We start from the raw sequence: 72,089 nt of genomic DNA, 5'->3' as shown, positions 1-72,089 counted from the left end.
CTACAATAACACCTATTACATAACACAATAACTAGACCTAAACCCCTGCAAATATCCTCCCAAAACTTTCCCACAAACCCTAATTGATTTTCTCTCCCTTTCAAGTTCTAATTGGAGGTAAAACCTAGAGTTTGAAGAACCAACATAGGAGCTAAGTTATCCAAACAATAAGGTAAGTTTACTGCTCTCTTTCATCCATTTTTATGTTTTAAATGCATGGTAAGTAGTTCTATATTTGTAAGAACTCAGGGGACGGTGATCGAAAGTTGTGAGTTCGAGTTATTCACTTGTAGCAGACTATTTTATGTTGTTGTTAGTCTGCATTTTTTACTACTGTTTTGTGGCATTTTGGAGGAGGAAGGGTGTGGAGAAATACCACATAAATTCAGGGTTGTGGGCAGTCCATTCGTCATAACATTTTCGGGTCGTTTGATACTACTACAGTGGTCATTTTGTGCATGAAGAGTTAGGGGTGTGTTGGGCTGTTTTGTAGTATTTTATGATGTATATAAGGCTGGAAAATGATGTATATATGTTGTTATTGTTGTGTTCTTGTGTTGATTGGAGTTATCTTAAATTTGGATGAAGTAAGGATTATAGGGGAGATGATGCTGTTTTAATATAAAATAAGTGAGTCATTCGGTGTGCAATAATTGTACCTTTCGTAACTTAATAATAATATTATTATTGTTGTTGTAGATTAAGGTGCGAAGAGGCGAGTTCAACTTGATGATTGGAAAGATTATGATAAGGTATGTTAAGGCTAAACCTTTCTTCATTTTGGCATGATCCCATAACTACATGAGTTTGATAACGAGGCATAAAGAGAAGTTCATACTCCCAAATTTATATACATTATCCTAGCTCATAAGCTACAGTATTCTCCCTTATCGGGACTTCATATTCAGTTTAGTTTTGTCTTCTTTCATCCAAGAGAGAAGAGAGTCTATATATAAACAGTATTACAGTATTACAGTATTTTTACCACCATCGAGCTATAATCGATGGGTAGGCCCCTATTGGGCAACCTCTGATCATATGGTAAGTTATATATCGAGCCTACCATGGCTGAGCGCCTATGAGCGAGCCCATAATGGCTGAGATATAGAGCCTAGTATGGTCGAGCACCTATGAGTGAGCCTACTACGGTAGAGCAGTTACAGATACTGAGCCTTATAGGGCCGGACAAATATTTTACTTACTATATTGAGAGAGTTGAGTCAGTAGCAGCAGGTAAGCACATTTTCAGATTATCTTTGACTCCCAGTTACTTTTGATTATTATATTATCAGTTTAGCTTCAGCTTTCAGTTACTCTATTGTCTTATATACTCGGTACATTATTACGTATTGACGTCCCTTTTGCTGGGGACACTACATTTCATGCCTGCGGGTCCTAATAGACGGCTGGATAGACCTTCCCAGCAGACAGAGTCAAACATCAGCTTGGTTAGTAAGCTCCACTTCCTCAGAGTTACCAGGTCTAGACCTTAGAGTCCATTTTATATATACAGGTTTGATGGGTAGGTCGAGGCCCTGTCCCTACCATGATACAGTTCAGTTATTTCTAGAGGCTTGTAGACAAGTCCTATATGTTTGTATATCAGTAGATAGTCATGGCGACCTCATCAGCCTATATATATATATATATATATATGTGTGTGTGTGTGTGTGTGTGTGTGTGTGTGTGTGTGTGTGTGCTTTTGGGTATGTTTATCCCTCAGATAAGAGAGATGATATTTTCATATGATTCAGAATATGGTCTCATCGGCCTAAGTTGAGGGTTACCCCTCCAGCGTTTACAGTTATAGAGTGGTACGCTCGGGGCGAGTATGGCACCGAGTGTCGGCCATGCCTCGTCAGGTTTAGGGCATGAAAACCAGAAAAATATTAGACTATTCGGGTCCGGGGCCCAGGACCCATACAGATGGCGCGTGTTATAGCATACGAAAATATTGGAATCGGGCAGAATTCCATTTTTATGGCCCTAAAACGATAAAAAATGAGGGACGTTAATGGCGAAGCCTATACTAGTATTCCTTAGGTCATTTTTTTATGTCCCGAACCCATGATGATGGCGTCAGCTATAGCACACGAAAATTTGTGAATCGGGGGGAATTCAAGTTTTAAGGCTTTAAAACACCAAAAATATGAGGAATGGTCATGGCGAGGTGATGACTAATGTTCCTTTAGTTTTTTTTGATGGGGCGGGAAACTTTTCAGCGATTCCGATCGGGGCGCCCGGACCCATGTAGATGGCAGGGGCTATAGTATACGAAAATCTGGGAATATGGTGGAATTTCAATTTTATGACCCCAAAATGCCAAAAAGCGAAGAACGATCATGGCGAGGTGATGGCTAATGTTCCATAGGTCATTTTTTATGGGCCAAAAATATTTAGGTGATTCATGTCGCACTCTCGCAACCATGCAGATGGCGTGAGCTATAGCACACAAAAATCTGGGAATTGGGCGGATTTTCAATTTTATGAACCTAAAATGCAAAAACAAAAAGGAACGGTCACAGCAAGATGTTAACTAATGTTCCTGAGATCATTATTGATGAGCCGGCAAAATTTTAGGCGATTTAGGTCCGAACGTCCAGATCCACGCAAGTGGCGTGGGCTATAGCACACAAAAATCTGGGAATCAACCGAAATTTTGATTTTATGATCCTAAACCGCTAAAACACGAGGAACGCTCATGGCGAGGAAATAATGTTCCTTAGGTCATTTTTATGGGACAAAATTTTTTTAGGCGATTTGGGTCTGGGCACTCGGACCCATGCAGATTGCATTAGCTATAGCATACGAAAATCTAGAAATCGAGTAGAATTCCAGTTTTATGGCCCTAAAACACTAAAAAATGAGGAACAGTCATGACGAGGGCAATTACTAATGTTACTTATGTTGTTTTTAATGGCCGGGCAAAATTGTAGGTGATTCGGGTCCGGACACCGGACCTATGTAGATAGTGTGGGCTTTAGCACACTAAAATTTGAGAATCGGGCGGAATTCCAGTTTAGTGGCCCTAAAACTCCAAAAAATGAGGAATAGTCATGGCGAGGCAATGACTAATGTTCCTTATATCTTTTTTAATGGGCCGGAAAATATTTAGGCGATTCGGATTTGGGCACCCGGACTCATGCGGATGGCATGTGTTATCGCATACAAAAATCTGAGAATCGACAGAATTCCATTTTTATGGTACTAAAATACCAAAAAATAAGGAACGTTCCTAAAGAGGCGATGAATAATGTTCCTTAGGTAATTTTTGGTGGGCCGGCAAAATTTTAGGCGATTCGGGTCGGGGCGCTCGAACCCACGCAAATGGCATTGGCTATAGCTCACGAAAATCTGGGTATTGGGCGAAATTCTAGTTTTATTACCTTAAAACGCCAAAAGAACAAGGAACGGTCATGGAGAATTTATGACTAATGTTCATTAGGTTTTTTTTATGGGCCAGAAAATTTTAGGCGATTGGGGTCCGGATTCCCGGACCCATGTAGATAGCGTGGTCTCTGCACACGAAAATCTAAGAATCGGGCGAAATTCCAGTTTTATGACCCTAAACGCCAAAAAATGAGGAACGGTCATTGTGAGGCGATAACTTATGTTCCTTTGGTCGTTTTTGATGGGCCGACAAAACTTTAGGCGAATCGAGTCCGGGCACCCTGACCCATACAGATGGTGTGGGCTATAACACACGAAAATCTCGGAATCATGTTGAATTCCTATTTCTTGGCCCTAAAACGTCAATAAACGAAAAATAACCATGCTGAAGCGATGACTATTGTTCATTAGGTTATTTTTTATGGCCCTGCAAAATTTTAGTTTATTTGGATCTGGTAGCCCGGATTCATGCAAATGGCGCGGATCATAGCGCACGAAAATTTGGAAATCAGTCCTAGTTCCAATTTTTTGCCCTAAATTGCTTTTTTTTTTTAAAAAGGAACGGCCTTGCCGAATCCATGACTATTATACATTAGGTCATATTTGATGATCCCGCAAAATTTTAGGTGATTCAGATCCGACAATCTGGACTCATGCAGATGGCGTACCATATGAAATTCATATATTCGCTTATTGTAATTACCCTGGGAATGTTAATAAATGTGGAGTGAAGGTTCACAGTTTCCACGCTTCTCAGTTGCCTAGTTCAATACAAACTTTAAATTAACAATAACAATATACGTAATGTGATCTCACAAATAGGGTTTGGGGAGAATAGAGTATATGCAAATCTTATTTCTACATTGTGTAAGATAGAAAGGTTGTTTCCGATAAATATGAAATACTTTTGTCATATCATACTTGCAGGGGCGAAGCTATATTGGTCCAAAGGTGGTCAACTGAACACCCTTCGTCGAAAAATTATACTACGTAAAAGGTAAATATTACTTGATATTGATTAAAAAATAGACTTTGAACACCCTTACATACCCCAATACTTGGTCTCAGTTTCCCAGACACCTACCATTACACTCAAAAGTGAATTGCGCATACTATTGCTATCGATATTGGAAAAAAGCATTTGCTTATTTGTATTAAATCGCTTTATATTGTCCTATCTGAATTTCCATATTTCATAGAACTTCGTCAATACCCTCAAATTATACAAGAAAAGAAAAAATAGTCAGACCAGTTTGTTGCCTTGTGTAAGTATAGTAATCATCAAGAAAGCTTATGTCAAGTAGCTCTTGTAGCTCTCGTAGCTCAGTTGGTTAGAGCACCCGTTTAGTAAGCGGGAGGTCTTGAGTTCAACTCTCAACGAGAGCATTTTTGTTGAAACTTTGTTTTGAAAGCTTTGCATTTTTAATTTTGACAATTTCATAAGCTTTGTTGAAACTTCTTTTCCCTTCATTCACAGGGAATACTATCGTTTTCTGCATCTCCTATGCATCGCGTTCAAAGAAACAACTATAGTAGTCAAAAATAGTAATAAAAGGAAAAATAAGAAATAGCATGTTAAATACGTAAAAGAAACTGTATCGATTTGATCGAAAGTCTGCTCAGTTTTATAATAACACCAAAATAAACAATATTAAGGTTTGACATGAACTTTAAAAAAATAAAATATTAAGTTTTTGAATCCCTTTAGCAAGATTTTTTTTAAAAAAATATCTCCTTATGTGAATTTCTAGCTCATTCAAGAGGACCTCCTTATCTTTTTTTTACCATTAGTTTGACACGATTCTCATACGAAGGAAAGGAGAGCAGCATGTACCACGAGGTGCCAGGGGCGGATGCACGTTTAATGAAACGGTATCATGTAATACCACTTTGTCAAATTATTTTATAAATATATGTATTAATACTGTGAGAAACAGATAAGTACGAAAAAATAACAACACTTGACATAAATTTTCTCTTAGTGTGTTGGTTATATGCTTGGTTTTGCTCTAAAAGGTTAGAGGTTTGAACCCCAACTAATACATAATTTTTTGCAAATATTTGAAAAAGTTGTTCTAACTTAAGTAGAATTGTGATGAAGCATAATTGAAATCAAATCATTTTCTAACTTAAGACTCAACAAAACTTTTAGACTAAGACTACATCTTATCGAGAAGTATGATAATTAAAATTATTATTCCAGTTCTTCTATAAATTTTGACACTGCTTATAAAAATTCATGTGTACGCCCCTGGAGGGGGTAGATAGTGTCACACCTCCTTTTTACCTACACCCCCCCGGAAAGGTATATATAAAGGAGTTTTTTCCAACTTAAAGTGACAATCGAAACGGGATTATTTTTATTTAAAGATTCAGAGTCGCCACTTGGGATAATTTATGGTGTCCCAAGTCACCGGTTTCAAATCCCGAATCGAGGAAAGATTGACTCTGTATTACAGTCCGCGAACTAGAAATTCGGGTAAGGAATTTTGTTAACCCGGGAGAAGGTGTTAGGCATTCCCGAGTTCCGTGGTTCTAGCACGGTCGCTCAACTGTTATATTTGGCTTAATTATCTGATTTTAAACAATTGGGAACCTATGTCCAAATTTTAGTTTAAACCTCTTTTATTCATTTTGTTAAAGAAAATTGCAACGTTATTAAAACACGTCTCGAACCACGTCACATAAGTGCACCCGTGGTTTTTGACATATTTTAACATTGTTAAGATTTGGATTTGAGTCACATAAATGTGCACCCGAGTTTAGGAAAGTAGATTATTAAATACGCGCCTAAAGCAACTACGCCTTTGCACTGTGCGAGGGCCATGAAATTTCGCTAAATGGCACGCCTCGGTTTCTAAAGAGCAAACACATTAATTAAATGAGGGCTGTGCGTTTAAAATTTTATTTGGCACGGCGAGCTTCAAGTCTAGATTCGAAAGAAGGCTGATTTAATTAACTAGAAGACTTAAAGAAATTCGCATCTTTTATTCCGAAGCTAAGGTTCATTGAGCTTAATACTTAGTGGGTTGATACTAAAATTGATCCATTGACTGTTTGATGAGACTAAGGCCAACAGCAAGCCTTATAGCCTCAAACAGGCCAGGCCCGACTGGATAAGCAATATGTGAAGGGCCCAGGAATATGCCAAAGAGACGTCAATGTAGCATAACAGGCCCAAGAGGCCCATCTCGATGTACTGCCTGTTGCATGCCCATGCTAAACCCCAAATTGACGACAGGGAAAGTATGGCGTCAACCAAAAATATCCAAGACTATCATGATTTAAACAACCTGCTGCAGTTAAACAAAACACTAAACTGAATTTGAAATTCTCAATTAAAGGTACCAAAACCTCATACTAACAGGATACTATGGGAATGCACAACTAGAACAAACTAACTTATGTAAGTTCGACAATCAATCACAAACTGGTTTTAAAAGAACAATTCCGTAGGTGAAAAGACATACTATTACACTATTGATTATGGTATACTTAACAAGCTATTACAGTGATCCCATGGCACACATTGTCCAAATAACCATTTCAGTAATTGAATCCAAACCTCACACTCATACTCTATCAAAATCAAACCGACAAGTAGACATAGTGTTACAACCCATATCCACATGTGTTAGTTCATGCCATATATTAGTTAACATAAATCCAAGAAGGAATTATCTTTGAGATGATAAGAAGTCAATCCTATTGGTCTTAAGTGATACAAGAGTTTATAAGGGTGATTAACAAGTATTAGAAGTTAAATGAATTAAGGATGTTGTAACTCGTATTTTCAGGTAATATAGTGGTGTTTAATACACTCAAGAGGTAATTTATTAAGGTATTTTAATCATATAATATCCGTATCATAAGTCTTGAAGTCAAACGAGTTATGAAACAAAAGTCGACAAAAGTTATCGCAACTTAGGTTCATAATTTTACTTAAACATTAGATCACATGTTTCTAATCTTTTCTCCTAATTTACAAGGAATTACGGGGTGATCTACCAACCAAATTAAAGATCTATGAGTCTAATTTCCAACTCATTAAACCGTTCATCGATACAATCTCGGAGTAGAGAGATATTTGCATTTTCACAAGACTGCGCCAAGCACCTCTCTATGGGGCCCACTAAGGCGGTTTAAGATATTTGGACCTATATAGGATGACTCCAACCCGTTTTAAGTCATTTCTTCTCACTATTTTCAGACCTTAGAGCCCTAGGAACATCCTCTCAAGGTTCTCTCAAGATTCAATACCCAAAAAAAAGGCAAACAACACAAATCAAGTGTCGGGAATTCTGTGGCGCTAGTAAGTCTCTTGTTCTTCTTGTTGTTGCTCTTTTTTATGTCGTTCCAGCTCGTGTGGGAGGTTGTTTTAAAGGTTTTATGTTCTGTAAATACTCCCTCATGTTCTTAATATCAATCCTAGGTGATTTCAAGCCTTCTAAAGTGATTCTAATGCCGAAAAACACTAATTGATCGCTAGTTTTGTTTTTTTTGTTGTTGTGGCAGCATTGGAGGGATATTTCATGGAAATTTAAGGTCAAATTGGAGTTGTTCTTTCTTTATAAAGTTAAGGAACCTCTTACTCTATATGTATTTAAGATTATCGAAGTTGCGGCTAAGCCATTGAATCTAGAACTTGTGAAATATATATCGAAAGGCTTGGTAGTAATGTTATTGTTTTGTGGACTATTTTGCGTTGTTGTTGGGCTGCGTATTTTACTACTATTTTGTGGAGTTTTGGAGGAGGAAGGGTGTGGAGAAACACCATATATATGTAGGGTTGTGGGCTGATAGTTATTCGTAACATTTCCAGGTCGTTTGACACGACTACGGTGGTCGTCGTATGTATGGAGTGATTAGGCTGTGTGTGGACTATTTTGGGAGGCTCAATATGTTTATTATTGATGTTGTTTGGGCTGTTTGGTGATTTTTTGGAATGGTGTGAATTCATATATATAGGGGAGGTGCTGTCCGTTTCATCGTAAAATAGTTTGTGGTCGATACATAATAGTTATGACGCTTAAATGATAACGATAGTATCGTTTCTTTTATTGTAGACTAAGGAGTTTTGACAATTGCATAGCTTGAGATTGGGGCAGTATATACAAGGTATGTGAGGCTATCCCTTCCCTTCTTTTGCACGACTCCGATTGTACATAATATAATGAACGAGCTTCCAAGATACTCTACTCTTAGAAGCTAGCAGTACTTACATTGTTTTCCCTCTTATGGAACGATTGATGTTAATGTTGCTTCTCTTATTCTTATGTTATTAATGTTGTTGGTACTTTCTGATTCTTATAAGGTTCATAGTGAAGAGTTAGTCCTAATAACGTGTATAGCGGATACCGACCTTACGTCACTCCGAAAGGTTTAGAATGTGATTCCATGAGTCAAGCATGCATTATATATATGTATCTATTTTACTCTACCGAGCCACGCTATAGTTGGCCGGGTACGGCACCTATTGTTCAACCACTGATCAGTTGGGTTTTACCGAGCTCCACATGGCCGGATACGATTCTACCGAGCCTTATGATGGTCGGGTATGTTTTTTTACCGAGCCTATTATGGCCGGGTACGATATGATGATGATGATGCCCATAGAGGTGAATGTTTTAAAGGTTTATGTATTTATACATATGTATCATGCATTTCATGTCAGTAGCCCTCAGAGGTACTAAGATGTTACAGGCTGTATATTTTCTATCCTTGCTTACATTACTGATCATATTTATGGTTCCCTGCCTTACATACTCAGTACTTTATTCATACTAACGTCCTTTTATTTGTGGACGCTGCATGTCGTGCTGCAGGTCCTGATAGACAGGCAGGTGCAGCTCCCCCACCACAGTAGGCTGTCTAGTTCAACGGTGATTGGCGAGATCCCTTCTCCGGACTTGCCTTGGTCATGGTATGCATTTTTGTTATTGACATTATGGGTATGTCGGGGCCCTGTTCCGGCTATGTTGCAGCACTTATGTTCCTTTAGAGGCTCATAGACAGGTTTCGACTCATGTATAGTTTGGTATGCCTTGTCGGCTAGTTTTTGTTGTATAGTCTTTCATAGTAGCGTGGTAGCTCATACCTTATATGTAGTTTCTTGATTGTCTGGTCATCCCCTGCTATGTATGCTCATGCCGTCATATCTCATTGTTGGTTGTCCATGATCCAGGTCTACCATTTATATTGATCTCGTCATCCCTAAAAGATAATAAAGAAGGTTAGATGAAATGTATGTTGGTGCTTGGCAAGTATGGTCGGGTGCTAGACATGGCCCTCCAGTTTGGGTCGTGACACATAGATTCACTTTACGATATTCAGCAACGTGAGAAAGGGCTATACTAAACATGCATAATATAGGATTACATACTTAATAATACGGAAATAGACGAAATAGTAGAAATAAACTTGAAATACAACTTGCATCTCAAGTGTTTCATATTCAAAGTGCAGATTCACATTCACATGTTGTCTATGGTTCCCAAAATATACCTGGAAAATAAAGAAAATAGGAAAAATGAGGGATCAGCAGCAGCAGAGCAATATCAGCAGCAATATAACAGTGTTTACACAATTGAATCCAACCCAAACTTCCAAAAAAACAGCTTCCAGCAGTTCAAACCAAACTTCTAAACCTAGATTAGAGCCAGGTTTCCGCACAGATGCACAACTTTGGAATTATTTTCAGGAAAGATCTAGAGTAACAAAGACTCAGAGAGCCAAAACCAAGAAACCAAAACTAATTCAAACATTTCTAGGAAATTTCAGAAGAAAATCAGTTACTTCTCCAATTCAGTATATTTTTTCTCTTTTCAGTCTCTCTAGGGTGTAAAAACTATGTTTTGAGTGAAAAGAAGGCTTCATTTATAAGGTTGGGGGTATGTTGTGTGCCTTCCAAGGCAAGGCAATCAGATTTTCCCAAAATACCCTCACAGGGTATCTTTTAAAACTGATTTTTGGACAGCTGTCCATTTCCTTCAGATATTTTCAATTTGCAGCCTGTTTTCCCTAACAATTTTGGGCAGCTGTCCATTTAGGAAGCTTCCCCATCAGTTATTAAAAGATTCTTCAAGTTAAACCAAACTCCAAAATTACCCCTAAAGTTCCTAAATATTCACTTACCCCCCTAAGTTCTGAATTCTCACAATCACAACAAACAGCAAACAAACGAAATGACACCTTTAGCTGGATTAAAAACTAATGAAATTCAAAACAATTGTTGAGTCATATTAAATCATGAAGAATTAGTCTTCTACAAAGCCCTACAATGGAACTTTCAGAAATACTAGAAAGCTGACGGTTCTAGAACATGCTTGAATGAAACAACAAACACAACTACACCCTAAGATCCTTCACACATAAACATGAACTCAGAAAATGCTCTTGAAACAGGAATTAATGCGGACGATGAGCTATACTTGGCCAATCTCAATGCTTCAGTTCCGAAATTAATTCACAAATATAAACATGAAACCTTACAGAAAGAAGAAAATCGTACGAATTGAAACTAAGTTCAACTCAAACCCTATAAAACTGGTTGTTATTAACAATCTAGCAAACAAGTTAACTAATGAACTTAAAACCAGAGACGTAATGCAATTGAACAAGAAATGGATCTTCTAAAGAAAGAAACCAGAAAACAAACAAACAAACAAAAGAAAAGATCAAACGGAAAACAATCGACACAAAGAGATTATCCCAAACCTGCTTCAGTAAAAACCCGCATGAACTTGAATAAACCTTTTGAAGAAGAAAGTGAACCTTTGACTGTCATTAATCGATTGTCCTTAACAAAAGACAAATAATTAATGACGGTTTGGGTTCATTCAACCTTGCTGAACCAGAAAAGAACACAAGGCGAGACCTAGGGCATTCCGGACTTCTGCTCCACCATTGACGAGCTAATTTGACGGGAAACAAGGACGTGTTTGGAGCGGGAAATGGGTGAAGGTTTATTCGGGTGAACTCGAGTAGATTTGGGGTTTTTAGGGTTTTTAGATTTTGGATTCATATCTATCATTCGAGCATTTGTGGTGGGATTCTAGGGAAGCTGGTCAGAGATTTGGGAAGAGGGCAGTGAAAGAATTCTAGGGTGTGGTTTGGAGGCTGGTCTGAGGCGGCGCCGCCGGCGGATATGGTGGAGGTTTCAGGGGCGGGGGGCTCTAGGGTTTTGAGAGACAAAGGGGTGAAGACAAGATTGAGGGGGGGGGGGGGTTGACAGGGGTATGGGGGCATTTGGACACTATTATATGAAAGGGAGTCAAGTTCCCAGCCGTTGGATCATGCAAGATCAACGGCTGGGATATGATTGAACCAAACGGCGCAGTTTTGAACCAGCTACAACGGACCGGGTTTAGGGGGACTGGACTTGGGCGGATGGGTGGAAAAATTTGGGCCTTGGCATATAACTGGCCCAATTCCGGGTCTTGGAATCCAATTTCTCAATTTCCTTTTGTTTCCTTTTTATTTTAGTTCTCTTTTCTTTTTTCTTTTTTCTTTTTTTTCAAAATTCTTTTTCTTTTCAAAATTAAAACCTAAATTAATTTCTAAACTAAATTATCCTACCAAATTATATTAATTACTTAAAAAAATATTTACAATAATTAATTAATCCCAATATTGAAAGAACTACCAAATTTAAAGTTAAAAAGTTAAAAATGCAAAATGAGTCATTTTTGTGATTTTAATCATTTTTATGAGACAACTAAATCGCTAATTAACCTAAAAATGTAAAATTAAATTCGAAATGCAAATGCAATATATTTTGTATTTTCATGAATTAAATTAAATAAATATGCAAAGACAAATGCAAACAATTCACAACAAATGTTACAAAAATCCACGAAATTGCAAACAATGGGAAAAAAATTATTTTCTTGAATCTATAGGAGTAATTCATATAGGGCAAAATTTACGTGCTCACAGCTGCCCCTCTTTGCTCGGAAACACGGAGAGTTTTCGTGCAAAGATAAAGTGAGTTAATACAAGCGATTTTTGCCCGTTTGAATACTCTGTGGGAAGCACCTTTGAAATAATTTGACTGCACCCTGCTTTCGAGGTTGCCTACATATCCTTGGCTACAAAAGAATCAGGTCAGTGTAGTTCAGGAACGTTTGGTAGCTGGGACTACCATGAAGCTGTGATTTCCCTGTTGTTGCTGCTGCTACTACTTACTGAATCCCCTTATTACACCATGATAAAGTAAAAAAAGAAGCTAGACTAGACTATGATCTATGCATTACAAAATCCTATCTATATCTTCAAACTTGCTCTTGTGGTTCTTGTTGCCGCTTTGAATTGTAATCTGGGATGTTTTCCCTTTCTCCAGGTGAACGCCTGACTACTGAAACTTGAGTGTATTCCCTTGTTTTCCAGGAGGGCGCCTGATTGCTGAACTTGAAAATGTATTCCCTTGTTTTTCAGGTGGGCACCTGATTGCTGAACTAGAAAATGTATTCCCTTGGTTTCTAGGTGGGAGCCTGATTACTGAACTAAAAATGTATTCCCTTGTTCTTCAGGTAGGCGCCTAATTGCTGAACTTTGAAAAATGTATTCCCTTGTTCTCCAGGTGAGCGCCTGATTATCAAAACTTGTAATGTGTTCCCTTGTTATCCAGGTGGGCGCCTGATTGCTGAACTTGAAAATGTATTCCTTTGTTCTCCAGGTGGGCGCCTGATTGCTGAACTTGAATGTATTCCCTTGTTCTCCAGGTGGGCGCCTGATTACCGTAACTTGAAAATGTATTCCCTTATTCTCCAGGTGGGCGCCTGATTACCGAAGCTTGAAAATGTACTCCCTTGTTCTTCAGGTGGGCGCCTGATTACCGGAACTTGAAAATTATTCCCTTGTTCTTCAGGTGGGCACCTGATTATCGAAACTTGAAAAAATGTATTCCCTTATTCTCCAGGTGGGCGCCTGATTGCTGAAGCTTGAAAATGTACTCCCTTGTTCTTCAGGTGGGCGCCTGATTACCAAAACTTGAAAATGTATTCCCTTGTTCCTTAGGTGGGCGCCTGATTACCAAAACTTGAAATGTATTCCCTTGTTATCCAGGTGGGCGCCTGATTGCCGAAATTTGAAAAAATTTATTCCTTTGTTCTCCAGGTGGTCGCCTGATTACTGAAACTTGAAAAAATGTATTACTTTGTTCTCCAGGTGGTCGCCTGATTACTGAAACTTGAAACGTATTCCCCTATTCTCCAGGTGGGCTCCTAATTACCGGAATTTGAAAATGTATTCCCTTGTTCTTCAGGTGGGCGCCTGATTACCGAAACTTGAAAAAATGTATTCCCTTGTTCTCTAGGTGGGCGCCTGATTGCTGAAACTTGAAACGTATTCCCTTACTCTCCAGGTGGGCGCCTGATTGCTGAATTTTGAAAATGCATTCCCTTGTTCTCCAGGTGGGCGCCTGATTATCAAAACATGAAAATGTATTCCCTTGTTCTTCAGGTGGGCGCCTGATTACCGGAACTTGAAAATGTATTCCCTTGTTCTTCAGGTGGGCGCCTGATTTCTGAACTTGAAAGTATTCCTTTGTTCTCCAGGTGGGCGCCTGATTACCAAAACTTGAAATGTATTCCCTTATTCTTCAGGTGGGCGCCTGATTTCAACAAAATAGACAAAAACAAAGAAAATTTCCTACCCCAATTTGGTGGTTGGGCACATATGTGATTGTTAATTGAATCATGTTACCAAATATCTCTATGAATCTGAGAGCTAAATCCCATTATCTAGGAGGGTCCTGAAAACTCATAGTTAAATGATGGTTTTAAAATCTAAATTATATCTTCTAAAGGTGTGACTCCTGCTACATCTTGTTATCTAAGAAAGTCTTAAACTACATCTCATTATCCAATAGGGTCTTGAAAATCAAAAAACCAAGTCTTATCTTAAGAGTGACTATTCTCTTCGGCCGAATTACACTGCCCTACAACAGAACTTATGGTAAATCTTGTTATCTAATCGAAATCTTAAAGCTAAGTCCCATTATTAAGGAGGGTCCTGAAAACTCATAATTGAATCATATCTCGAACATGCAAACTTCTAAGCCAACTTATATTCCTTTGGGATACATTTATGCTAGATTATGCTATTTCTGAACTTTAAACTAGCTTTCATTTTCCAGGGGGGTCCTGAAAATTTAAAAACTAAATCTCATTATCCAGGAGGGTCCTGAAAATTTGAAATTAAATCCCATTATCCAGGAGGGTCCTGAGAACTTAAAACTAAATCCCATTATTCAGGAGTGTCCTGGGGGATTAAAACTAAATCCCATTATTCAGGAGGGTCCTGGGAATTTTTAAGATTAGATCCCATTATCCGAGAGGGCCCTGAAAATTTAAAAACTAAATTCCATTATCCAGGAGGGTCCTGAAAACTTAAAATTAAATCCCATTATTCTGGAGGGTCCTGGAAACTTAAAATTAAATCCCATTATCCAGGAGGGTCCTGAGAACTTAAAATTAAATCTCATTATTCAGGAGGGTCCTGAGAATCAGAAATCAAACCTGTCATGATGCTTGCCTTTCTTCTGTGGAGGATTTCCCTGGAACAACCGAAAGTTTCTGCCCCTGTTTTAATCAAAGGAAGATTTTGTCAGTTTAAAAATGTGGTGACTAGTTGATGGCATTCTTGCTGAAAGTCTCTCCACTGTCGTGCTTTATTTTGATTGGCTTCCTCTGAACTGGCCAAGAACCGCTTGCCTTCCCGACTAACTTTCAAACCTCCATGACTTTGGATGACCCGAATGTTCTATACCCGAATCGTTGTTTCACACATCTGACCCCTTTAACTGAACCTCTACATCTCCCACAAAATTACTAAATCATTCTACCGATGGAACTTTTGCTGGCACTTTATCCCACTTTACATCATGATATCTTTGGCATATTCTGGCCGCACTGTGCTTTGCAATTTTGAAGCTGGTAGTGAGCTTTGAAATTCCTTCTTATTTTCTTAAACAGAACTATCATTAGAGAAATAACTCCAAAAGAAATGAAAAGCAATGACTTTCAGAGTTAAGGACAAGAAAATCCAAAACTGGAAAATTATCTGAAAAGGAAAAAGAAAAGAGACTTATCTGAGTGGAGCATCTGGCACCAATGATCATGACATGCATTTCGGATTAATCGGCCCAATCTGTCCAACCAAATAACTTTCAATTGCCATACTTTTCTGCCTCGGAGTTTCCATAACCTGATTTCTTCACCAAAACCTTGACCTTGTTCGGCCTGCGGTGCACTAAAGGGTTTTCACTAACAAGCCTCTCTCATTTGTTCGTCTCTCAACTCACTTTCGCTTTATGGTGCCCGTGAGGATTTTCACCAATAAGACTCTCTCATTTTTAATTTCCCTCAGCTCCTGTCACCTTATGGTACCCGTGAGGGTCTTCACCAATAAGACTCTCTCATTTTCATTATTTTTCTGTCTGGACCAGAGTGTTACCCTTGATATGAATCACCTCCACTTACTTGACTTGGTATCTCTCGAAGACTGATTGGAAGGTCTTTCTTTGGACCGTAATGTGAGATTTTGGATAAGGTTAGAAAGAAAAGATATCAAAGGCTCAAAACAATTCAAATGGGTTCAAAATTACAACTTTCGGAATCAGATTTCTTACAATAACTGCAACTTCTACCCCGGTTTCTTGTTTGGGAACTTTTGGATTTTTGTTTTGATGAGACCGAACCGTGAGGCTGCCTACGTATCCTTAAAAGGAATCAGGTTGAATGTAGTTCATGTCATAGAAATTACTTTGTTGTTGTGATTTTCTCTTTTCTCTCTTCTTCTCTTTTTTTTTTTGTTTTTCTTCTCTCTTTTTTCTCTTTTCATTCTTTTCTTTTTCTTTTCATTTTTTCCTTTCTCTTTTCTCTTTTCTTTCTCTTTTTCTCTTCTTCCTTTACTTATCTTTCACGCTTGTATTTCTGATGTTTGCTACTGATTCTGAAAGAGGGGTATAAAAGAAAATAAATAAGGTTCAAAGGGGGTAATAAAGGATAAAGTGTTTAGATAGCAGAACAAAATGCCTTTGTCATTCCAAATCTTCAAAAATATGTCAAGTACAAAAAAAATATAAATTAACCAAAGAAAATCATACATAGTATCTCTTGACCGTAACGGAATTGATGGTCATCTCTACGCACTTGCCTTCTATATCCGTTAAATACAAAGCGCCATTTGACAATACCCTAGTTACGATGAATGGCCCCTGCCAATTTGGGGAGAACTTGCCTTTTGCTTCGGCCTGATGAGGAAGGATACGTTTTAATACTAACTTACCCACTTCAAACTTCCGTGAACGCACCTTCTTATTGTATGCTCTTGCTAATCTGTGTTGATACAACTGGCCATGACAAACTGCTACCAATCTTTTCTTGTCGATTAAACTCGATTGTTCCAAGCGGAATTTGACCCACTCATCGTCATCGATTTCTGCCTCCGCGACAATTTGAAGGGATGGGATTTCCACTTCTGCGGGTATCACTGCTTCGGTGCCATACACCAACAAATAAGGAGTCGCCCCTACTGAAGTACGGACAGTAGTGCGATAACCCAGCAATGCAAAAGGTAATTTATCATGCCATTGCCTGGAACCTTCCACCATTTTTCGAAGTATCTTCTTTATGTTTTTGTTGGCCACCTCAACTGCTCCGTTTGCCTTAGGGTGGTACGGGGTAGAATTGCGATGTGTAATTTTGAACTACTGGCATACCTCTTTCATCAGATGACTATTGAGATTAGCCCCATTGTCTGTAATGATCACCTTTGGTATCCCAAACCGGCAAATGATATTTGAGTGCACAAAATCAACCACCGCCTTCTTGGTTACAGACTTGAATGTTTTAGCCTCTACCCACTTGGTGAAATAGTCTATGGCCACCAGAATAAACATGTGCCCATTAGACGCTGCTGGCTTGATTGGTCCAATGAAATCCATGCCCCAAGCAACAAAGGGCCATGGTGTAGACATTGTATGTAATTCAGATGGGGGAGAATGAATCAAATCTCCGTGCACCTGACATTGATGACACTTGCACACAAAACTGATACAATCTTGCTCCATGGTGAGCCAATAATAACGTGCTCGAAGGATCTTCTTTGCCAGAACATACCCACTCATGTGCGGTCCACAGACTCTAGAATGTACTTCGATCATAATAGTTGTAGCCTGCCTAGCATCTATACATCTTAGCAGCCCAAGGTCTAGAGTCCTTTTGTACAAAATCCCTCCACTGAAGAAAAAATCGCTTGCCAACCGCCTAATTGTTCTCTTTTGATCACATGTGGCTTGTACTGAATACACCCCCATCCTGATGTATTCCTTGATATCATGAAACCAAGGCTCCCCATCGAGATCTTCTTCTACCACATTACAATAAGCATGCTGATCGTAGACCTGAATCTGCAAAGGATCCATATAAGCCTTATTGGGATGGTGCAACATTGACGCTAGAGTGGCCAAAGCATCAACGACTTCATTGTGAATCCTTGGAATATGCCTGAACTCTATTTATTGGAACCGTTGACAAAGATCTTGCAAGCATTGTCGGTACGGTATGAGTTTTAAATCTCGTATTTCCCATTCTCCCTGAATCTGGTGCACTAGAAGGTCTGAATCACCCAAGACCAAGACTTCCTGGACACCCATATCCACAGCCATCCTTAAACCCAGAATGCATACCTCATACTCAGAAACAAGGGTACTCATGCTGTTAGTACAGTAGAATCGAAGCTGAGCCGTAACAGGGTAGTGATTCCCTATTTCAGAAACAAGTACCGCTCATATCCCAACGCCTTTCATGTTAGCAGCCCCATCAAAAAAAAGTTTCCATCCTAGCTTTGCAATCTGTTCCAATTCATCAATGTGCATTACCTCTTCATCAGGGAAATAAGTCTTCAAAGGTTCGTATTCTTCATACACAGGATTCTCATCCAATGCTTGTGCTTTTATCGCACTCCGGGTCACGTAGACAATGTCAAATTCTGTGAGCAAAATCTGCCACTTTGCGAGCCTTCCTATAGGCATAGGCTTCTGAAAGATATACTTTAATGGATCCAAATGAGATATGAGGTAAGTAGTGTAAGATGACAAATAGTGCTTCAACTTCTATGCCACCTAAGTGAGGGCGCAACACGTCCTCTCAAGATGAGTGTACTTAACCTCGTAAAATGTGAACTTCTTGTTGAGATAATAGATGGCCTACTCCTTCCTGCCGGTAATGTCATGCTGACCCAACATACAACCAAATGAATTGTCCAAGACCGTCAAATACAGAATCAAAGGTCTCCCCGGTTCTGGCGGGACCAACACAGGTGGGTTTGACAAGTACCCCTTTATCTTATCAAATGCTTCCTGACATTCATCTGTCCACTTGACCGCATCATCTTTCTTTAACAATTTGAAGATAGGCTCACAAGTTGTCGTGAGCTGAGCAATAAACCTGCTGATGTAATTCAATCTCCCCAATAGACTCATCACCTCAGTCTTGTTCTTTGGGGGTGACAATTCCTGGATAGCTTTGATCTTTGACGGGTCTAATTCAATACCTCGGCGGCTGACTATGAATCCCAACAACTTTCCAGACGGAACACCGAACGCGCATTTTGCAGGATTGAGCTTGAGATTGTACCTGCGAAGCCTTTGGAAGAACTTTCTCATATCTCTGACATGGTTAGACTGCTTTCTAGACTTTACAATCACATCATCCACATAAACCTCGATCTCCATGTATATCATGTCGTGGAATATGGTCGTCATTGCCCTCATGTACGTTGCCCTAGCATTTTTCAAACCAAATGGCATGACCCGATAGCAGTATGTTCCCAAGGCGTGATGAATGCCATCTTTTCTGTGTCCTCCTCATCCATTAAGATTTGGTGGTAGCCCGCATAACAATCCACAAAAGAACCAATCTCATGTGTGGCACAATTATCGATCAATATGTGGATGTTCGACAATGGGAAGTTATCTTTGGGACTCGCCTTGTTGAGATCTCGATAATCAACACACACCCTGGTCTTGCCATCCTTCTTCGGCACAGGCACAACATTGGCTAACCAGGTGGGATAGCGGGTGACCCGAATGACCTTGGCCTCAAACTGTTTAGTGACCTCTTCCTTAATTTTCACACTCATATCAGTTTTAAATTTCCTCAGCTTCTGCTTGACCGGGGGGGAATGCCGGGTTGGTGGGCAATTTGTGAACCACCAAGTCAGTGCTTAGACCCGGAATGTCGTCATAGGACCATGCAAAAACATCTTTATACTCGAACAGTTCTTTAATTATCTCCTCTCTGAATTGTGGTTCAAGATGGACACTTATTTTAGTTTCCCGGACATTATCTTGGTCCCCTAAGTTGATTGGTTCTGTATCACTCAGGTTAGGCTTGGGTTTTTCTTCAAAATGGCTTAATTCTTTACTAATCTCTTCAAAGGCTTCATCCTAGTCATATTCCGATTCACCATCACACTCTATTTCTTGAATTACTATTTCAAAATTAGATTGGTTTTTAAGACTGGGTCGGAGATTCCTCATGCATGTCATATCATTGAAGCCAGCATAAAAAGAACTGTACAAGGAAGAAAAGAAAAACAAAAATAAAACTATCAGGAAGGAAGAAAAGGGAAATTGCATTTCATTAAAATTAAAGATAACAAAGTTTATACATCCAAACGGACGGAACATAGCATATGAATTACAACCCTGGAGTAATCCAGATAAACTGAAAGAAAATCAAAGCAAACTACCAAAACTCCTTCCTGGTGGGGAGAGGAGTACCTTTCCAATTGTTAATCTTTGCACTGGGCCCAACAAATTGCACATCTGCCTTACTCGAACCCTCTCCAGCCTCTAACACGTTCACATCGGCGAATAACCTCTCAAACTTTTCAATCAAATCTCTATCCATTCAACCACTGAATTGGGAACCATCGTTACTGGGCGCTTTCTGGTACCAGGCCTCACAAATGATATAGAAAGACGTGGGACCGGCTTTGGAAGGGCCCATGCCTTCTGTTTCATTTTTCTGGCTCTTCTGACGTCTGCGACTGTGGACTTGAATTCCAGACCAAATGTATCCAAGTTTTTAGCAAGAGAAACTAGTTGTACGATACCTTGCAGAGATGCACCCAAACCCTTGCCCGGTACAAAACTATTTTTAAATATTTCGGTAGCTACCATGACTGATGCGGCAGCTACCCTCGGTGTTGGAATGCACTTCCCTTCTGGAATTTTCTCTACCGATATTGTGTCAAAAACATGATAAACCCATGGCCCCTTGTCGTCCTCGAACTCTATGAACGGAACAATGGCATCGCTGGGAACACGCCAATTATCTTCGCCGTGCACAACGATTTCCTGTCTATCCCATTCAAACTTGACCATTTGATGCAGAGTGCACGGGACCGCCTTAGCAGCATGAATTCAGGGTTGACCTAACAGCAGATTGTAAGAAATAGCCACATCGAGCACCTGGAATTCCATGGTAAATTCAACTGGCCCTATCGTAAGCTCACGCACTATGTCCCCGACTGAATCTTTCCCTCCACTGTCGAATCCCCGAACGCAAATATTGTTCTTGTGAATTCTTTCATCATCCACCTTCAACTTGTTCAGAGTGGAAAGAGGGCAAATGTTTGTGCTGGAACCATTGTCAACCAGCACCCGAGTAACCACGGAGTCTTCGCATTTCACTATTAGATAGAGGGCTCTATAGTGCTCGGTACCCTCCATGGGCAATTCATCATCAGAAAAAGTAACTCTGTTCACTTCAAATATCTTGTTAGCTATCTTTTTCAAGTGGTTTACTGAGATTTTGTCAGGAACGTGGGCCTCATTCAGGATCTTCATCAAAGCACGACGGTGCTCGTCTGAATGGATTAATAATGACAATAATGAAATCTGAGCCGGTGTCTTCCTCAACTGCTCCACAATGGAATAATCCTACACCTTCATTTTTCTCAAGAACTCCTTTGCTTCTTCCTCACTCACAGCTTTCTTTGCCAATACTGGGTTGTCTTTGGAGCTTTTAGCTTTTTTCAACTCTTCAGGGGCAAAGCATCTCCCCGATCGAGTCAAACCATGGGTCTCACATACTTCTTCTTTAACTTCTTTCCCCTTGTAAGTCACTGTCACTCATTCATAATTCCACGGGACTACCTTGCTGATTGGTAATTGAGTTACCGGCTTGATAATGACAAGGTCTATGCGGACACCTTCCACAATTACAACAAGCTTGTTTGCCATCCCCGCCACAAACACTTTTGCTCTTTCATGTTTCCCTGCGACGTCACTTGAGGACCCCTTCTTGACCACCACAGATGGTTTACTATTTTCCCCATTCAACTTGATCACAGACTTCTCACTTGTTGACTTTTCGAACGGCTTGGCATCACTGGACCAAATCATCATGACAGTTTGCGAAGGCTTCTTAGGCTCCCCTTCATTATGTACTATCTCAATCATATTCGTCTCTTGATGAGCTGGCAATGTGTTCTGGTTGATATTAGGTGCCTCCGGAGTTTGGACCTCAATCCGATTAGTATCAATGAGCTCTTGAATAGCTGTTTTCAATTGCCAGCACTTCTCTGTGTCGTGCCCCGGGGCACCAAAACAATATTCGCAACTCACGGAGTGATCAAGATTCCTCGGGGGAGGATTTGGCAATTTTGTTTCAATCGGACTCAGCATAGCCAATTGTCTTAACCTGCAGAACAAACTGGTATAGGATTCTCCCAATGGAGTGAAAGTCTTCTTCTTCTGTAACCTCTCATTCTTGATGGCCTGATTGGGCCGGAAACCTGTTACAGGGGGATTTCGATAGGCTCTTGGGGGTGGATAGGCATTTTGTGGAGCTGAGTATGTATTTTGTGGGACTGGCGCACGTCATTGTGCATGCGTGGAAGGTTGAGTGTATGTTTGTGTATGATGGACAGAAAAATGGGGATCTGGCGATGGGTAGTAGTGTCGTGGTGGGCTATATGGAGTGTGGTGGTAAGTTTGGTGATAGGGTCGAAGCTGGTTGTAGTAATGTGAAGGGCCCCTGGATCCGACCCAAGCTCCCGACTCAATTATCGCAACATCCTCTTTCTTCTTCTTCCCAAGTACACCCCCAGTACCATTTTGGACGGGCCTGGGTGGTTGCTTTAATTGCTGAGTAGCTCATGATTTTATTAGACTTGAGTCCCTCTTCTACCATGCCTCCCATTTTTACAACCTCATTAAAGGACTTGCCCACTGCTGACACCAAATGACCAAAATAAGTGGACTCCAAGGCCTGCAAGAAATAATCAACCATCTCTCTTTCTTTCATCAGAGGTTCAACCCTCGCTGCTTGCTCCCCCCAACGGAATCCATATTCCCTGAAACTCTCACCGGGCTTTTTCTCAATCTTCGTCAATGATAGATGGTCTAGGATAATTTCAAGATTGTACTGAAAATGACAGGCGAAGGCTTGGGCCAAATCGTCCCATGTGTACCACCTATTGTGATCTTGTCTGGTATACCATTCCAATGCCGATCCGCTCAGACTTTGGCTGAAATATGCCATCAATAATTCATCTCTTCCGTCTGCCCCTCCCATCTTGCTGCAAAATCCTTTTAAGAGAGCTACTGGGTCACCATGCCCATCGTATAGATCAAACTTAGGCATCTTGAACCCTACTGGTAACTGAACATCTGGGAACAGACATAAATCCTTATAGGCCACGCTTACTTGACCTCCCAAACCCCTCATATCTCTGAATGATTGTTCTAAGCTTTTGACCTTTCTGATCATCTCCTCATGTTCGGGATTTTTGGGTGGCTTCTCAGTCTCTGCCGGGAGATCAAGATGAGGGGTGTAATAATACAGTTCTGGAACTTTAAAGGTGGGCTCAGGGGGATAATACTGGTTGTCGTGAGTCTGGAACAGAGGCTCACTGGAAGACCGATGTAATGTAGCAGGTGGAGGTGCCACAAAGACGGGCGTGACTGATGGATGAGGGTATGGGACTTGTTTAGGTGGTGGAGCTTGTGATGTATGGGAAATGGTGCCATAGCATTGTTGGTAGAGGGGAAAGTCTGAGATGAGTTCACAGTGGGAGGCTTCTGAGGTTGGGCCAATAGTGGGATATAAGCGGGGTTGGCGGGATAAACTGGTGGTGGATGACCTTTTGCCCAGGCCTGGTACATTTCAGCCATTTGCTGCTTTAACTTATACATCTCTTCCTTCATCGTATTAACATCTAATTCTTCCACCTCTTTTGACGGATCAACAATACTTGTCTCCGATTTATGGTTGGCCATGTTCAGCTTGTCTTTCGATCGGGTGTTATAGGGATGAGTTGCCAGAATGCCAGTCAACTAACCACCTGCCTAGACTCAGTATATCAAAAATAACCTTGTTAGTGATTAGGGCTTTAACAAATTGGTAACTGCACATTGTGGGGAATGAATGCACCTAAGCAGTTAACCGTTTCTATTATTCATTTGATCGGTTGCTTGCGTCATCCCGGCTTTTCCTTATTTCCATTTGCAATTTTTCTTTTCCGCCTTTTCTCTCTCATCATTTTGGCCTTTGCTTTTTCCCTCTTGCCATTGTTTCTTTCTCTTGGTTTTCTTATATTTTTTTCTCTCTTTTCTTTTCTTTTCTCTCTTGTTTTCCTCTTTTTTTTCTTTTGGTTATGGTCGAATCCTATGGAGATTGCCTACGTATCATGACCCCGCATGAATCAGACCGAGCATAGTTCTGGGAGATAAGTGTGAAAATAAAACATTTTGGGATTTTCAATTTTCATAAAAAGCAAATGTTGTGATTACAAAGACTCAAAACCAACAGACTCCAAAAGAAACTAACAGACTTTGATGCAAAGACGAAATACAGACTCCGAATATAAACTATCATGCTCTAACAAGAGAAAATACAGACTCAAAAACAATTGAAAGACTCCAACAGAAAGAAAATACATACTTAAAACAACTGACAGACTCTAACGGAAAAGGAAATACAGACTCAAATGAAAAATCATGAATACATTAATACTCCTGGTGCCCGCGGGACATCATTCGGTCTCGCCGCGGGCCTATATGCAAGTCACTCATTATCTGTTTAACAAATGTCATCACTACCGCGAAGAAGGTGGTGCGAGTCATGTCCTCACAGGCTTGGCACTTCACGACAATGTAATCGGCTATGGTTCTAATTCTTTCTCTTATAAATCCTTTTTCTTGTAACAAACGTCCGATCTGCTGGGCCTTGGCTTCCAAAGTTTGCTCGGCCACATGATTCTGTTCCTGAAGTTGTTGTAAATCCATTTCTAATTGTGCCAATGCTGTATAACAATGTTCTCTTTCTGTCTTAAAGTCTTTCGCTTGCTTGATCACTTTGTTCTCTGCAGCAACAACTCTTTTCTTTAATCCCGTGATCTCATTGTCGTACTTTTCTCTCAACTGCTTAACCAGGCATGCTCGTTCATCCGCGTTTTTAGCCAATTGCTTTCAAGCCTTGGCTAGTTCACATTCTGCGTTGTTCAAATCAAAACTATAGTCACTCACTCTCTGCCTCAGGTTACCTATAAATTTTTCATCTTTGGCACCTCGGGCGTGGTTCTCTGCCGCTACTTTTATTTCCTGAATTTGGGCTCGAAGTGCCTCGTTTTCTTTAGCTAGCTTTTTCTTTTCACCTTCGTCCGTCGTGGCTTGCAAGCTATTTTCGAATTGAAGTTCTTTGACTTGTTTCTCCAACTTTCCTATTGTGGCCCTATACTCATTCTCCTTGGCCAACCAAGCCCATTGTTCTTATGACGCCTCGATGAATTCCTGAAGGTGGGGTCTTTTGGCCGGCCTCCCAAACTCAATTTCTCTTTTATACCAAGCTAGGTACTCTGGTGAAACTTCACCTTTGGATCGATCAAGCACACAAGTACTTGCTGTTAAGTATTGACATTCACTCCAAATTTGGCGGACTGCTGCTTCATGAAACTGACCATTGGGTCTGATCTCGACTACTTGGGCACTAAGATCTTCATCTCTCGGAACTATTTGGCATCTCCCCAACTGCCTCAAAACCCGATATGGGGCATAAGGCTGGATACTCCTGAGTCCCATCAGGAGAAAATGAGGCCTAGTGGCTGGCATGTATATGATCTCATCCACAGGCAGCCATCCAAATGTCCACTCTATTTGGTTTGCAGTGATGAAACGGAGGCGTGCTATCCAATCTATAACCCCTTCTGGCAGGCTGATCCCATCAACCCTCGTATAAAATTCCTCTATACATGTTTTCTCTGTCGACCCATAACTCATAAATTGAGGACAATGGTGTAAGTGTTCGATCATCCATATCTGTAACATCACGTTTCACCCCTCAAAAAAGTCTCCTCCGAATTTGCAGGCTGTAAGAGCGCGAAAGATTTCAGCTACTATCATGGGTGCGAGGGTGTTGTTGGCCTGAGTAAGCAAAGTGTTGACAACCCCGGCTACTCATATGTCAATATTCCCATCCTTTCTAGGAAACACCAAAAGTCCCAAAAAGACTACCATAAATGCAAAACACATGTGTTCTTCCCACTTAAGGCGGTTTCCTCTACTGCAGATTTTGTTTTCCAGCTTGTTGAACCCCCTATATGACCACATCTGTTGTATATAAACTGCAAAGTACAAAAACCAACTGCCAAGTCTGGGTTGTGGACCCCCCTACTTATTTTCAAAGAGTCTAGGAACCTGTGTACGGCTACGGCCCTTGGAGCAATCAGGTACTGGTGTCTCAGGGGAACTTTGGGACCCCCAATATATCCGGTTATTTCTTCCAATGTTGGGGTAAGTTTAAAGTCTGAGAAATGAAATATGTTGTGGGTCAGGTCCCAGAATGTAATCAATGCCTTTATAATGTCTCCCCTAGGATTAATCTTCAGCAACCCATTGAGGCCTCCCAAGTATAGATTGACTGTGTCTTGTCCCGATTTACCCAGATCATCCCACCATATATGCAACTCCAAAGGGATCTTGTTCACGATTGTTATTGGCAAATTCTGATTTGTGCTCATTCTGCACATTTGTTAGGGTGGTTAAGTAAAGATCACGATTCAAAAAACAAAGCTGACACCTTTTCAGATTTTATTTCAAAAGTAAAAACCAACTTTGCAAATACAACCTTCAGCACTTCCGGAGAAAGGTTTTAAGGCTTTGCTCGCTAACCGGCTAGAATTTTGAAAAAGAGACTGAAGGTGGCTATTCTTGTAAAAACAGCCTTACGGCGTCCTTTTGAGGACAATCGGCTATTTTTGACAAAATGGCATCACCTTAACCATAAAAAATAAATTTTTTGGTTTTTCGGGCTATTTTTGCAAAAAGGCAGTTGGACCCGATGGGAGTTGCCTATGTATCTCACACCCTGTGAGAATCAAACTGGCGTAGTTCGGGTAATTTAAAAAAAAAATCAACTTTTTTTTTCTTTTTCCAAAAACACAAAGATTTTCCTTCTTTTTTTCTTCTTTGTTTTTCAAAATTTCGGCAGAGTTTCGGTATGTTTTGGGATATTGGTTTTTCAAAACAGTCACTTATCCCTCTCAACCATCTCATTAGCCTTTCTAAATTTTCCTTATCAATCGGTCAACATGCAAATCTGAAGCAAATGAATGCACAAGTAGCAAATAAGATGCATCATGATGGTCTTTACGTTTCGGGTACACCTGTCCTAGACAGACCCAACCCCTGTGTTGAGTCTCCAAAGTCAAATGCACGTGATGCAAACAAACGTGCCTACTAGGGATCTGGCATGGGGCTGAGTTATTCAACTTGATCACAGACTTCTCACTTGTTGACTTTTCGAACGGCTTGGCATCACTGGACCGAATCATCATGACAGTTTGCGAAGGCTTCTTAGGCTCCCCTTCATTATGTACTATCTCAATCATATTCGTCTCTTGATGAGCTGGCAATGGGTTCTGGTTGATATTAGGTGCCTCCGGAGTTTGGACCTCAATCTGATTAGTATCAATGAGCTCTTGAATAGCTGTTTTCAATTGCCAGCACTTCTCTGTGTCGTGCCCCGGGGCACCAAAACAATATTCGCAACTCACGGAGTGATCAAGATTCCTCGGGGGAGGATTTGGCAATTTTGTTTCAATCGGACTCAGCATAGCCAATTGTCTTAACCTGCAGAACAAACTGGTATAGGATTCTCCCAATGGAGTGAAAGTCTTCTTCTTCTGTAACCTCTCATTCTTGATGGCCTGATTGGGCCGGAAACCTGTTACAGGGGGATTTCGATAGGCTCTTGGGGGTGGATAGGCATTTTGTGGAGCTGAGTATGTATTTTGTGGGACTGGCGCACGCCATTGTGCATGCGTGGAAGGTTGAGTGTATGTTTGTGTATGATGGACAGAAAAATGGGGATCTGGCGATGGGTAGTAGTGTCGTGGTGGGCTATATGGAGTGTGGTGGTAAGTTTGGTGATAGGGTCGAAGCTGGTTGTAGTAATGTGAAGGGCCCCTGGATCCGACCCAAGCTCCCGACTCAATTATCGCAACATCCTCTTTCTTCTTCTTCCCAAGTACACCCCCAGTACCATTTTGGACGGGCCTGGGTGGTTGCTTTAATTGCTGAGTAGCTCATGATTTTATTAGACTTGAGTCCCTCTTCTACCATGCCTCCCATTTTTACAACCTCATTAAAGGACTTGCCCACTGCTGACACCAAATGACCAAAATAAGTGGACTCCAAGGCCTGCAAGAAATAATCAACCATCTCGCTTTCTTTCATCGGAGGTTCAACCCTCGCTGCTTGCTCCCCCCAACGGAATCCATATTCCCTGAAACTCTCACCGGGCTTTTTCTCAATCTTCGTCAATGATAGATGGTCTAGGATAATTTCAAGATTGTACTGAAAATGACAGGCGAAGGCTTGGGCCAAATCGTCCCATGTGTACCACCTATTGTGATCTTGTCTGGTATACCATTCCAATGCCGATCCGCTCAGACTTTGGCTGAAATATGCCATCAATAATTCATCTCTTCCGTCTGCCCCTCCCATCTTGCTGCAAAATCCTTTTAAGAGAGCTACTGGGTCACCATGCCCATTGTATAGATCAAACTTAGGCATCTTGAACCCTACTGGTAACTGAACATCTGGGAACAGACATAAATCCTTATAGGCCACGCTTACTTGACCTCCCAAACCCCTCATATCTCTGAATGATTGTTCTAAGCTTTTGACCTTTCTGATCATCTCCTCATGTTCGGGATTTTTGGGTGGCTTCTCAGTCTCTGCCGGGAGATCAAGATGAGGGGTGTAATAATACGGTTCTGGAACTTTAAAGGTGGGCTCAGGGGGATAATACTGGTTATCGTGAGTCTGGAACAGAGGCTCACTGGAAGACCGATGTAATGTAGCAGGTGGAGGTGCCACAAAGACGGGCGTGACTGATGGATGAGGGTATGGGACTTGTTTAGGTGGTGGAGCTTGTGATGTATGGGAAATGGTGCCATAGCATTGTTGGTAGAGGGGAAAGTCTGAGATGAGTTCACAGTGGGAGGCTCCTGAGGTTGGGCCAATAGTGGGATATAAGCGGGGTTGGCGGGATAAACCGGTGGTGGATGACCTTTTGCCCAGGCCTGGTACATTTCAGCCATTTGCTGCTTTAACTTATACATCTCTTCCTTCATCGTATTAACATCTAATTCTTCCACCTCTTTTGACGGATCAACAATACTTGTCTCCGATTTATGGTTGGCCATGTTCAGCTTGTCTTTCGATCGGGTGTTATAGGGATGAGTTGCCAGAATGCCAGTCAACTAACCACCTGCCTAGACTCAGTATATCAAAAATAACCTTGTTAGTGATTAGGGCTTTAACAAATTGGTAACTGCACATTGTGGGGAATGAATGCACCTAAGCAGTTAACCGTTTCTATTATTCATTTGATCGGTTGCTTGCGTCATCCCGGCTTTTCCTTATTTCCATTTGCAATTTTTCTTTTCCGCCTTTTCTCTCTCATCATTTTGGCCTTTGCTTTTTCCCTCTTGCCATTGTTTCTTTCTCTTGGTTTTCTTATATTTTTTTCTCTCTTTTCTTTTCTTTTCTCTCTTGTTTTCCTCTTTTTTTTCTTTTGGTTATGGTCGAATCCTATGGAGATTGCCTACGTATCATGACCCCGCATGAATCAGACCGAGCATAGTTCTGGGAGATAAGTGTGAAAATAAAACATTTTGGGATTTTCAATTTTCATAAAAAGCAAATGTTGTGATTACAAAGACTCAAAACCAACAGACTCCAAAAGAAACTAACAGACTTTGATGCAAAGACGAAATACAGACTCCGAATATAAACTATCATGCTCTAACAAGAGAAAATACAGACTCAAAAACAATTGAAAGACTCCAACAGAAAGAAAATACATACTTAAAACAACTGACAGACTCTAACGGAAAAGGAAATACAGACTCAAATGAAAAATCATGAATACATTAATACTCCTGGTGCCCGCGGGACATCATTCGGTCTCGCCGCGGGCCTATATGCAAGTCACTCATTATCTGTTTAACAAATGTCATCACTACCGCGAAGAAGGTGGTGCGAGTCATGTCCTCACAGGCTTGGCACTTCACGACAATGTAATCGGCTATGGTTCTAATTCTTTCTCTTATAAATCCTTTTTCTTGTAACAAACGTCCGATCTGCTGGGCCTTGGCTTCCAAAGTTTGCTCGGCCACATGATTCTGTTCCTGAAGTTGTTGTAAATCCATTTCTAATTGTGCCAATGCTGTATAACAATGTTCTCTTTCTGTCTTAAAGTCTTTCGCTTGCTTGATCACTTTGTTCTCTGCAGCAACAACTCTTTTCTTTAATCCCGTGATCTCATTGTCGTACTTTTCTCTCAACTGCTTAACCAGGCATGCTCGTTCATCCGCGTTTTTAGCCAATTGCTTTCAAGCCTTGGCTAGTTCACATTCTGCGTTGTTCAAATCAAAACTATAGTCACTCACTCTCTGCCTCAGGTTACCTATAAATTTTTCATCTTTGGCACCTCGGGCGTGGTTCTCTGCCGCTGCTTTTATTTCCTGAATTTGGGCTCGAAGTGCCTCGTTTTCTTTAGCTAGCTTTTTCTTTTCACCTTCGTCCGTCGTGGCTTGCAAGCTATTTTCGAATTGAAGTTCTTTGACTTGTTTCTCCAACTTTCCTATTGTGGCCCTATACTCATTCTCCTTGGCCAACCAAGCCCATTGTTCTTATGACGCCTCGATGAATTCCTGAAGGTGGGGTCTTTTGGCCGGCCTCCCAAACTCAATTTCTCTTTTATACCAAGCCAGGTACTCTGGTGAAACTTCACCTTTGGATCGATCAAGCACACAAGTACTTGCTGTTAAGTATTGACATTCACTCCAAATTTGGCGGACTGCTGCTTCATGAAACTGACCGTTGGGTCCGATCTCGACTACTTGGGCACTAAGATCTTCATCTCTCGGAACTATTTGGCATCTCCCCAACTGCCTCAAAACCCGATATGGGGCATAAGGCTGGATACTCCTGAGTCCCATCAGGAGAAAATGAGGCCTAGTGGCTGGCATGTATATGATCTCATCCACAGGCAGCCATCCAAATGTCCACTCTATTTGGTTTGCAGTGATGAAACGGAGGCGTGCTATCCAATCTATAACCCCTTCTGGCAGGCTGATCCCATCAACCCTCGTATAAAATTCCTTTATACATGTTTTCTCTGTCGACCCATAACTCATAAATTGAGGACAATGGTGTAAGTGTTCGATCATCCATATCTGTAACATCACGTTTCACCCCTCAAAAAAGTCTCCTCCGGATTTGCAGGCTGTAAGAGCGCGAAAGATTTCAGCTACTATCATGGGTGCGAGGGTGTTGTTGGCCTGAGTAAGCAAAGTGTTGACAACCCCGGCTACTCATATGTCAATATTCCCATCCTTTCTAGGAAACACCAAAAGTCCCAAAAAGACTACCATAAATGCAAAACACATGTGTTCTTCCCACTTAAGGCGGTTTCCTCTACTGCAGATTTTGTTTTCCAGCTTGTTGAACCCCCTATATGACCACATCTGTTGTATATAAACTGCAAAGTACAAAAACCAACTGCCAAGTCTGGGTTGTGGACCCCCCTACTTATTTTCAAAGAGTCTAGGAACCTGTGTACGGCTACGGCCCTTGGAGCAATCAGGTACTGGTGTCTCAGGGGAACTTTGGGACCCCCAATATATCCGGTTATTTCTTCCAATGTTGGGGTAAGTTTAAAGTCTGAGAAATGAAATATGTTGTGGGTCAGGTCCCAGAATGTAATCAATGCCTTTATAATGTCTCCCCTAGGATTAATCTTCAGCAACCCAGTGAGGCCTCCCAAGTATAGATTGACTGTGTCTTGTCCCGATTTACCCAGATCATCCCACCATATATGCAACTCCAAAGGGATCTTGTTCACGATTGTTATTGGCAAATTCTGATTTGTGCTCATTCTGCACATTTGTTAGGGTGGTTAAGTAAAGATCACGATTCAAAAAACAAAGCTGACACCTTTTCAGATTTTATTTCAAAAGTAAAAACCAACTTTGCAAATACAACCTTCAGCACTTCCGGAGAAAGGTTTTAAGGCTTTGCTCGCTAACCGGCTAGAATTTTGAAAAAGAGACTGAAGGTGGCTATTCTTGTAAAAACAGCCTTACGGCGTCCTTTTGAGGACAATCGGCTATTTTTGACAAAATGGCATCACCTTAACCATAAAAAATAAATTTTTTGGTTTTTCGGGCTATTTTTGCAAAAAGGCAGTTGGACCCGATGGGAGTTGCCTATGTATCTCACACCCTGTGAGAATCAAACTGGCGTAGTTCGGGTAATTTAAAAAAAAATCAACTTTTTTTTTCTTTTTCCAAAAACACAAAGATTTTCCTTCTTTTTTTCTTCTTTGTTTTTCAAAATTTCGGCAGAGTTTCGGTATGTTTTGGGACATTGGTTTTTCAAAACAGTCACTTATCCCTCTCAACCATCTCATTAACCTTTCTAAATTTTCCTTATCAATCGGTCAACATGAAAATCTGAAGCAAATGAATGCACAAGTAGCAAATAAGATGCATCATGATGGTCTTTACGTTTCGGGTACACCTGTCCTAGACAGACCCAACCCCTGTGTTGAGTCTCCAAAGTCAAATGCACGTGATGCAAACAAACGTGCCTACTAGGGATCTGGCATGGGGCTGAGTTATTCTAGGTTCAAAAACCTGGGTATGTGTGCTAGACTGTGTACCCGAGCGGACAACTCGAGCCGAGGAGGGGGCTACATACCGGGAACCAAAAGGCCATCCGGCTTAGTAACTTGTCCGAGCCTCTTTCTTATTTCAAGGTATGACACTAACAGAATAGGGAGTCTCGACCAGCGAGCATATCCCCGAAGATGAGAAGAGAAGGGTTTCGTAGCAGTTTATATACAGTTCAAATAATATCAAAGCGGTAAAAGTAATATTTAGCACATTAGGCCCAAACATGTAATAAATTCAGATAACAAATAAAACCAAATATAACATTTCATCAAAGCTCGAATTCTGAACCCTAAACCAGAGATTCTGGGTTCGTTCCCCAGCAGAGTCGCCAGAGCTGTCACACCTCCTTTTTACCTACACCCCCCGGAAAGGGTATATATAAGGGAGTTTTTTCAAACTTAAAGTGACAATCGAAACGGGATTATTTTTATTTAAAGATTCAGAGTCGCCACTTGGGATAATTTATGGTGTCCCAAGTCACCCGTTTCAAATTCCGAATCGAGGAAAGATTGACTCTGTATTACAGTCCGCGAACCAGAAATCCGGGTAAGGAATTTTGTTAACCCGGGAGAAGGTGTTAGGCATTCCCGAGTTCCGTGGTTCTAGCACGGTCGCTCAACTGTTATATTCGGTTTAATTATCTGATTTTAAACAATTGTGAACATATGTGCAAATTATAGTTTTAACCGCTTTTATTCATTTTTTTAAAGAAAATTACAACGTTATTAAAACACATCTCGAACCACCTCACATAAGTGCACCCGTGGTTTTTGACATATTTTAACATTGTTGAGATTTGGATTTGGGTCACATAAATGTGCACCCGAGTTTAGGAAAGTAGATTATTAAATATGCGCCTAAAGCAACTACGCCTTTGCACTGTGCGAGGGCCATGGAATTTCGCTAAATGGCACGCCTCAGTTTCTAAAGATAAAACACATTAATTAAATGAGGTTCGTGCATTTAAAATTTTAATTGGCACGGCACGCCTCAAGTCTAGATTCGAAAGAAGGCTGATTTAATTAACTAGAAGACCTAAAGAAATTCGCATCTTTTATTCTGAAGCTAAGGTTCATTGAGCTTAATACTTAGTGGGCTGATATTAAAACTGATCCCTTGACTCTTTGATGAGACTAAGGCCAACAACAAGCCTTATAGCCTCAAACAGGCTAGGCCCGACTGGATAAGCAATACGTGAAGGGCCCAGGAATATACCAAAGAGACGGCAATGTAGCATAACAGGCCCAAGAGGCCCATCTCGATGTACTGCCTGTTGTATGCCCATGCTAAACCCCAAATTGACGACAGGGAAAGTATGGCATCAACCAAAAATATCCAAGACTATCATGATTTAAACAGCCTGCTGCAGTTAAACAAAACACTAAACTGAATTTGAAATTCTCAATTAAAGGTACCAAAACCTCATACTAACAGGATACTATGGGAATGCACAACTAGAACAAACTAACTTATGTAAGTTCGACAATCAATCACAAACTGGTTTTAAGAGAACAATTCCGCAGGTGAAATCATGAAAGTCAAGCTATTACAGTGACCCCATGGCACACATTGTCCAAATAACCATTTCAGTACCTCGAACCTATATGATGAGAACTTCAATTCATTTGAATCCAAACCTCACACTCATACTCTCTCAAAATCAAACCGACAAGTAGACATAGATTCACTTTATGATATTCAGCAACGTGAGAAAGGGCTATACTAAACATGCATAATATAGGATTACATACTTAATAATACGGAAATAGACGAAATAGTAGAAATAAACTTGAAATACAACTTGCATCTCAAGTGTTTCATATTCAAAGTGTAGATTCACATTCACATGTTGTCTATGGTTCCCAAAATATACCTGAAAAACAAAGAAAATAGGAAAAATGAGTGATCAGCAGCAGCATAGCATTATCAGCAGCAATATAACAGTGTTTACACAATTGAATCCAACCCAAACTTCAAAAAACCACTTTCCAGCAGTTCAAACCAAACTTCTAAACCCGGATTAGAGCCAGGTTTCCGCACAGATGCAACAACAACAACAACCCAGTATAATCCCACAAGTGGGGTCTGGGGAGGGTAATATGTACGCAAACCTTACCCCTACCCCGAAGGGTAGAGAGGCTATTTCCAGGAGACCCTCGGCTCAAAAAAGCAACAGGAGACGATATATTAGTACCATAAAAATGCATAATAAAATAACAGCAATATAGGATATATGAAATACAGAATATGAAATACGAAATAGATGGCTAGTATATTAAAAACTAGCAGGTAAAGCCCTACATCAATAGACGACCAATGGCATTCTTAGTCTAACTCCTAACTGGCTAGTCTCACTCTATTGTGCTGTAGAAATATTCACAATTTTCCCCTAACCTACAACCTTAATGCTCGGCCTCCATAATTCCTTGTCAAGGGCCATGTCCTCAGTAATCCTAAGTCGCGCCATGTCCTGTCTGATCACCTATCCCCAATACTTCTTAGGTCGCCCTCAACCTCTCCGCGTGCCCACTACAGCCAGTCGCTCACACCTCCTCACCGGTGCATCAGTGCTCCTCCTCTGAATGTGCCCGAACCATCTGAGTCTTACTTCCCGCATTTTGTCCTCCATGGGGGCCACGCCCACCTTCTCTCGAATATCTTCATTCCTAATCTTATCCATCCTTGTATGCCCGCACATCCACCTCAACATCCTCATCTCTGCTACTTTCATCTTCTGGATGCGTGAATTCTTTACCGGCTAACATTTAGTTCCATATAACATGGCAGGCCTAACCACTGCTCTATAAAACTTACCTTTTAGTAACGGTGGCACTTTCTTGTCATACAAGACTCCCGACGCTAACCTCCACTTCATCCACCCCACCCCTATACGGTGTGTGACATCCTCATCAATCTCCCCGATCCCCTAAATAACCGATCCAAGGTACTTGAAACTACCCCTCTTGGGAATAGCTTGAGAGTCAAGCCTCACTTCAACTCCCGCTTCCGTCGGCTCAACCCCAAATTTGCACTCGAGGTATTCCGTCTTCGTCCTGCTCAACTTGAAACCTTTAGACTCAAGAGCATGTCTCCAAATCTCTAGCCTCTCATTGACGCCGCCTCGTGTCTCGTCAATTAGAATAATGTCATCAGCAAATAGCATGCACCATGGCACCTCCCCTTGAATATGATGAGTCAGTGCATCCATCACCAGGGCAAATAGGAATGGGCTGAGCGCAAACCCTTGGTGCAACCCCGTACTAACTGGAAAGTGTTCAGAGTCGCCTCCTACTGTCCTAACCCGAGTCTTAGCTCCAGCATACATGTCTTTAATCACCCTAATATAGTCAACCGGGACCCCTTTATCCTCTAAGCAGCTCCATAAAACCTCCCTAGGAACCCTATCGTATGCTTTCTCCAGATCAATAAACACCATATAGAGATCCTTCTTCCTCTCCCTGTACTGTTCCACCATCTTCCTAATTAGGTGGATAGCTTCTGTGGTAGATCGCCTCGGCATGAACCCGAACTGGTTGTCTGAAATAGACACGTCCTTCACACTCTCATTTCTACCACTTTCTCCCAAACTTTCATGGTATGACTTAGTAATTTGATGCCCCTATAGTTGTTACAGCTCTGGACATCACCTTTGTTCTTATACAACGGAACCATTGTACTCCACCTCCACTCTTCAGGCATCCTATTAGTCTTGAATATAACACTAAACAATCTAGTAAGCCATTCCAAGCCTGCTCTACCCACACACCTCCAAAGTTCAACCGGAATTTCGTCTGGCCCGGTAGCTCTGCCCCTTCTCATCTTACGCATTGCCTCCATGACTTCATCGATCTCAATGTCCCTACAATTACTTAATTCATGGGGACTGTCGGCATTCCTCAATTCCCCAAGTATAATATCATGATCCCCTTCTTCACTTAGAAGTTTATGAAAGTAGGTCTGTCACCTCCTCTTAATCTGGTCATCTCCCATCAAAACTTTGCCGTCATCATCTTTTATGCACCTCACTTGGTCCAGATCCCGAGTTGTCCTCTCTCTCGCCTTAGCGAGTCGGAATAACTTCTTCTCCCCACCTTTGTTCCTTAGTTCCTCATATTGACGAGCAAAAGCTGTCGTCTTAGCCTCTGTTACTGCCATCTTCGCCTCCTTCCTAGCTCCCTTATACCTTTCACTGTTCACTCTCTTCTCTTCCTCGTCAGTGCTCCCTACTAACCGTAGGTAAGCCGCCTTCTTTGCTTCCACTTTACCTTGGACAACTGCATTCTACCACCAATCTCCTTTGTGGCCACCATTGTGGCCTGTAGATATCCCTAACACCTCTCCCGCCGCCTTTCTTATACAGTCCGCCGTCGTCGACCACATTGTGTTTGCGTCCCCACTACTTCTCCAAGCTCCCATTGCCGATAACTTTCCTTCCAACTCCTTAGCTTTATCCTTAGTTAAGGCGCCCCACCTAATCCTGGGGCGTCCTTGTACTGACCTCTTCTTTCTCCTTATCCTAATACAAATGTCCATCACCAAAAGCCTATGCTGCGTTGAGAGGGTCTCACCTGGGATAACCTTACAGTCCTCGCACAACCTTCTGTCGCATCTCCTGAGGAGGAGATAGTCAATCTGAGTCTTCGCCACCAAACTTTGGTAAGTAACCAAATGCTCATCCCGCTTCATAAAACTTGAGTTCGCAATGACTAGATCGAAAGCCTTGGCAAAGTCCAACAGAAAAATGCCCCCTCCGTTCCGCTCCCCGAAACCAAAGCCGCCATGCACCTCAGTGTACCCACCTGCAGATGACCCAATATGACCATTGAAATCTCTTCCTATGAATAACCTCTCAGAAGGCGGTATACTACAAACAATCTCATCCAACCCCTCCCAAAAGAGCCTCTTAATATCCTCATCCAAGCCTGCTTGCAGTGCGTACGTGCTAACGACAGTGAAAGTACCCTCGCCCACCACCAACTTAATAGTCATTAGTCTATAATTCACTCGCCTGACCTCTACCACGGACTCTCTAAGAAGGCTATCCACCAGGATACCCACTCCATTCTTACCCCTCAGGACACCAGAGTACCACAACTTATACCCATCCACGTTTTTCGCCCTCGATCCGACCCACCCAGTCTCCTGGACACACGCTATATTAATCTTCTTCTTCTGAAGGATTTTCGCCAACTCTATGGATTTACTCGTTAGTGAACCTATGTTCCATGACCCGATTCTCAACCTATAGGCTCCCTTTCCCCCTCTACCTCCCCTGCTACCCGTCCCACCCCCTGACCCCAGCCCCACACTCTGCCCCACCCGAGGACATGCCCTTATTCTATCATCCCAGACTGCAGCCACTACACCCACAACAATCTAGAGAAGACTCACTAGTGCACAACGGACAACGAATCAAACTAGAAGGAAACAAGTGGTAACTAGTATCCTAGTTGAAAGGTTTAACTATTGTGGAGTAAAGTAACAGTAATTTAGCTAACACCAAAAGGGAAACAGTAAAACAGGAGGTACCAACTCCCGTTAACAAAACATGTGGTTGATTTGCTGTACTCTATGTAGTTGTACGCTCATGCACCACTTCCTACCGCCCTTTGCTGACTCTCGCCCAGGTTTCTCTCCTTTGACAGTGCTCGTGCGCCCAACTTGTCTCCAATACTTCGAGAATTCCTGAAAACACAGAAAATACCACGACCCAAAAACCAGAAGGAGCTATCACCGCTACCACTGGTATAGCCCCAAAATATAAAATGTACAAAGAAAGGAGAAGAAGAAAACGAGAATATAAGGGTGTGGGTGGGGGCAGATTTGGGACGCAAAAGGGGTGGGTCAAGAAAACCTGATACTATTATATAGTTATAGTATTATATATCATATAATACTAATCATTCAAATCGAACAGATAAAGAGTCATGCAAATGAATTGAAGCTTCGATTTTGGAAAAAACAAAAATACAAAACAATCCCAAAACCAAAATAACTAATCGAACAGAAGAAGAACTGAATCAAATTGAAACTGTTTAGCCCAACCTATTTGTAAAATAAATGGAATAAATTGGAAACTCATGGGAAATGCAAAAGGGAAAAATCGTCCTAATTCTCCCAGCAACTAAACATAGAGTACAACAAGCGAAAAAGATTGAAATATGAAAAAGTGGTTATAGAAATTAATGTATTAAGATAAAATAATTAGGGATATTTCGATTGGGGAAGAACGTAAGTCAATAAATCTGCCCATAAGTCATAATCAATTTGGGTCAATTGCTAATTTAGGTCAAAATCAGAAAAATAAAAAAAGCAAAATTTGTAAAAAGAAGAAAAACTTACTCAAATAATCACAGATTTGAAGAAGAGTCTCCCTCACCTAATAAGGGATTGATTCGAATTCAAAGGGATGCAAAGAAATGAAGAAGTGAATGACGAGACCAGAGATTATTCCTTTTGACAAAAGACTTCTGACGGGAAAGGGGGGCGGCTGGTCAAGGAGGCATAAAATAGCATGATTTTTGTGGATTGCGATCTTGATCTGTTGTACAAAAAGCAACACGCAGGCCTTCTCCGCATAGATGCACAAATTTGGAATTATTTTCAAGAAAGTTCTAGAGTAGCAAAGATTCAGAGAGCCAAAACCAAGAAACCAAAACCAATTCAAACATTTCTAGGAAATTTCAGAAGGAAATCAGTTACTTCTCCAATTCATTATATTTTTTTCTCTTTTCAGTCTCTCTAGGGTGTAAAAATTGTGTGTTGAGTGAAAAGAAGGCTTCATTTATAAGGCTAGGGGTCTGTTGTGTGCCTTCCAAGGCAAGGCAATAAGATTTTTCCAAAATACCCTCACAGGGAATCTTTTAAAACTGATTTTTGGACAGCTATCCATTTTCTTCAGATATTTTCAATTTGCAGCCCGTTTTCCCTAACAATTTTGGGCAGCTATCCATTTAGGAAGCTTCCCCATCAGTTATTAAAAGATTCTTCAAGTTAAACCAATCTCCAAAATTACCCCTAAAGTTCCCAATTATTCACTTACCCCCCTAAGTTCTGAATTCTCACAATCACAACAAACAGCAAACAAACGAAATTACACCTTCAGCTGGATTGAAAACCAATGAAATTCAAAACAATTGTTGAGTCATATTAAATCATGAAGAATTAGTCTGCTACAAAGCCCTACAATGGAACTTTCAGAAATACTAGAAAGCTGATGATTCTAGAACATGCTTGAATGAACCAACAAACACAACTACACCCTAAGATCCTTCACACATAAACATGAACTCAAAAAATGCTCTTGAAACAGGAATTAATGCGGACGATGAGCTATACTTGGCCAATCTCAATGCTTCAGTTCCGGAATTAATTCACAAATATAAACATGAAACCTTGCAGAAAGAAGAAAATCGTACGAATTGAAACTAAGTTCAACTCAAACCCTATGAAACTGGTTGTTATTAACAATCTAGCAAACAAGTTAACTAATGAACTTAAAACCAGAGACGTAATGCAATGGAACAAGAAACGGATCTTCTGAAGAAAGAAACCAGAAAACAAACAAACAAACAAACAAACAAACAAACAAAAGAAAAGATCAAATGGAAAACAATCGACACAAAGAGATTATCCCAAACCTGCTTCAGCAAAAACCTGCATGAACTTGAATAAATCTTTTGAAGAAGAAAGAGAACCTTTGACGGTCATTAATCGATTGTCCTTAACAAAAGACAAATGATTAATGACGGTTTGGGTTCACTCAACCTTGTTGAACCAGAAAAGAACACAAGGAGAGACCTAGGGCATTCCGGACTTCTGTTCCACCATTGACGAGCTAATTTGGCAGGAAACAAGAACGTGTTTGGAACGGGAAATGGTTGAAGGTTTATTTGGGTGAACTCGGGTAGATTTGGGGTTTTAGGATTTTTAGATTTTGGATTCAGATCTATCATTCGAGCATTTGTGGTGGGATTCTAGGGAAGTTGGTCAGAGATTTGGGAAGAGGGTGATGAGAGGATTCTAGGGTGTGGTTTGGAGGCTGGCTGAGGCGGCGGCGCCAGCGGATATGGTGGAGGTTTCAGGGGCGGCGGGCTCTAGGGTTTTGAGAGACAAAGGGGTGAAGAGAAGACTGAGGGGGGTTGACCGGGGTATGGGGCATTCGGACACTATTATATGAAAGGGAGTCAAGTTCCCAACCGTTGGATCATGCAAGATCAACGGCTGGGATATGATTGAATCAAACGGCGTCATTTTGAACCAGCTACAACGGACCAGGTTTAGGGGGACTGGACTTGGGCGGATGGGTGGAAATATTTGGGCCTTGGCATATAACTGGCCCAATTCCGGGTCTTGGAATCCAATTTTCTTTTGTTTCCTTTTTATTTTAGTTCCCTTTTCTCTTTTTTTTATTTTTAAATTCTTTTTCTTTTCAAAATTAAAACCTAAATTAATTTCTAAAACAAATTATCCTACCAAATTATATTAATTACTCAAAACAATATTTACAATAATTAATTAATCCCAATATTGAAAGAAACTACAAAATTTAAAGTTGAAAATGCAAAATGAGTCATTTTTTTTATTTTAATCATTTTTATGAGACAACTAAATCGCTAATTAACCTAAAAATGTAGAATTAAATCCTAAATGCAAATGCAATATATTTTGTATTTTCATGAATTAAATAAAATAAACGTGCACAGACAAATGCAAGCAATTAACAACAACTACAAAAATCCACGAAATTGCAAACAATGGGAAAAAAATTATTTTCTTGAATCTATAGGAGTAATTCATATAGGGAAAAAATCACGTGCTCATAGCTGCCCCTCTTTGCTCGGAAACACAGAGAGTTTTTCGTGCAAAGATAAGGTGAGTGGATACGAGCGATTTTTGCCTGTTTGGATACTCCGTGGGAAGCATTTTTGAAAAATTATCATTTATTTATTTATTCACTTCAAATGTAAAAAGATCTTGTATATGTCACGAGCCGTCAGTCGTAGAGGGAAGGAGTCTGAAACCTAAATGTGGTTCTTTTGGACTCAAAATACTTTTTTAAGTGTTAAAAAAAGTTATATTTCTATATAAAATGTGGTTCATACCTTAACGACCATTTGGGACGTTAAGGTAAAATGCGATCCATTACCGCGCTTTATATAAAATGTTGTAACAGACCGCGTTTTATATAGTAGCTGATAAGACTGCTATATAAAGCGCGGTACATTACCATATTTTATATAAAACGCGATAATGCACTGCATTTTATGTACATAAATAAATGAACCCTTCCCTGGCCCCATGTTTCTGCCCAGATCCCCATCCCCTTCCCCTTTCGTTTTTTAATAAACAACCCCCCCCCCTCCATTAACGTCCAAAAAAATCTCGTGTAAACCTCACCCGTCCCATAAAAAGAAGATATTGTTGGTCACACATCCTAGCCAAGCCTTGTATTGTTGCGGTTTGCTTGTTTCGGAGTCAAATTTTCAAATCTTCAACTTTCCAAAAAATATAATTCGAGGTATTCCGATTTAGTTTATGTCCAAACTCGTAAAAATAATGCATATTACTTGTTTTGAATGTGTTGTAAGTTGTTTTGTGTTTTTTTTGTGATTAAATTGGTATGTTATTTTTATCCGGACTAAGATAATAATGTTGTAAAAAATATATATAAAAATTGTGAAATCATTATTATTTGTAAATAAAAATGTTAATAAATTTCTATTATTGTTTTATATGTATTTTCGTGATTACATTGTATTTGTTGTGTAACTTGTGTTTTATCTGGTTTAAATTATTTTTTTGCTTAAAGACTAGTAAATTGGAATGCCTTTTAGGGTAGTAAAATGTAATGTCTTTTAGCGTAGTAAAATATAGTGCTTTTTAGCGTAGTATAATATAGCACCTTTTAGCATAGTAAAATATAGTGTCATTTACTGTAGTTTCCATGTAGTTTAAGTATCTCTTATACTCAAAAATACGTCAAAATAACTAATAGATCAAACATAAATTTTTTCCAATTATAGTCAACATATATTTGGTGCTACTGGGCCGCAAATATCGAACCTGGAACTCATATAATCTTTAATAATTAAATATTATATAATTATAAAAATTAATTATTTAATTTACAGACAAACATATAAAATTATAAAACTAACATGTAAAATAATAAAACTAACACATAGAATAAATTGGTGCTACTAGGCTCCAAATATCGAGTCTGGAACCCATATGTGAATATTTAATTATAAAAATTAATTATTTAATTTACAAACTAACATATAAAATTATAATACAACTAACACATAGAAGAATTTAGGATATCTTGATGCAACTGGGCCTCAAATATCGAGCTTGAAACCTTTATGTGAATATTTGTTTATAAAAATTATTTATTTATTTTACAAACTAACATATAAAATTATAATAAAACTAACACATGGAAGAATTTAAGATATCTTGGTGCTATTGGGCCTCAAATATCTAGCGTAGAACCTTTATATGAATCTTTAATAATTAAATATTATATAATTATAAAAATTAATTATTTAATTTACAAACAAACATATAAAATTATAAAACTAACATGTAAAATAATAAAACTAACACATATAATAAATTGGTGCTACTGGGCTCCAAATATCGAGCCTGGAACCCATATGTTAATATTTAATTATAAAAATTAATTATTTAATTTACAAACTAACATATAAAATTATAATAAAACTAATACATGAAAGAATTTAGGATATCTTGGTGCTACTGGGCCTCAAATATCTAGCCTAGAACCCTTATGTGAATACATCATAACTAAATATTGTATAATTATAAAAATTAATTATTTAATTTACAAACAAACATATAAAATTATAAAACTAACATGTAATTAATGTTGTTTAATTTATAGTAGACGACATGGAGGTGCCGCCTATTCATCCTAGACCTTCCAGCGATGCGCTACTCTAGTTACAGGACGATCATAGGTCCGCTCACATATGGGAGGGTGAGTTACTGACCCAGACTCTCCGCGCCAGAAGAGTGGACGACATGTGGGACTTTCTGCATAATAGAGTTCTTCATGCCCGTGTAGTCGCTGCCTACGGGACACGGGTTTCTACAGGATGATTGATATCGGGCGACTAAAGCTCGATTGTTCTTTGACCATGGCTCTGATAGAGCGGTGGCGACCGGAGATGCACACATTCCACCTGCCCATTGGCAAGGCCACCGTCTCACTACAGGACGTGAAGGTTTTATATGGGCTACCCGTTGATGGAGACCCTGTTGCTCTGCCGCCTGGCATGAGAGAGATGACATGTGTGCAGTACCTGGACATGCTGCAGCGGCTCACTACTTTCCGCGTAGAGGATGAGACTGTATTGCATGGGACCAGTCATTTTTTGTTGACGACTATTCGATTGTGGTTGGAGGCATTGAATCCTCAGATCGATGGTGCTACACCGGATGATCATGTTGACCGGTATACGAGGTTGCTGCTACTCCTGTTGTTTGGAGGGGTCTTGTTCTCGAACACTTCCGGGAACCTAGTCAGCTTGAGATTTCTTCATCATCTTGAGCGGCTAGATGATTTATCTCAGTACAGTTGGGGATCTACTGTTCTCGCCTACTTGTACAGATGCATGTGTCGGGCGAGCATGGGCACCCAGCGTGAGGTTGCTGGATTCTTGCCGCTACTACAGGTGAAAACATATTCGAATACTCTATTCATTTTAACATACCTAGTAAAAATATATCCTAACTTTTACGTTAACTTTTATGTTAGGTTTGGGCCTGGGAGCGGTACCTATAGTTGCAACCACCTCTACCACCATTAGATCCGGATGTACCACCAGAGTTGCTCCCTCTAACTAGGAGGTGGGTACTCCGATGGGGACATATGCGCGAACAAGAGGCTCGGCATAATCTCTCCTTGTGCAGGGATATATTGGATTTGCTGGATGGCGCACATGTAAATGTATATCTATGTTTACTTGTCATTGCTTCAAATACCAGTTGTGTATATTGACGTTTTTTGTTCTTCCTTAATAGTTCATTTGGACGCCATACAGCAACGCGCTGATAGGTGGCTTTCCCGATTGTTGCTCAGCCAGCCGTAATAGGTGGGGCTCTTCTGTCCCATTATTCTGCCTTGATATTGTGGAGCATCATGCCACCGAGCGGGTACTTTGCCAGTTTGGAAGGCTGCAACTCGTACCGACACCGCCCATCTGGGAGACCATACATTACCAACAGGATGATCGTACCAGGATGGATGACCAATATTCGGCATGGATACAGGATCAGATATTTACTTGGGACCAGCGATTAGAGCTGATTCCCTCCCCCCCCCCCCATTCACCGAGTCGGCAGGATACTGAGTATGATTATATGCCCTAGTACCGCAGCATTACCCGACTTTTTGTCGGGAACCCCGTTCACCGAGCTGGCAGTCGGTACGTTGCATACGCCGGAAGGCACGAGGCATTGGTATGTTATTTGGTATTCTTACTTATAACTATGATATAACTTTTTATAATTTATATTTTACATGTTGTGCAGGCTATTGGCCTACATTTAGTCCACCAGTTGGGACTGCAGATGCAGCAGCATGCCGGCAATCCTGCGGTCGCTTTGTAGGAGTATATCCGGCAGGTTACAAAGCTTGCTGCCCGGAAACTGCATCGAGCCAGAGAGGACGAGCGCTTAGAGCACTTCCGTGCTTATATGGTGCCAGAGTACTATCGTCGGGGTAGGCCTGTCCCACGACTGAGGGGACGACGAGGGAGGGTTGTCCCACGAGGTAAGGGTGCCCAATGGGGTTGTGGGAGCCGGTGAGGAGGTGGTCCCCAGCAAGGGAGCGTTGAGGCACCTGTTGAGCCACCTGATGAGGATGTTGGAGCTGATCTGCCAGGTTACCTCCCTCAACCAGACGAGCATCCTAGCAGCATGTCGTCGTACAGCCTTCAGCTGGCACTACCAGCATCGCAGGTGACCTCGTCAGATCCATTGTTGATCACGGGAATGAGCATTACCGGAGATTGGGAGCAGTTCTTTTCAGGCACATCTACCGCTACTGAGGATCGGCCGACCCGAGATGTGGATGGTCGGCGCCAGCTGAGTTTTGGCTCATCGTTGACGGGTGTTGTGGATCTTTCACAGGCATAGGTATGTTTGTACTACTATTAAATTTAAATTTGTTTTTATCTCATTGATTCGCCATAAAAAACTTTATAATTTCCTATTAAGGCTTCATCCCAGCCGTCACGGAGGCCACGTTGTGCGATGCTGAGCAGGACCCCACGGATGCTTATATTCAGGAGCCCGATGAGACCATGGTAAGAATTTTTTTTTTATTTAACACGTACATTACTAATACATATTTTCATATAATGAGCTGACTTATTGTTTTATAGGTTGCTGATGAACTGACGGTCCCTTCTACCGATCCTGCCAGCACTACTGACGATTATGCTGCAGCGCATCCTCATATAAAGAGGTGACGTGATAAGGATGATCCTGATAGCATACCCGGCGGGAAGGGATGTGCCTCAGGCCAGCGGGTGCATTGAAGCACACAGGCTGTGGGACACATTGATTTTCTTTTTTTGTCGTTTTTATGTACACTATGTAAATAATAACAACAATTTTTTATGCTTAAATAATATGCACATTATGTTTTAATTTCCTCGTTTCTTCTTTATTTTAACACTACAACACAAACACAAACATAGAAACTTAACATAATTTAAATGCAGTACAACTAATAAAAACACATAACACGGGAAATATAAAGATAAAGTACTACACTCAACACATACATGTCATATATTAGTCACCACCACCTAGTATTCTCTGCTTCAACCATTTAAATTTTTCTTCCAGCTTATTTTTTACTTCTCCCGCCTCTTTGAGTTTCTCCTTCAACTCCGCAACTTATCACGACCCTAAACCTAGACCCGATCGTGATGGCGCCTCTCGTGAAGACAAGGCCAGCCAACACAACCCCCAATTAAATTAACATATAACAATTCATAATTTAGTCATAAATAAAGATAAATCCCAAAAATAAAAATGAAATAGTACGATTTGCGGAAAAACCAACACACTCCGACATCGGGGTATCACCAGTCATGAGCATCTACATAAGTCTAGGAATATGGAAAACGGAACAAAATCTAATACAAGGGAAGGAAATAATGATAAGAGGGAGAAACACTAGGCTGCGAACGTCGAGCAGCTACCTAGTGGACTCCGAAAATCTACTAAAAGCTATCAACCCTCGCTAGCAGGACCTGAAACTCCTAAATCTGCACACAGGGTGCAGGGAGTATAGTGAGTACTCCAACTCGGTGAGTAATAACAATAAACAAAGACTGAGTGATAAGAAATCACGTAAAAACATAACAAAATGCTATAAAGAGGCAGAGTAAAACCAATAAAGTACAATAAAATAGTGAAATCTCATAAAACACCTTAGTTCAGTATAAGCTTCTTTAAAACACCTTTTTAACAGTTAAATAAGTAAATGAAAGGCAGCTAGAAAAAATAAACACAAAAAATCCGCCCCTCGGGCACAATGTCAACAGAATCAGCCTCTCGGGCAATAACATAGAACAACACCAACCCCTCAGGCTATATCTCATATCACAATGGGTACTCGCGCTCACTGGGGGTATACAGACTCTAGGAGGAGCCCCTTATAGCCCAAGCGCAATATCAAGAAATCTCGTGGCATAATCAATAGGCTCTCGGCCTCATATCAAGCCACCTCGCCAGATAACAACCCAGGCCCTCGGCCTTATAATCATAAATCAATGCAACACTGCTACGGTGTGCAGCCCGATCCCATAATAACCTTACAATACAAGCCATCGGCCCTACTCAGTCAGAAATCTCTAAAAGCCGCTCGGGCATAGTAAAATATGTCGCTCAGCCCAAAATATCATTTAAAGTGTTAAAACAGAGTAAACATAACTGAGTTATGAAAATAGCATAATATAGCATGACTGAGTATAGATATAAAATCAAAATAGTAAGGAAATAGCGGTAAAAATCCCCTAAGGGTCCAAACAGTTGGCATGAGGCCCAAATATGGCATTCAACCCAAAACATGATGATAGCAAATAGTTTTCAATTAAATACGCAGTAAATAAGTCATACGAGATGGACTAAGTCACAATCCTTAACGGTGCATGACTCCACGCTCGTCATCTAGCGTGTGTGTCACCTCAATATAGCACAACGATGTGAAATTTGAGGCTTCATACCCTCAGAACAATATTTACAATCATTACTCACCTCTATCCGGTCCAAACACTAGCCCGCGATGCCCTTGCCTCTCAAATCGGCCTCCGGATGCTCCAAGTCTAACCAAAATCAGTGCAAAACCATCAAAATATGCTAAGGGAACAAAGCCCACTCGAAAGAAATCAAATTACAACACAAATCCCGAAATTGGCCAAATCTGACCCATGAACCCACGTCTCGGATCCCAATAAAAATTACATCAATAGGCTCCTCATCACTCCCCGAGTTCATTCATATCAAAATCACCAAAATCCAACCATAAATGACCCGTTAAATCCCTAATTTTTGGTCTCCAATTACAAGCCCTAGTTCTTCAATATAAGACTTAAATTCCATGATTAATTAGGTAGGAAACACATTAATATCAAGTATTAAGTCCATAAATCTTACCTCCAAGTGTTTCCCTTTGATTCCCTCTTCAATTCTTCTCAAAAAGCTCCAAAATCACTCAAAATGGTGAAAGTTAGACCCAAAATCGCGGACAATGGCTATTTAAACATTCTACCCAGGCATTCAAATCCTTCAGGTTGTTCGCGAAGAACAACCTGAAGTTGACCAAAAATTCCTCTTAGGCGAACGCGACCACCCCCTTGCGAACGCGATGACTCCACAACTCAAACCATCGCGAACGCGTCTGCTACCTCGCGAACGCGGGACCTCTTTCGCGAACGCGAAGGCCAAATCTTCAGCCTCACATTCTAGCCCTTCGCGAATGCGAGGGTCCACTCGCGAATGCAAAGCACTGTTGTCTGCAACACTACAACAGATTTTTCTGCAACTTTTCACAAGTTGAAATGGTCTGTTTAACCATCCGAAACTCACCTAAGGTCCTCGGGACCTCAACCAAACATGCCAACATATCCCATAACAATATTCAAACTTGTTCCAACCTTCGTATCGCTCAAAACAACATCAAAACACCAAATTCGTATCGGATTCAAGCCTAAGAATTCCAAAATCTTCTAAATTTTGCTTTCGATCAAAAAGTCTATCAAACCACGTCCGAATGACCTGTTATTTTGCACACACATCCCAAATAACACAACGGACCTATTGCAACTCCCAGAATTCCATTCCGACCCCTATATTTAAATCTCACCTGTCAACCGGAAAACGCCAAAATTCCAATTTCACCAATTCAAGCCTAAATCTACTCCGGGCCTCCAAAACACATTCTGATTATGCTCCTAAGTCCCAAATCACCTCCCATAGCTATTCGAACTATCGGAACTCACATCCGAGCCCTTTAACACATAAGTCAACATCCGGTTGACTTTTCCAACTTAAGCTTACTCAAAAGAGACTAAGTGTCTCAAACCTTACCAAAACTTCTCTGAACCCAAGCCAACCAACCCGATAACACATAATACCGATAAACAAAACAATAAGAAGCATAAATGGGAGAAATAGAGTGGTAACTCATGAGACGACTGGTCGGGTCGTCACATAACTTCTCGTTTGTATTCTCGTTCATATTCCCACTATTTTTTGGTCAAATCATGAAGAGACTGCAAAGATTGTTTGTAGCATTCCTGGTGATAGTATTCATCAATCCATACCTCAAATTTGCAAAAAGGTTTGTCAGGAACCTTATAAAACTTGTTCATACACATCCAGTAGCGGTGTCCAACTTCACCATCATCCCAAAAGTCTTTCATGATGCATTTTTTACCGCACTCACACCTTGGTACATAAAGGCGTTCAGATATTTGTTAAAACGTAAAAAAAATGGTGCTTTTATGGAAAGTGTTGCTATTGGTTATTGTTAAGCGCAGAAAATAACTAGAATGCGCCTGTTATTTATAGGCAAGGCAACACACAAAACGTAGTATTTAACCGCACTATATATATTCAAACAAAATATATATATATTCACATAATTATCATAGTATTTAACCGAGCTATACTTGGCGTGTTAAAGATTTTTTCTGATACAAAACAGCTTTTCAGAATGAGAAGACAACACACAAAACGTAGTATTCAACCGCGCTATATATATTCACACAAAATGTAGTATGTAACCGCGCTATGCTTGGTGTGTTAAAGATTCTTTCTGATACAAAATGGCTTTTTTGCAGTCGCGCAGCTTTTTAGAACAACAAGATAACACATAAAATGTAGTATTCAACCGCGCTATACATATTCACTTATTTATCAAACATCTTCCTCCTCTAACAGTGTAGTTTTCTAATAATTTTAGCGTGAAACTCAAAAGTGAACGTAAAAATTTTCCGTTTTCTAATCCAACACTTTTTTTGATTACATGAATGGGAGGGAGAAATTCATTAATTTACTCAACTGAAAAATCTTAAATATCAATAAGATGTGGCAAGACTGTGGAAACATAATTTTATTTGATACATCTTGCAACATAAACAAGTACATACACTTATTACAAACAATATTACTAAAAAACAAAACACAACGTGTATCCTTGATAGTTTGGCACATTAGATGAACTTGCACCAGGAGCTGGTTTACCACCACCACCCAAACTAGTTGAAGGACATTTATGACGGTCGTGTCCTGTTTGCGAGCATATGCCACATTTACGCGCATAAACGGTATCACCAACATCCATTTGGTTTCATATACGCGTTCTCTTTTGCACCTGTAGCTTGAGCAAATAGTCCTTGTTACACAACATTTTAAATGGTTTCAGCGGCCAATAATGCTTAGCACCCATTGGCTGCAACTGCCCACTATATGTGTTTAAGTATGCAGCAACATTGTATTGCCTATCAACATAGTTGGTTGCCCCTAAAACTGTTTGTTGAAGCACTCCATGGCATGTGAGCACGGCATGTGGTAGATGGTCCATTTTCCACATGAACACAACCTGCTGGCTTTATTTATGGTGTGTATATTATTCCCCATGTGTTGATGGATAACGGTGTGAACTTCAAAAATACCCCAGTTGTGATCATACTGTAAAAATGAATGCCAATGTGCTCGCCTCCTGTATTTCTCAAATCTTTTCATCAGTATTGGCATAAATTCAACACCTCTCTCCATCAATTCCGATGCACTTGTATGCCTTTCAACAAACCTCTCCACCATCTGTTTGAATGTCATCCGGACCATAGCAGTGACAGGTAATCCATGTGCAGACTTCAATAACCCATTGAAAGACTTCGACACATTTGTAGTCAGGGTTCCCCATCGTCTGCCACCATCAGCATGCAATGTCCACTTCTGAAGCTCATGTTGCATCAACCAATTATAGGCTCTTTCGTCTAACTGCCGGATCGATTCTATGCGCCTCCTAAATTTGCACTACTGGTGATCGATTGCAGTCATCCATAGTAAATTATGCAAGTCTTTGTTGGGATATTTCTTCTAGAAATTGGTCTTTAGGTGCCTCACACAGTAACGGTGGTATGCATAGGGTTCCTGCCATTCAGGCAAATGCTCTACAGAACTTAATATACCACCATGCTGATCAGATAGTAGATAAATACCTTAACGGTTTGACAACGTGCTGCTTCAAGTGGTTCAAAAATAACGTCTACGTCTCTTGGCTTTCATTGGCACAGATGGCAAAAGCTAGTGGAAATATTTGTCCATTGGCATCTACTGCAACGACGATCAACAGCTTAATATCATACTTTCCATAGACATGAGTATGGTCTATGGAAATTACCGGATGGCAATGAAAAAAACCATCAATTGCTGGTTTAAATGCCCAGAACACGTATTTGAATATATATTCCGAGATTCTTGCACTCTACTCGAGCTTTCATTCAACAACAGTCTCAGGATTGAAGTGATTCAGTGCGGCCATCTATCTGGGTAGAGATGCAAATGACTTATCCCAATCACCATAAACAATTTCAAATGCACGTTTGCGCCCGGGATATGCCTTTCTTTTGGTAATAGTACACCCATATTCCTGGTGGATGGATGTAATACACTCTTTGATCTTGTACCTAATGGACACTTCCAAGTATGGAATCAGTTGAAGAGAAATCAAGTCAACATCCAAGTGAAGTGATTCCCATTGAATGTGCCCATTTCACAATTGTGGGCGCTAATATATTTATCCACTTTTCACAACCTTGTTTCCTTCTTGCTCGCACACAGCATCCAGTGATAACCCGTAAACCATCTACGGCAAACAATCTTGTACCTCCGGACTTGACTCTCATACTATCATCTCACGACACTCTCTTACGTTGTACATTTTACAAGCCCTAGATAAACGAGCTTTATCGGGAAAAAATATGCCATTTGCCAACACCGTTGGTCTAGACTCATCCTATATTGCTGATCAAATTTCGTCAAGATCCCTTATAAGGGCATCCACATCTGGCATACTTGGCAAATTATCAAGGTAGGAAATATGCCTTGAATGAAATGGCACATTGGACTCGTACACTTTTGGTCTAATGGGAGGTGGAGCATTCTCCATCGTCAGCTCAGGTTTGACATTCACGTCCTCCTCATCATCACCCTCGTTAGGGAAGGGAGTGTCATCTCCAGACTCATCGACATTGTTGTCATAATCACTATTATCTTCCTGACTCTGCGCATCTGCCAAATTTCGAGTAAATACGTCGTCTACGGGCAATTGAGTGAGGTCATGACCATCAAGTTGCTCGTTTTCACTACACAAACAACAAAATGATAAGCTACTGAAATTGTAAAAATACTTTACATATAGCTGTATCACTTCACTTACAAGTCGTAATGTATTGACATTCCATGATGGACATTATCATGTTAGCGATGCCTCCCAGATGGACCACAGTGATCCAACACACCAACGCATATTCCAACTAGGCGTGGGGTCATAACTTGTAAAATTCATATCTGGGTGGTACCTCCTGTGGAATATATAAGTGTTAATACAAATTCAATACAACAAAAAATAAATATCGTAACCTAAAGGAAAATTGAAGTTTACCAATCGTCTTGTGGATTATGTAAAGTAGGAGAGGAATTATTTCCTCGCTCCTCGTTCGCCCGTGGAGATAAGTTTAGATCCGGCCAAACTCTTTCAGCCGGAACCTGTTGGGCTACAACTGCTCCAGAATAACCACCCGATGATTGAGGGTTATCACTAATCTACGCAACATCATTATTGTGAACGTCTTCATGCTTCACGTACATTTCCAATATTTTTATCAAAATAAGTTCCCGGTATTCATCCGGAGTCCCCAAAAAATCTCTCAGAGTTTCATCATCCTCGATGTTAAACTTAACGTAACAAGCAACCCTTTGCGGAGTCATAGAATACGGATATCTTTTGATTATTTTAAGATTCACCGAACGCTTGCTCAACCTTATTTTATTGCATAACAACGATACCAGTCTATCATACTCCATTGTATGTGGCAACTTAACATGACTCTGTGGAGATAAACTATAGCTCAATGAGTTATTCGCCACCACAACCTCACTCCCCAATATCCCCCCCCCCAATATAATGAAACCCTTACTTTTTGCTCTTCAGACATTATGAAAAAAGCTTGAGAATTTAACAACAAGAAAAATTTATCACGAAGTTGGAGTATTTCTGAATGATTTTTCTCAAAACCCTTAACGTCTTTAAATAAGGCAATGTCTAATCCGGGGGGTCAAAATTTTGGAAGTAAAATGCGGTTTAAAAGGGCGTTTTACATATTTGAATTATTGTTATGTCAGTTAAACGCAGAAGAGTTACTGGTGGGCCACAAAATACATAAAACGCGGTTAATTAAAGCGTTTTATATAAAATGCAGTAATAAATCGCGTTTTATATAGTTGTCATATCACCTAAAGGTAAAACGCTGTATCAAAATTCAAAAAGCATTCTATATAAAATGCGGTTATGAATCGCGTTTTACCTTAACGTCCCAAACGGCCGTTAATGCAAAATGCGGTTATGAACCGTGTTTTATATAGAAATGTAACTTTTTTTTTACACTCAAAAAAGCATTTTGAGTCCAAAAGAATCACATTTTGATTCCGGAGCCACGCACGAGGGAAGCAAAAGGAAAGCAAGGGAAATTCTTCACCTTTTTGGAAAAATTCTTTTAGTTATGTATTGAATGTATCATATAAATATATGTACTGAAAAGTGACTTTACTATCATAGCCACTATTCACAGTCTAGTAGCCGAGTTAGAATTCCCTCACAAGTAGGTTTTTTGTTTGGCTCTGTCCAGCAGTCTGCAAAATAAGTTTTTGACATGCAAAAGCGTATTTACCTCAAGTTACTACGTATGTGTGCCAATTGGGGGGGGGGGGGGGACAAAAGTCCAAAAAGAATGTAAACAAAATAAACTGACATATAATCTATCTAGGATTTGTTTACTATATTCGAATCTTATTGCAGACAGCTTTACTCATGGCAGAAAGTGAGGAAATCAAAGGGGTAAATTCTTGGCCAATTTGCTATTGGCACAGACCGAGAAAGAGCACGAGCTTCTTCATTTTTTCACGTGTCAAATAAAATTCCTTCTCTTTTCTGTTTTTGTCATGTTTCTTTTTTTTCTTTTATTTTTTCTGTTTTTTTGGTTGCCCTCTTATTCTTCACTACCCACATTAAGATTCAGACTAAAGTTGCATTCGCGCTGCATCAAACCAGTAAAGAGGAAGCTCTTCCGGCTAAAATCTTTTTATTTTCAAAGCTCAAACTCGAGAACTCTGGATCCTAGCAGTGGCACAACAATCCTTAGTGATCTCATATTTCAAACTTTGCATAATTACATAATTTCTCAAAATCCACTTATTCGAATAGCGTTACAAGTGTTTGTATGATCATTTCATTTGAAACTTAAGTGATTAAAGATCAGACTTTTATTTACTTAATTATATATTTTCGAGGGGAGGCACAAGGCAATATATAACTGCATTAGTGGATCAAGAAAATGAGAGAAACCCTGTAGAACTGGAATCATCATCTCCTGTGCTAGGGCTAGCCTTCTTTTGTTTCTTCTTATACGCAATGCCACGGGCCTTAGCTTGACACTCTTTCACTTCCCTAAGATACACGCGAATCGCAGTGCTAGCAAATGGATTCGTCTCAGGCGAGCCGCCATTTTCTTCGTAGGCAGCTCGAAGCCTACCGATGAGTGCATCAAGGCTTCCCCAAGCTTGTCTGAGCGGACAAGTACAAGGAGCCGGTGGCTCGGGTTGTCCATAGAACATACAACCTTGTAAATGAACCTTAGTCTTTCCAAACTGGTCCAGGTATCCAAGAAACTCTAGTACGTGGTTGCCATTGCACTGAGATAGCGGAATTGGTTGCCTCTGATTCCTCAAGTACTGATTAAAAGTGTTCCAATCTCGTCGTTTTTGGGACTCGTATCGACTAGGTGTTGTTATCGATTGATCTCCTGGGGATCTTGAGGATCCCTCAGCTAAATCTTTGCCTCTATCACTACTTGACATGACTGGAGAGGAATTGAAATAGATCGAGAATATTGATCCTAAATGTGTGAGAAATATGGAGAGTTTAAACAAAGGTTGAAGGAAACAGGTGAAAATGGAGGGATGAAATTGTTGAAATCACATCAATATGGACCTATTGATTGACAGGAAATGGGCCATATATGAGTTGATTTCTAGCTGCTTCATCATATGTTTTATTAGCCTTTTTCATGTAAAAAAAAAAATGTTTAACATTGCCATTATCTATACGTTTTCCGATAATCTACAATTATTGTATGTAATTTTGTCAATATTATCTATCACTAATTTCCAAAACGTGATCTCAATTAGTATGTTTTTAAAGGGGATAGCGACTCAGTAATCCCACGAATTATATTGCTCTAGCTGTATTTGAATTTTGGTAATTTTGAAAACTAAATACATGTGAAACATGTCATTTCTTGACTGGTGCAAAAACAACACAAAAGAAGAAAGAAAAGCTAGTGCTAACGTTTTTCACCCTAATTATACAATTGTTTGACTAGCTAAATAAAAGGCAGTCCGGTATACAAAGCTCCGGCTATGTATGGAATTCGGGGGAATGATCTGATCAGTAGCGAAGCCAGGAATTTTTCTAAGGGTGTTTAAACTTGAACGAAGTGAAAAAAAATTATCGACAAAGGGTGTTCAATATATGTTATATACCTCTAAAATTTAATATTTTACCTATATAAACCGTGTAATTTTTCAACAAAGGGTGGTCAATTGAGTAATAATTGCACGGGGCGTCCTATTTGGTCGCCCTCATTTAACCTATACCCATTTTTTAAAAAAAATTAATTTATACTCATTTTTTAAACAATTTCAGCCCCCTTTCTCCTCCCCTTCTCCTCCTCAAGTTGTAACACCTGTATAGTGCAGCAATGGAGTCCTCTTGAAGCGACCACGTATCCTAACAACCAAAAAACTCAACTCCTATTTTCAGGAAAAAACCAGACATGCAACCATCAATACTACACGCAAAAGCAGTGGAACTCTAATTACTCTCAGCTGACCTTAATTAAGTTAATCAAATAATGGCGAACGGAAGGGGTGGCAGAAGCCTAATGGGACCATTCTTAGTCATAAACTTGGTAGTTTATTTAATTGGCTGGTCACTTGATAAATACATCAATGGCGAACAAAATCACCCTCGTATGTTAGTTACTTCTTCATAAAATAATGTTTGTGTTGAGCTCTGTTTGATAGTATAGTTTGTTTAATTTTGTGTCTGTTCAATGTGAATTATGTAACAGATTTAGGAGGGAATCCATCAACAAGTTTTATGTTGATGTTTGCATTGATTGGTGGAGTCATGGGTGCTTCCTCTATGCTAGCGGGGTTTGTTCATCTCAGAAAATGGAATACTCAAAGTTTGGCTAGTGCTGCTTCTTCGGATATCATCTCTTGGGCCATTGCTGCTCAAAAACTTCGCTAGTTACAAAACAAAAACTTCAGCTCTAGAGCTGAAGTTTCCCAATTACAAAAATAAAAACTTTCTCAGTAACTTCAGAAGTTCGACAATTACAAAACAAAAACTTCAGCTCTAGAGCTGAAGTTCGACAATTACAAAACAAAAACTTCATCTCTAGAGCTGGAGTTCCCCAGTAACAAAAACAAAACTTCAACTCTAGAGCTGAAGTTTGTCAGTTACAAAACAAAAACGTCGGCACACTTCAGTCCCGTCTACTAGAATGCTGAAGTTTTGCGTGATTGTCTTTGCTACTTCAGCTCCGTATGCTGAAGTTACGCGAAAAAGTGAGTACGCTTGCAATTGTTTTTGCAAAGCGGGCATAAGTTAAAACGTGACCCAAATTGCGGGTATAAATGCAAATGCCCCATCATTGACCACCCTTAAGTGAATGTAGCTTCGTTCTTGAATCGGATCATAAGGGTTTATTGTACGCAGCCTTACCCTATATTTCTGCAAGAGATTATTTTTACGGCTTAGAACCCGTAAGCCCTGATCTCATGACTAGCTAAATAGAGGAATTAAAATAATGGAAGAAAAATTAAGGACCAATAAGTCTCATTAGTACTTGAGTGATCAGCAGACATATCCACCTAAATTCTCGGCTAAATTATTCAGTATAATTTTTGTTTTGACCGGATTATAGTGGCAGGTTTGAATATGATATGGATAATCCAATCAAGCTACTGACATGTCGAGAAAATAGAAAATAGAAAAGATAAAAAACATTAAATTTGACGTGAAAAATCCTTCAAATACACATGTAATTCATGTATGTTGCCAATTTGAAGGATTTTCCACATTAAAATTTGGAGTTCTTTATCTTCTTTATTTTTGGAATTTGTCTCCTTCTCGACATAACAACTACATGTATCTCCTGCACTAATTTTGCTCCCGCAATTTTATTTTATGTGATATTTCTTTCTTAGACTATTTCAGAAAAGAATAAATTTTTTAATACGTAAGATAATTAACCTTAAACTTTCAATTTTACCCTAAAATATAATTTTATAGTTACACCAATTCATGGCATATTTAAGACCACTAATTTTAAAAGTTTTATAATAACACAAATATAATAATAGTATATTTAAACGACTAGTTAATTTCAAAAATATTTCTTTCTTTTGTTAATTATGTCCAGTCAAAACATTTTGGCTGTCCTTTTCAAATTCAACTGGAATATTAGGCACTGCATAGAATTAAGGTAGATGAGTGTCTTTCCTAGAAGTGATCTTCTTTTGTCCATTTTGTCTAAAAATTTTAAGACTTAACTCTAGTTGTGTTTTTCTTGTCTATCTTTGTTTCCTTTTCTTAAGATTATTTTTGGTGGGTCGCATAGCGGTTAATGAATCGGTGAAAACTGAAAACCATAAGAATCAGACTTCAAATTTCAACAGAAATAAAAAAAAACGACAGATAATTTATATATTTTCTTTCTTAATTCAGGGAAGAAAATACATAATTCGCACAACAACAACAACAACAACAACAACAACCCGGTTTTTAAAAATGGGGTTTGGGGAGGTAAGGTGTACGCAACCTTACCCTGATCTTGGAAGGGCAAAGAAGATATATTACATATAGAGTTACAAGCAGGGGCGGAGCCACCTTATAGGAAGGGGTGTTAAATAACATCCCTTCGTGGAAAAAATACATTGTGTAGGTAGGTACGAAAATAAATTATATGTATATATTATGTATTAACTCCCCTTAATTTCCTGATATGTTTGCTTTTATATATTTTGATACTCCTTAATGAAAATTCTGACTCCGCCACTAATTACAGGTAGAATCCTAGGTGGGATACCAAATAAGGGCATTGAATTCAAAGGTGTGATCTAACACAGTTAATAAAGTGGATAGAAAATTAGGAATCAAATTCATGCAGCATAAACAAAATAACTTTAGATGATTTCTTCTTTTTTTTGGTAAGTAAATTTTGTATTAATCACCAAGTATATATATATATATATATATATATATATATATATATATATATATATATATATATATATATATATATATATATATAGTGGGAACATTAGAAACACCTGAGAAAGAAAGCTATTTGGCCTGTTTTGTGCATTTTGTTAAGAGACAAAGCATCTTTCCCTGTCATATCATACTTTAAGGGGAATAGTGGAGATTCTTTGGAGAGAAAGATAAAAGAAGGCTTAAATAAGTTGTGTCCAGTCAAACATGTTCACATAAATTGAAATGGAGGGAGTATTTTTTTCGGATGATCAAAAGGCTTATTTATCACAGTGTTTCTAAAGTTATTCTTATCAACCGCAGAATGTTAGTTTGTTCCAATAAATAGTACTTCTTTCGTTCCAGTTTATGTGAACCTATTTTATTTTATTTTTTGTCTGTTTCAAAAAGAATGAGCCCTTTCTAAATTTGGAAACAATTTAGCTTAAATTTATAATTCTAACTTTAATAAGAAGCTTTTATAAACATACAAATACTTTGAGCCCTTTTTGACTTGTTTAGGACCACAAATTTCAAAAGTCTTTATTTTTTCTCAAATTTCGTGTTCAGTCAAACATGTTCACATAAATTGGAACGGAGTAGGTAGTAACAACTAAAAGTTCAGTAATTCATTGACATGATAGAATAATGCAAAGAGGTAGGAATTTCAATTGTTTTAACTTTCGACGGTAAGTATAACAAGTACTATATGCCACGGATAGTTCTTTAATTAGTAGAAAATAATCTAAATTGTATTATTACGAGGTTAATGAGTAATCATCACATTTCCTTTATAATGTATGAGCAATATAATAATTATATTTGGTATGTTTATTTTTAAAGTCAAATTACATTCATTTAACTAATCCGTAAAAATGCGTTCAGATCGCACTAAAATATATATATTATAAGCAAAAAAAAAGGAATGATTTGACTTCACACCTACTAGCAAATATAGACTTTATAATTGGGAAAAATTAAAATTGCATTATTCATCCAAAGTCGTAAAGAAACTAAAACTAATTGCCAGAGGAGGGGGAAGAATAATTAAGTAATAAGTATATACTTAATTTTTTTTTTCAATTTATCAAAAATTTGATTAAAGAAAATTCTTAAAATCTTTCATAAATCACATGGCTTAAATCTGTCAGAACAAAAAAAAATTATTTCTTTTAATTAGCGTATTCATTTACCCGTTAATTTTAACCAAAAAAACATATGCTAGTTATTTTTCGAAAAAGTTGTTTGCTAATAGACCTTTGGACTATTCGCTTTTGTCGTCTTTTACCGACTAAAAGTCTCAATATCTAAGTTCTCTTTTATTTGACGAATCACTTTGATCTTTACAAAAGTTCAAGAGACATGGCAGTTTCCACATTTAAGTCCTATCATCAGTGCCATGATACTAAAACGGATCCGATCGTGATGGCATCTATTGTGTGAGAGTAGGCCAGTCTATACAAACCTCAAAACCAATCAAATAATTATAATAAGTCATTTAAAAGTTATTAATAAGCTAACATCCCAAAATGTAAGGTGGAATAGAACAGTGCGAAAACAAAATACAGCCCGACATCGGGGTGTCACCAATCATGAGCAACTATAACTCGTCTAGGAATATGAAAAGACAACATAGTCTGAAACAAAGCTAATACAAAGCTGGATAAAAATAGGAAGGAGAAGCACTGGGCTGCGACCGCCAAACAACTACCTAGTCAACCCCGAAAGCCTGCTGGAAGACAAATTAGCACTCGCTAGCGTGACCCGAGACTCCTGGATATGCACACAGGGTGCAGGGAGTAATGTGAGTACGCCAACTCAGTAAGTAAAAAAAGTAAAGACAGCTGAGCAGTAAGAAAATATGTAAACTACAGCATAACACTACAGCAAAACAGTTTAAATCCAGAACAATGCAGTAAAGCAGTAAAACTTGTAAAAATGTTTCAGTTCAGTGAAAACCTCTTTAAAACATCTTATAGTAGTTCAAACGAGTGAATGAAAACAATGAGAAAAAGATAGAACATAAATCAGCCCCTCGGGAAAAATACCAATAGAACCAGCCCTCCGGGCTATCTCACAATCACTCGTATCAGCCCATCGGACAATAACATGGAACAACATCAGCCCCTCGGGCTATATAACATCTCACACTGGGTACCCGCGCTCATTGGGGGTGTGTAGACTCCAGAGGGGCTCCTACAGCCCAAGCGCTATATCAAGCCATCTCGCATAATCAAACTGGCCCTCGGCCTCATAATTATGAATCAGTACAACACCGCTGTGGCACGCAACCCGGTCCCATAATATCCTCACAATACTGGCCCTCGGCCTCACTCAGTCAGACTCTCTCAAGCCCCTCGGGCAACAGTAAACATGATGCTCAGCCCAAAATATCTATTAGAAATATTGAAAACGGAGAAAATATGACTGAGTTATGAAAATAGTAGAATACAGCATGATTGAGTACAATTATGAAGTAAAAACAATGAGGAATAGCATTAAAAAGCCTCTAAGGGTCCAAAACAGTTGGCATGAGGCCCAAATATGGCTTTCAGCCCAAAACATGATAATACTTTCCAAAACACAATGATATCAAACAGTTTTCACTCAAATACGCAATTTAAAAGTCGTACGGGACGGACCAAGTCACAATTCCCAAAGGTGCACGACCTCACGCTCATCATCTAACGTGTGTGTCAACTCAAAGTAGCACAACGATGTAAAATTCGGGGTTTCATACTCTCGGGACAACATTTACAATCATTACTTACCTCAATCCGGTTCAAACTCTAGCCCGCGATGTCTTTGCCTCTCGACTCGGCCTCTGGATGATCCAAATCTAACCAAAAACAGATTTATACCATCAAAATATGCTAAGGGAACGAAGCCCACTCGAAAATAACCAATTTACATTAAAAATCCCGAAATTGGCCAAACCCGACCCCGTGACCACGTCTCGGATTCCGATAAAAATCATAAAACTGGAATCCTTACACTCTCACGAGTTCATACATATCAAATACATAAAAATCCGATTACAAACGACCCCTCAAATCCTCAAATCAAAGTCTCCAATTTTCAAGCCCTAACTCCCCAATTTTTGGCTTCAAATCCCCCAAATTTCATGTTTAAACAAGTAAGAATCATCATAGGATCGAGTTTTAGGTTCAATAATCTTACTTCAAAGAAGTTCTCTTGAATTCCCCCTTCAATCTCCCCCCAAGAAGCTCCAAAACCAACTCAAAAATGATAACTATGGCCAAAAATCGCGAAAATGGCTATTTAAACATTCTGCCCAGCGATTTAAATTCCTTAATCGCGAACGCGGTCAAAGCCTCGCGTTCGCGAAGCACAAAAATCCGTTGACCATTTAATCCTTCTTCACGAACGCGACCTCCTAAGCGTGAACGCGAAGCTTCTCAGACCATCGCGAACGCAACACACCTAGCGCGAACGCGAAGCACAAATGACCAGGACCCCAGCTGCTCCAATTACTCTACGCGAACGCGGGAACCTCATCGTGTTCGCGATGCACACTGAACCTCACCCTTCACGAACGCGGTACCAACATCGCGAAGGCCAATTGACTGTCTCACTACTCATCCCTTCGCGAACGCGAAGGCCAAAAGTCTGCAACAGGAACAACAGAAAATCTGCAACTTTCAAAATAAGGATTTGATCCGTTTAACCAACCGAAACTCACCCTAGGCCCTCGGGCCCCCAACCAAACATGCCAACACATCCCATAACCTCATTCAAACTTGTTCCAAACTTCGGAACGCTCAAAACAACATCAAAACACCAAATTAATATCGGATTCAAGCCTAAGAATTCCAAAAACTTCCAAATTCCTTTTCGATCAAAAAGTGTATCAAACCTCGTCTGAATGACCTGAAATTTTGCACACACGTCACAAATGACACACCGGACCTACTCCAACTTCCGGAGTTCCATTCCGACCGCTATATCAAAATCTCCGCTACCAACCGAAAAATGCCAAAATTTCAATTTCGCCAATTCAAGCCTAAATCTGCTCCGGATCTCCAAAACACATTCCGATCACGCTCTTAAGTCCCAAATCACCTCCGAATCATAAAAACCAAATTCCGAGATCGTTAACACATAAGTCAACATCCGATTGACTTTTCCAACTTAAGCTTACTCAAAAGAGATTAAGTGTCTCAAACCTTACCAAAACCTCTCCGAACCTGAGACAACCAGCTTAATAACACAAATACAGCTGAACAAGGCAATAAAAAAGAAGCAGAAATGGGGAAAATGAAGCGGTAATTTATGAAACGACCGGCCGGATCGTTACATCCTCCCCCTCTTAAACAAATGTTCGTCATCGAACGCAGCCAAATTGGGCACCAACTTTCGGTAATACATCAAATTAATTCAAACACATAAACCCCAAGAATTAAAATCTGTTTCTTTGACTAAACTCTTACTCTAAACTGCATCTCGATCAGGGGCGGATCTACCTTGAGAGTTTGGGGTGGTACTGCTTAAGCTAAAATTTTGAATATGTAAGTATATATCTAGGCTAAAACGTATATATAGTTAAAGTGCCACCCGCAATTCACAAACGTGTCACTGGTTCAGTTAGGCTTTTGTAGTCTTTCTTTTCCAAAAGAACCCAAGTTCAAATCGTATGGACGCAATAATGCTCTGGCTTGTTGCCTCTTCTTTGCATTTTCCTTTGCTCTTCTCCTTTTTACTGAAGGTAAACTAATCTAATAAAACAATAATTTCTAGTAGTTAAGCTACTTTTCAAGCAAATATTATAATTGGATGCGTCTTTTCAGTATTTTTTGAATAGAAGGCTTAATCAACTAATCGGAGTAACAAAAATCTTATGACCTGCCTTTTCTATCGGTCTTTGTGGCTAGAGGTAGGTATACTGCTTATCTAAACAGTGGCACCCGAACCTCTAAATCCTGGATCCGATTCGCCCGTTTTAATTTCAATACTACGTACCCACTAACCTTTAGCATTTCGAGGACTAGTTTCTTGCCTCCATTGGTAAGATGGGCAAGCCATGGAGTTACCCTCTACTTTTTGAATATTATAAATGGCATAATATATACGGAGATACCTAAAGTTGGCATATTCTTTCACTTAGACACTTAAATTAGGCCTCTTTCCAATTAGACATGTTTTTTAGGCAATTCTCATACCAATTAGACACGTTTTTTGCTGGCTTATTAATTAACCAAGGGCGTGTTTTGCAATCTCCGTCTACGTGGCAAAAGTAACCATTATAAATCGTGCCACATTATTTGTTTTGTCCACCTTACTATCCACCTCAACTATATAGTGTTATTTCCACTAAAATACAAATACCCCCTTAGTCCCCAACCTCCAACGTTCCCCCACTCGTCGATGTCTCCAATCCCGTCGCCGACATCACCCCTGCTCCCTCTTTGTTGTCCAATTTTTGTCGTCTGATCTCGTCTGGCAAGCGGCGTCAAACAGATCCAAACTCCAAAGCCTAAAGTTCATAAAACTCATTTATCAAACTCCTTAACGAAGCCAAGAATTTCCGCAAAAACATCAAAATTACATATGGCCAAGTAATTTTATTCTATTTATTAGGATGTTGGTCTCATTTGTTCACCACTTTTTAGTTGTCTTTATTTGAGATTGATAGTTCTGCTTGATGATTTTTTTCCTGCAACTTTATTTACTTTTTGGTGTTATGGCAGTGAAATATTATGGTGGTTGGAGGAGAAGTTTTGGTGGGATTCTGGAATTGGGGGTTGGTAATGATAAATGAAAAATGGTTGCTGCTAGGTAATTTATGAGGAGAAGATGACTTATTGGAGTATTATTACGGAGGAGGAAGGTTTAAGATAGTGGAGGAGCTGATATGGTGGAAAAATGGAGAAGATGACGAAACACAGTTTGTTTTTTGGGTGGGTGGGTGGGTGGGGTGGGGGATTTAGTGAAAATAGGGTTTTTTGTGGTCAAATGCATTTTTAATATTTAATTAATTGAAAAATATCATGTTTATTTCATTCACGCGCTCAAGGAGACTGAGAAACACTTTCTTTGCAATGTCATAGTTTTGTGTCTAATTGGTATGAGAATTGCCTAAGAAACGTGTCTAATTGGAAAGAGGCCTAGTTTAAGTGTCTAAGTGAAAGATTGTGTCAACTTTAGGTGTCTCCGAATGTATTATGCCATTATAAATTATAGTATATACATGACAAGGTAAAGAATTTGTATACATGTATTATATTCTGTTGCAGCAGATAATTTGATTTATTCTATATGTTGCTACTCTTACCTTTTTTTTTTTATAAACAAGCGATCTAATACTGAAAAAAATTATATTAGCTATATATAGATATTAAACTTTGTTTTTTGTTTTTTGTTTTTTCTCGCTTTTTAAACATAGAAACTAAAAGGGTACTATGAAAAAACAATGAATTCTTGGTCATTGAAAGTTTTAATTTCATGACAATATTACTGCCTTCTTGATTATTAAGACTTTTAAAAAAATTATTAAGATTTAAGAGTACTGCTTCCTCTCAGAGAAAGCAATATTTTAGTAGAAAAGTTAGATCTGTGCATTTTGTGTAGAATCGTGTTCTCCCGCATAAATTTCGAACAAAATGACCTCATAGGCTAACAAAATCGAAAAGTCTATAATTATTGAACATAAATTACTAGAATAAGAGAAGTTACTCATAATATCAGTTAGTATTAGATTTATTATCTGAGTGAAACTTTGTGGAAATGAAAACCATTATTGCTCGTTTTCTTGTTAACTTCAAGAGACATAAGAATGTAGATCATTTATGTGCAAAAATTTCAGTGGATCGTGGCAACAAAGCCACTGTCACTTTCAATATCTCGTCACATATTTAAATCGTCTGCAAAGGAATTTACCTTCCGCTCGATGAAAATTGTACTTCAAGGCGGCCACCGCGGCTCTTCTCGTTAAACAATACCCCAGTTCATATATTGCTAGTTAAAAATTGAATTTATAGCAACTTCTTTAGCTATATATCCTAATAATAACGTTATTTTTTCCAGGGAAAAAAAAAAGTCACTTTTTATGACTGAGGAAGTTATCATATCCGTAATTAATATAATTACTAAGCTGATAGTAATTTTATGTGTTGTCATGACACAAACAAGTTACATGAATAATTCTGTTAGTTAGCGATCTCATTTGGAGAATGTTTATATAAACTCAATATTTACACCGAAACAAAAGATTAACAACATTTGCTTTTAACACTTGTACCAATGTGGTTTCGTGTAAATACAGGTGTGCACAAGGTTTTATCCGTTCAATTTTGTTGATAGTGTAAAAAAGGACAGCCTAATGTATAAAGCATCTCGCATTCACGGAATAGAGATAGTCACAACAAAAGAGACAGACGATCAAGAACATAGACGCATCTCCATTTATGGTGTTACTTTTAGTATGTCAGAACTAATAGAAGAACCTATTTCACCCTCCACATGTGTTTTTTCCGCCATAAAAGCCACAAAATGTTGTTGTTTTGTACATCAGATTCAAGAGAAAGAAAATTGAAATGAGACATTTCAGGTTCAGTACTAAGCTCATCTTTCGCATTGACAGGTGCAGAAGCATATTGGAGAATCTATGAGCAATGTAGCAAACAGAACACATCAGTAGGCCATTAGAAACCCTCCCTGTGTCACTAATCTTCAATATGATCCACTTTCTTGTCTTCAGCCCTTCATAGATGTTTTAAAATCAATATATACTTATAATCTGTTTGGCTAATCTTCTTTTTGGTCAAAAGTGTTTTTCTGCCAAAAGCACTTTTGGCCAAAAATTGAGGTGTTTGGTCAAGCTTTTGGAAGGAAAAAAGTGCTTTTGAGAAGAAGCAGAAGCAGTTTTGGAGAAACAGAAAAAAGTAGCTTCTCTCCAAAAGCACTTTTTGAGAAGCATTTTTGAGAAAAATACACTTAGAAGCAGTTTTTTAAAGCTTGGCCAAACACTAATTGCTGCTCAGAAGTGCTTTTCAAACTAATTAGCCAAACACAAACTGCTTCTCACCAAAAGTACTTTTGAGAAAAGCATTTTTGAAAAAAAACACTTCTCAAAATAAGCTGATTTTTGCAGCATGGCCAAACGGGGCTATTAGTTAAATAGTAAGTTTAGATAGCTAAGGGTGATCTACTTGCCTCGCTACTCGCATAACACATATGAACCCTCATTTGCTTACTTTTACTTGAATACGGTCCCCAAGTATCCATCCCTCTGTAGAATCCTCCATTGTCTCAAGTGAAGCAGATATATCCGATTTTCATCTAGCTAGTAACTCTGGTATCAACAAATGTCATCAAACAAGGGGCCTCAGAGTAGATAATAATAAACGGACCATTATTAGTTCACTGGTCCGCACATGGAAACCTGATATTTTGTGTCTTCAAGAAACTAAAACAGAGAACTGGCCTGCAGGTATAGTTCACCAAGTATGGGGGAATAGATAGGCTGAAGGGAAAGAGTTGAAGGCAAGTGGTACCAGAGGGAGTATTATTGTTCTATGGGATAAGAGACTATGGAGGTGTTTTGATTCCTATCAAGGTAGATTCTCAAGTGGTGCTTTAAAGGTGTGTATGGTCCATATTCAAACATAGAGAGGGAGGAGTTTTGGCAGGAGCTGGGAGCAGTGATGATTTAATGTTTGCAGGTTCGAGTATGAACGATTCAACTGTACTAGAAGATCCAGAGCCATGAGAGACATTATATTAGACCTTGAATTAATCGATTTACCTCTTCAAAGGGCACAATATACATAATAAAGGGGATAAGACTCTCTCCAGGCTTCCAGAATTGATCGGTTTCTAATCTCCTCGGAGTGGAATGAAAGTTTCAAAGCTATCAAACAGATAGCACTTCCAAGAGTTATCTCTGATCACAAGCCATTACTACTGGAGTGTGGTGAGTGGGAAGCAATAACATCCTACTTTAAGTTCGAGAACATGTGGCTACAGCAAGATGGGTTCATTGATATGATAAAGGATGGTGGCAGAACTACATGATTGGTGGCTCGCCTGATTTTATTTTCGTCTAAAAATTGAGGAACCTGAAAAAGGATATAAGCAAATGGAACAGAGAGTTTATGGAAGAATGGATGATAGAAGAGGAAAATCACTTGATGAACTTTTAGTCCTAGAGCAGGCTATAGAAAATAGAGTCTACACAATCTGAAAGGCAAAGGATTCTGAGTTTGAAATTGGAGCTGCAGAACTTAGCCAAAGCTGAAGAGATTTCATGGAGACAAAAGTCTAGATGCTGGTGGATCAAAGAGGGAGACAGAAACACTAAATACTTCCAAAAATTGGCCAATTCAAATAAAGACACTACACTATAGACAAGCTTAAGGTGGGCAGTGAAGTAATTGATGACAAGGAGTTGATCAAGGAAGAAATCCTAAATTACTACCAGAACTTGTATACTGAAAATGAAGTTTAGAGACCTACAACCAATTTTGAGAAAGTGGCCAAAATTTCAGTAATTGACAACGAAATGTTAGAAGCAGTTTTCGACGAAGAAGAAGTCCATGTTGTTATCCAGTCTTGTGCCCCAGATAAAGCTCCAGGTCTAGATGGGTTTACCATGGCGTTCTTTCAAAAAGCATGGGACTTTATCAAGCCATAAGTATTGGGGGCTCTCAACCACTTCCACCATAACTGCCAAATGATTAAATCATGCAATGCTTCATTCATTGCACTAATTCCCAAGAAGAAAGGAGCCATGGAGTTGATAGATTATAAACCAATTAGACTCACAGGAAGTGTGCACAAAATTATCTCGAAGCTTCTAGCAGAGAGACTGAAGAAGTTTATTGGAAAGCTGGTCTCAACCCACCAAAATGCCTTCATAAAACATAGGCAAATCACAAACGCATTACTGATTGCCAATGAAACCCTTGATTGGAGGATTAAAAGTCGTGAACCTGGTGTGATGTGCAAGCTTGACATAGAAAAGGCATTTGACCAGCTAAACTGGTCCTATCTCATCTTTATTATTAGGATAATGGGATTCGGAGACAAATTTATAAGATGGATCATATTCAGCATCTTAACTGTGAAATACTCCGTGATAGTCTATAGGGGTCTAGTGGATTTCTTCTCTCCTCAAAAAGGGATAAGGCAAGGAGATCCCCTCTCCCTTTTTTTTCATTATAGCAATGGAAGGACGGAGCAAAATGCTGGATAAGGCCAATCAGTTACAGTGGATTAAGGGCTTCAATGTGGATACTAATATCGGGAACTCGATCACAATGTCACATTTGCTATATGCTGATGATACACTAATCTTTTGTCAGCCTGTTACATCACAACTACTGTATCTGAATTTGACACTTCTCCTCTTTGAAGCACTATCAGGTTTACATATCACCGTGTTGAAAAGTATCATGTACCTAGTTAATGATGTGCCTAACCTAGAAGAACTGTCCAACATTATGGGTTGTACAATTGGGTCACTCCCTACCACGTATCTAGGTCTCTTCCTTGGTGCCAGATACAAGAACACTGAAATCTGGAATGGGATCATTAGAAAGTTTGAAAAGGCTGCAGTATCTTTCCATGGGAGGGAGACTAACTCTCATCAATAGTGTCCTTGATAGTATCCCACTCCCACTTACTACATGTCATTATTTCCCATCCATATCAAGGTACTTAAGAAGTTAGACAAGATCAGGAGAGACTTTCTCTGGGAAGTAAACAACAGCTCCCACAAATACCATCTCGTCAAGTGTTCCAAAGTCACACAATCAAAATGCAATAGAGGTCTGGGTATTAGAGATTTGGCCTTACACAACAAAAGTTTGTTTATGAAATGACTATGGAGGTTCGGTGCAAATGAGTTAAGCCTTTGGAAAGAAGTAATTGTTGCTAAACATGGTAGAAGGGACAACTAGAGAACAAACACATCTATGTCATCTCATAGGGTAGGTCTTTGGCAGCAGATCAACAAGTTGGGAAATGAATTCTTTGAGAAAGTATCTTTCAAGGATGGGAATGGTTTGAACATTAGTTTCTGGAAGGATAAATGGTTAAACAATATTCCACTCATGGAGATATACCCAAATTTATTCCAGATTGCCCAAGATAAAAATTCCTCTATTGCTCAAAACAGATGTGGGAACAGTTGGTGTATGCGGCAAAATTAGAGGGTCCAATTTCTTGCTGTTAAGTCACTTCGGAAGAACACCTCGAGGCCTCGAGGACGCGAAGCTGTGACTGAGTTTCCTCCTTCGAAGCTCGTCAAGGTCCGACCCGAAGAGAATATTGATCAAGGCTAGAGTAAAATAGGGGATTCCATAGGCACGCGGCTAAGTCTGACAAAGTCGGTCTGCCCGGAGCCTGTATCAAGGTGTCGCATCTAGCCGTCCCATCTCCATATCTTTATAATTAATGCATTTTTATACTATGTTGGATTTCCCCTCCTATATAAAGGGAATCCTCATCACTTTGTAAGGGGCTGATGTTGCTCCAACTATTCTACACTATTAGTTCGTATGGATCCACCAAAAATTATAGAGTACCTGGTCCTCTACAAGATTCTGCTGAGAGCACATAATAAAACAGTAAGTAAATGAGGCAGAGGATTTTTACGTGGAAAAATCCCACACAAGGGGATAAAAAAACCACGACCTACACCTGTAGGCTTTTAACTTCACTAACTTGTAATCTTACATATTACAAGCCACTTTACAATAATTCCTATTGCAAAGGATTTACTTAACTAACTTGTGGTACCTTTACCACAAGCAACTTTGTGACTATCCTAGTTACAAAGGCTTTTTCTATCTTGTGATGCTATCACCACAAGCCACTTTGTAACTCTACGATTACAAAGACTTTTTCTCATGACTAAATCTAGTCACAACATAAACTCAACGTGTTTACGGATTTACAAGAGGATTCCTAATCAGAATGCTTCTAGGTAAGCGGTTTAGGAGATACAATAAGTACAACAACAAGGTTACAACTCAACTAGGATAGCGACAATCTATCTTTTAGGAACTTGTCCGTAGTGGCGTTCAACCTTGTTCTTCAGGTTTGTGAGGATGATTTCTCTATTTTTGCAAGAGGCTTGGATGAGAAATAGAACCCTTCTAGTGATATTTTTGTATAAAGCTCATTGGGTACATCTTGATCACATCACTTGAAATGATGTGAGTACTTTGTTTAGTTAGAGAATGAGTGGGCTGATAGTGTAGTGCAGTGCGGCAGAAACAGTGTCGTCGGTCACTTCATTTCCATCTGTGTCCAATTGACTTTGTACTGCCGTGAGGAACCCACAAGAGCATCAGGTCCTTGTTTGGTTCCTAGCTCCTGAAGCTGTAGCAGTTCATCTTTAGCTGGAATCCATTAAAGTTTGCAGCAATCCAAGTAGGTCAGGTTCCCTATCTGGTTCTTAATAGTAAGTTTGTTAGATCATCAAAACATAAGGCAAGAGTATTTAAAATCTATCATACACAAAATATACAAGAACTATTTATTCTCTATCTAACACATTCTCTCGATATTGTTGCTATTGCTTATTACTTCCACACTTGTTCCTCATTTATCGCTTGTTATTGGCCATAAAGAGTCTCCCTTGATGATATCCTAACTGTTAGCACTTCCTTGATTACCCCCGATAGCTCGAGCCCGAGCCCAGATATCGACCTCGAGGCCCCTCATCGGTCAGTCTGAGGCCCGAAAAGCTAGCCCCTCGGTTTGATTATTACTCTGATTTTAGTTCGTATTTCGCCGTTATGCTTCACATATCTAGCATCAAGTGCTTAAAAAACTAGCATAAAAATAGATCACATATTTTTAGAATCCCATTAACAAATTTAATTGTCATTACCATTTTCACGGTAAACAGTTTGGCACCTACCGTGGGGCTAAAAATAATAGTGGTTATTTTCTTGTTGGTTTCAGTACACAACGCAAGTTATATTTCACACTTTTTCTTGTCCAAGATCTTCGATTTCAGGTCAAAATGTCTAGCTTAGTGAACAGAGTTGAGAATGACAACCTCGAAAACCATGGAGAAAATGGGGTGGCTGTTCCAGTCGTTGGCGCACCACCACAGAACCCCGATAAAGTACCAGGGCCGATTCTAGCAGACGCGGATTCACAGGACGCGCAGCAGGTCGACGAAACCTCACGTACTGACAGAAGCATACAATATGGTGGCCAACAGGAAGCCCAAGAAACCCCATCTCGGGAAACACAGGAAGTTAGTCTTCAAGTTATTTTTGAAATGTTGCAGGCACAACAGTTGGCTATCGCT

The 72,089-nt window shown here is 39.6% G+C and overlaps 3 protein-coding genes and 1 non-coding gene across 4 annotated transcripts; 3 read left to right on the top strand and 1 right to left on the bottom strand.

The window, feature by feature from the left end:
* The first annotated feature begins 4,702 nt into the window (after positions 1-4,702).
* On the top strand, positions 4,703-4,776 carry TRNAT-AGU (transfer RNA threonine (anticodon AGU)). The gene has a single exon. It is a non-coding gene; the product is annotated as a tRNA-Thr (tRNA).
* A 49,829-nt stretch (positions 4,777-54,605) lies between these two features.
* LOC107794040 (protein LIGHT-DEPENDENT SHORT HYPOCOTYLS 10-like) lies at positions 54,606-55,477 on the bottom strand. The gene has a single exon (XM_016616499.2). It carries the CDS (start codon positions 55,336-55,338, stop codon positions 54,808-54,810), a length of 531 nt encoding a protein of 176 aa, XP_016471985.1. The 5' UTR covers positions 55,339-55,477; the 3' UTR covers positions 54,606-54,807.
* A 916-nt stretch (positions 55,478-56,393) lies between these two features.
* Positions 56,394-56,794, top strand: LOC142164908 (membrane protein PM19L-like). Its single transcript, XM_075223610.1, has 2 exons — positions 56,394-56,511; positions 56,613-56,794. The coding sequence occupies exons 1-2, from the start codon at positions 56,394-56,396 to the stop codon at positions 56,792-56,794; spliced, it is 300 nt and encodes a 99-aa protein (XP_075079711.1).
* Positions 56,795-68,985: 12,191 nt separating this feature from the next.
* On the top strand, positions 68,986-69,414 carry LOC142164900 (uncharacterized). Its single transcript, XM_075223608.1, has one exon. The coding sequence runs from the start codon at positions 68,986-68,988 to the stop codon at positions 69,412-69,414; it is 429 nt and encodes a 142-aa protein (XP_075079709.1).
* Positions 69,415-72,089: the final 2,675 nt, after the last annotated feature.

This window comes from Nicotiana tabacum, chromosome 1 (genome assembly GCF_000715075.1).
Source record: "Nicotiana tabacum cultivar K326 chromosome 1, ASM71507v2, whole genome shotgun sequence".
NCBI lineage: Eukaryota > Viridiplantae > Streptophyta > Magnoliopsida > Solanales > Solanaceae > Nicotiana > Nicotiana tabacum.
This window is presented reverse-complemented; position numbering and strand designations above follow the sequence as displayed.

Excerpts from the sequence above, each read along its gene's own strand:
- LOC107794040 (XM_016616499.2), bottom strand. The coding sequence starts at position 55,338 with ATGTCAAGTAGTGATAGAGGCAAAGATTTAGCTGAGGGATCCTCAAGA.
- LOC142164908 (XM_075223610.1), top strand. The coding sequence starts at position 56,394 with ATGGCGAACGGAAGGGGTGGCAGAAGCCTAATGGGACCATTCTTAGTC. Across the intron at positions 56,512-56,612 it reads TGGCGAACAAAATCACCCTC|ATTTAGGAGGGAATCCATCA; the intron begins GTATGTTAGTTA and ends ATTATGTAACAG.
- LOC142164900 (XM_075223608.1), top strand. The coding sequence starts at position 68,986 with ATGGAAGGACGGAGCAAAATGCTGGATAAGGCCAATCAGTTACAGTGG.